Genomic DNA, 65,000 nt, shown 5'->3' on the forward strand with positions numbered 1-65,000 from the left:
CAAGAGAGGCTACGGTAAGCTGAACAAGCAGAGGATTGCCTTGACAGAACGCCATTGTTGAGGAGGTTCGTACCTCGCTGCTAATGTTGTATCTAATTGGTTTCATTAATTCTGCACAGAAGGAGAAAATTTTTATTGTGATGTGTTACATCACGTATTTTTATGTAAATGGTGGGAAATTTTATTTTGTTAGTTATTAACTTTTTAACACACATATTCCATCATTTGTATAATAACATGTGGTGTACCACCTCGTGTGCCGATCACACAGAAAAATCTTTTGCACGGAAGATCTTATTCACAAGATCTTGACAATTGGTCCTCATTTCAAGGAGGCCAGTAACTTTATGTGGCCATTCAAGCTTAAGGCACCGCTGTTCGGTCTTAAGAAGAAGAGGAACCACTACGTCGAAGGTGGAGATGCCGGAAACCGAGGGAACTACATCAACGAGTTTTTTCTGTCACTAGAGGGGATCTGATACTTGCTCCTCTGTTTAAGTTGAACACAGTTTTCGCTTTAAGGTTCATGACTTGTCTTGAAGACTTAAATGCTAGAAAGTTTTGTTACCTTATATAAATGTTTTGCATTCGATGCTGCTTGCTTGTTTACTTTTGCCAAGGTTCTAAATTTGGCTAGAGTATCATATGTTTTGTTGCCCTCCTTTTTCTTTTCCTTTCGTGAATAACCGTGGAGAGTTATCGTTGTGAATTTGATGAATGTAGTGTTTGTGAAGCATTTGCTCGTATATGTTCTATTCGTATACTGCTTAATTGGTTAGAAATTGGGAACAAATATTCTCCAAGGAAACGTTTGCCCTTTGGCTTTGAAGGAACTCTAAACTTGTGTGAAAGTTATAGCTGATGTTGAGGACATCATCTGCAAAAAAAAAAAAAAAAAACATGATGAATACGACCATGGCCCTCATTTAGTATAAAGGATTGAATTTGAATGGATAAGACCTAATTTTTAAGGTACGTGTAAAGAAGAAATAACAAAATTGCTACCAAATTGAAGATAGAAGATTTTTTTTCTTTTTTTTTTATTAAAAAAAATTATTATTAAAGAGAGGGGGAGAGTTCGAAACTATTACACTAATTTAAGGGATGGGGTTTCGAACATGATGGAAGCCCAACACCATATCCACTAGGATATTGGACTACATGCAACTTGGAGGTAGGAGATCGATGTTTCAAGAAAACTTATTCCAATTGTCCCTGTAGGGATTAGAACGGAGATTTTTCTTCATATACAATTTCCCTCAAATAAAAAACCATTCTCTTGTGCATTCAATTTAGAGAACTTTAACGAAAAACTCCCGGTACTATTCATTTTAACGAATAATCACATTGTTACACTAAAAGTTCAATCTTGGTATTATTCACTTTACCCTTTATTTTGTCCTTATCGTTAAAACTTAAAGTTTTCAAATCCCTTTCATTAGTTTTCCTTTCAATTTACAGTCAACTTTGAAAATCTTACGTTCTAATCCAATGGAAGCTCTGAGGTTTTAGGTCGGATGTGAGGAGGGTACGTATATGGGTTGAGAATATCGTTTCCTTGGAAGTCTAAGAGATTGACTTTGAGTTGGTGAATAGTCTTTGGAATTAGGCAAATCTTGTGGTCCTTTTTTAATTATAAATTGTGACTTGGAGGGAAGGTAGCAATATAGCATGCCCGTATTTATTCTCACACACCACCTAGTACCATCTATTTTTCTCTGTTCAGTTATACGGGATTTAGGAAGGAAATCGAACTCTTGACCTAAACTTCCTAACCCATTTTCCGCTGACTCTTGAACTAATCTCAAGTGCAGGTACCCAATCTCCTCCTCCATCAACGGCTTCGGCGTGGAGGAGGCTCCAATTAGGGTGACTATATTGGTCCGGTAGGGGCGTATATGACCAGGTGAATGTGACAAAATCAGCTTTGCCCACGATATTGACCTCTTATGCTACTTTTTTTTAGCACTTGAACTAAATTTATAATCTCGATTTGAAAGTTTAGTTGACCATCTCTAAGAATGAGGCTCTTTGTATTTTGTTCCCATCGGACGTAGTGTAAGAATTGTCATAATCAGACAACATTATACAATTTAGTGAGTTTCATGTTTTGTTCAAACTATAATGTAAAGTTAAAAACTAGTGATCGATATACCTTTGTAGTGATCCAATAAAGCATTATTTATCATGTATCAAGGCTAGAAGAATGCCCTCCTTCCACAGGATTGAGCCATATATCTAGTGTGTTTACATAATCAATATTGTTGATGCAAACTAATTAATTAAGGGGAAGCATGGGCACTTGTTGCGTGCTTCTCGTGATGAGAGTTCAACTCTCGTCTTTCTTCTTCTCCAAATCACAATAAAACAACAATCAAAATCCGCACACTTACACAATGACACACACACACACACACACACATATATATATATATATGTATGTATATCAGTCCCCTTCCGTTGTAGGGATCAAGAGACAGCAGGAAAAAGGCGACTGGAACAAATGATGCAGTAGAACTTCCTCTTGGTTTTGTGGGAAATGGGGATGAAACAAAAGAGCAAGTGAGCGTCGAAGTCCCATCCCATAACTGGCCCTCCGCAGTAGGGGCAAGCCGCTGCTGCTCCTTTCTTACCTACCACCTTTTCTCGCAGATCGAACACTGATAACACACTCATTCTCTAAATCTATACCAATCTCTCTGTCTGTCTTCCCTCTCTTTATATGCATTTGGTATATCTGTGCCAACGTTTGTGTTTTGCGAAGTCAACATTTTTCTGGGAAACTGCCGCTCGTATGCTACTTTTTGTTTGGTTGTTTGTGTTGCTGGGAACAGGTAATAGGGTAAGTAAATTAATGGGAAGTTTAACGAAAAGCACTCGGTACTGTTCATTTTAACAAAGAAACACATTTTTACACTAAAAAGTCAATCATGATACTATTCACTTTACCTTTTATTTTGTCTTTATCATTAAAACTCAAAGTTTTCAAGCTCTTTTCATTAATTTTTCTTAAATTAATACGTTATCTTCCTGGAAGGATGCAGAAAGTTCCACGAAGTGTGAAAGATTGACTCGGTCCAAAGCCACCAGACTTAGCCCGCGGTTCACGCGGTTCCCTTTTTCTTCGTCCAAATTTGAAACGTCAAGGAAAATGTCATCCACCCATAGTGTCACTACCAAATACCGACTAGTAATTAGTGGAAAGAAAATCAATGGTCATTATATAAAACATATGAACTGTCAGTGTCAATCAATGGGTTTGGAGTTCATTTGGGATTGCGTCTCTAGGAAGCACTTTTACTGGAGATTAAGGGCTTTTGAAAAAAGGAAAATGAAAGTGTTCATCAAGAAAACATTAAAAATTGATTTTAGACCATCTTCAAAAGAGATGTCAAATTTTAAATCTAAAATTTAAATTTGAAGGCTTACGTGGTACTTTGACATCTTTTAAAGTTTTGCTCTCCAACCGATATGCCAAATTTTAGACATGAAATAAAAATTCATATGTATTTTCTTTGCATTGGGAATGAAAAGAAACAAAAGAATAATGCTTTAAACCATTATAAATAAATAAAAAGTATTTAATAATTAATTAAAATTTTTGAAAGTGCTGTCAAATTTGGCGTAAGGGAACAGATATCATTCTATGTCATGCCACATCAAATTTGGCATCTCGGTTGGAAAACATTAATATTGTCTTTTATTACCGTTATTGCTAATTTAGACATTTTGACTTCTCCTTTAGAGATGCTCTTAGAATTCAAAATCATTATTACATATTTATGCTTAATATTGTCAAGAAACGCTTTATTTATTAGGGTATTGTTATCCACACACTTATTTTTAATTTTTGGCACAATTATTTTGATTTTGACTATCGGGATGAATGAATTGAAGAAAATTAGACTTCTGTTAAATTATCTGTCAATTTAATTGCTAAATGATGATGTGGTAGCACTTGGGCCCACTTCCATTTAAATAATAAAATAAAATCCAGAATTTTTTTTAAAAAAAATCAAAATTTGAAAGAATTAACTACAGTGGTGAAAGGCTTGGTATTAAAGCCTTGCTAGTTCAAACCAAGGTATAAAATATCAATGATATCGGAAATATCGATAGTCCAAAAAAACGGAAATTTCGATAGAAATATCGGGATATTATCGATATCGATAAAAATTGAATTAAAACCACGGAAATTGTAAGAAAAACTTGGAAATTTTTATTGAAACTTTGCAGGATGTTTATTTAGTCAATTATCTATTAGTTTATCACAAAAAATTGGAAGGAAATGCATTGCATGATAGATATAACTGATTTAAGTTGATTATATAACGAGCTGGCAAACATTGTGAGTGTAGAAAATATGTAGTAATTAATGAAACAATTTAAACACACCATAATCATTTATATATAATGAATTAGTACAATATTTTACACTTTATATATTGCATGGTAAGATACATGAGTGACTTAGTAAGGTCTAAAATATCGATAATATCGGAAATATCGGTAGTCCAAAAACACGGAAATTTCGATGGAAATATCGGGATATTATAGATATTTTAGAACAATTCAAACCACAAAAAAAATTAAAAAATAGAAAAAAAATTTGAAAGGATTTCTTTTTGGCCGCCGTCGTCCCCAATCATCCGCTCCCTCGTTTTCCCACCGCCAACCTCGCCAGCCCTTTCCCCACCGTCCTCTTCAGCTCCCTAACCTCACTCAACTTTTCTTCGAAAACTCCATCTTCCCTCATGAGTTTATTCAGTATAATGGATTTGTGAAATTGAATGCAAAAATAATCGGGAAAATTAGGTGACGGACGAGGGCTGAAGCTGAGGGTCTGTAGCTGCGTCGCGCTAGAGCCGTCTTCGCCGCCTGAATCGACTCGTTCTCAGAACCCGCATCGTTGCCACTAGGTTCGCCTGATCAGAACCGATGACCCGCTGCTTCTCAAGAACCGCTACCACCACTGTTTTGCACCCGAATCTGATCTGCACCGTTTACCTGACCTAACCACTGCTGCTTTATCCTGAATCGAGATCTCATGGTTTCGAACTGTTGCCGCCTTGACCACTGCACGAACCCAAAACCAGAAAGCACCAAATCCATTGACGTTGCCCCCACATCGTACCAGACCCGATTGCCTTGAACCCCTGTGGACGATTAGGGACGAAGGCTGCAAAAAAAAAAAAAATCCTTAATTTCTTCATTTTTTATTTTTAAAATTTCAATTTTGTTTTCATTTTTTCCAAATTCTATTTTATTATTTAAAAGTGAGTTGGCTCCACGCTGCCCCATCATCATTTAACAATTAAATTGATAGAAAAATTAACGGAAGTCTGACATTACAAGAAATTCATAAATTGATATATAACATTATAATGTTCAAAAGATGAGGTATGAAATTATTATGTGATCCAAAATTAAAGTGGTAAAATGTAATTTACCCTTTATTTTCTCATTTTGGTACAAGGATTTTGGGAAGAGGAATTTATGCTAAACCACACAATGGGCTATACATTAAATTTGTCATCAATCCATCCAAAAGAGTATGATGAGATTGAGAGTAAAGATGAATACCAGTAGTCTACAATGATATAGAAGTGGCAATTGCTAGCAACTTCTTTGGAAGAAGAATTCTAGGTATATGGGCGTAGACATTGAGGCCTAATTTTTCACATGTGAACCGCCAACAGGATACAAACTTATGTAGCCCTTGCGTAAATGCCTATGTGCTTCATCATTACATTAGAGCTGATTTGGTATTGCTATGCTTTGAAAAAAAACTGCTTCTGCAGTAATGTAAAAATAAGCTCATTTTTGCTGCTTCACGTTTTCAGTTTTTTTTCACCCAAAACTGTAAAAATAAGCTGTTTTTAAATGTTTACCATACATATTTTTGAGCTCATCTTTTTTCAATACCCACTTTTTATAAAAGCATCTCAATACCAAACCAGTAGTAAGTGCACCTTCACCTAACGACCACGCGAGAGCAGCCGTCCAGCCACCTCTCCAACCCGGCTCAAATCCCAGACCATACCCAACCCATGCCGCCACCCAAAGTGGCAAATCACGCCTCAAAGTCAACCCATACCGCTGTAATTCGAGCAGTTTTTCAGACACTAATCAATGAACTGTTGGTTCGAAGATCTGTACAATGTCCAGAATGAATTTAAAGAAGCTTGTGCTGGGGCTAAAGTTCCATGAAAATAGGCTTTGTGTGGATGTTTATACAATTTTGCATAACCATGGCTAAAGTTCAGCGAACTGCCAATCGCGCACAAGAAAATTTACGTGTGGTATCTCTAACATAAGTATTGGCAGTTCGTATACATGTTTCTACATCCTGCCTAAACGAAGCAAGAAGCCGTTCATGTCATAAAATGAATGGTAGCACAACAGATTTTCTGAAAAGAGTTGATAAAACGTTACCACAGAAATATAAACTTGTGAATCATGGGGATGGTTCTATTGGATTGTGTGCCTCGATATCAACATGCCGTATACCAGGAACAAGTGCTTGGATCTCCTTTTCCAATCTATCAACTTCACTTCCTAACGCTGTCACTACCTCTTCACCTGCAATGGGAGATGAAGTTCATAATGCATTGCACGTTGAACTCGGTCATCAAAATGATTTTAAAAAGTACATAAAAATATACGCTTAACACATACCATAGTTTGACATCATTTTAAGCAATGCACTATCATCCTTCTCCTTTGCAGCTTCATGAAACTGCATCGCATCCACAAAACACGCAGAAATCAGCTCATAAGCCAATAATATGAGTAAAACATTTAGAATGAAACTCCAGGTCAAAGAAAGTTTCAAAAAATATAGAAATGGTTAACCTGTCTTGCCCATTCTTCACGCCCAGTCCTAGAGAGATAATTTTGAACTACCACCACTCCATTGAAATCTGTACCATGCAGATAGCGACCATTATATCACACTGATATCCCAATAATGCCAACAACAACAACAACAACAACAAAGCCTTTTCCCACTAAGTGGGGTCGGCTATATGAATCCTAGAACGCCATTGCGCTCATTTGTGTCATGTCCTCCGTTAAATCCAAGTACTCAAATCTTTTCTTAGGGTCTCTTCCAAAGTTTTCCTAGGTCTTCCTCTACTCCTTCGGCCCCGAACCTTTGTCCCGTAGTCACATTTTCGAACCGGAGCGTCAGTAGGCCTTCTTTGCACATGTCCAAACCACCGGAACCGATTTTCTCTCATATTTCCTTCAATTTTGGCTACTCCTACTTTACCTCGGATATCCTAATTCCCAATCTTATCCTTTCTCGAGTGCCCATACATCCCACGAAGCATCCTCATCTCCGCTACACCCATTTTGTGTACGTTGATGCTTCACCGCCCAACATTCTGTGCCATACAACATCGCTGGCCTTATTGCCGTCCTATAAAATTTTCCCTTGAGCTTCAGTGGCCTACGACGGTCACACAACACGCCGGATGCACTCTTACACTTCATCCATCCAGCTTGTATTCTATGGTTGAGATCTCCATCTAATTCTCCGTTCTCTTGCAAGATAGATCCTAGGTAGCGAAAACGGTCACTTTTTGTGATCTTCGCTAGATTGCTCCGGTCATTAGTGTGGATAAGTACATAAATGGATAGAGATAGGAAAGCAAACACAAGATGTACGTGGTTCACCCAGATTGGCTACGTCCACGGAATAGAGGAGTTCTCATTAATTGTGAAGGGTTTACACAAATACATAGGTTCAAGCTCTCCTTTAGTGAGTACAAGTGAATGATTTAGTACAAATGACATTAGGAAATATTGTGGGAGAATGATCTCGTAGCCACGAAACTTCTAAGTACCGGAGTGTGGTATCGTCTTGACTTGCCTTATCTGTCTCATAGGTAGATGTGGCATCTTCTCTGGAAGTACTCTTCCTCCATCCAGGGGTGGTATCTGTAACTGGTGGAGATGCACAAGGTAATGTATCAATTTCACTTGAAGCTTACTTGTAGTTTCATGCTTGGTCAAGCGAGATACAAACCATGTAGTAGGAGTCCCCCAAATCGCCGAGCTGGGGGATCTGCTGAAAGAGGTGACAGACAAGGTAAGCAATCAGAGCTCCGGCTGATTGTTCACATTCTCCCTATCTTGCAGGCAGCATGAAGGATAAAGAGAAGAAAAATGAGGAGTGATGATATGGGATACTTTTACTTTTGAAGAAGTAACTTTCCACAGGCTTATTCTTGAACTGGGCTGGAGGGTTTTCTGGTTTCCTCCAAAGTATAAGGCCGACTGAAGAATTTGAGGGTCAAAACAAGTCCATCAAATCTAGAGTACGTTCGACCCTGCTGATATGGGATACTTTGCTTTTGATAGAGTAGTGGATGTATCGGCACGTGTGCTGTTACGCTTGTCTCCACATGCTTCCTTGTATCCTTCTCACTTGCCCTATCTGTTCCTCAGGCAGATGCGGTATCTTCCCTGGAAACATAAGATGTTGAAGATGAGTACTCGAGAGCAATGCCAGGTAAGTAATCAGGTAAGGGGTTCCAGGCAGTCAGTTCCTGGCTGGAAGCTTGATTCCAAGTGTTGACTGATTGCTCTCTTTCTCCTTGTCTTGCAGGTAAGAACAAGGCCAAAGGAAAAGACAGGGAAAAAGCATGATATGGGATACTCTTGCTTTTAACCCTGATGATATGAGATATTCTTGCTCTAGTATAGCTTGTTTACAGAGGTATTATCGGGGGGAAAGAAAGCTGAATATTTCGAAATGCTTTGTTGGGAGTGCCCTCTCAGATAAGAGAAAGGGTTGAGCATTTTTGTAGGTCTGCCTGTCCGTTAGGGATGGAAGTCGACATATATAGGAGTCTCCCTAACATCAAGTAATAATGTTATTCCTTTACCCTGCTTGGTTATAGCACGGTAGTGGGAGCTGCCAGCTTCACATGTTTTAATTCTGTCAGAGCACTTTGAAAAAGTGGTTTGTGGTATCTGGAAAGCTGATGTTGCGTGTGAAGATTACAGACCTGTCGGGGGTCTGGCTCTCGAGATTCGGAGAACGATGCCTCTTCGATTTTTGAGAAAGCAATCCTACTGGGGGTCTGGCTCTCGAGATTCGGAGAGCGGTGTCTCTTCGATTTTTGAGAAAGTAATCATGTTGGGAGTCTGGCTCTCGAGATTCGGAGGGCCGTGCCTCTTCGATTTTGGAGCAAGCAATCTTGTTGGGAGTGTTTTCTCGAATGTGAGTAAAGGTTGGGCATGTTTGCTAGTCTACCTTGCCACGAAGCACAGAGGTTGACACACAGGGACTTTCCAATTATCCAGCAGTGGTACTGTTCCTTTACCCTCTCTTCGATTTTGAGAAAGTAATCATGTTGGGAGTCTGGCTCTCGAGATTCGGAGGGCGGTGCCTCTTCGATTTTGGAGCAAGCAATCTTGTTGGGAGTGTTTTCTTGAATGTGAGTAAAGGTTGGGCATGTTTGCTAGTCTACCTTGCCACGAAGCACAAAGGTTGACACACAGGGACTTTCCAATTATCCAGCAGTGGTACTGTTCCTTTACCCTCTCTTCGATTTTTGAGAAAGTAATCATGTTGGGAGTCTGGCTCTTGAGATTCGGAGGGCGGTGCCTCTTCGATTTTGGAGCAAGCAATCTTGTTAGGAGTGTTTTCTCGAATGTGAGTAAAGGTTGGGCATGTTTGCTAGTCTACCTTGCCACGAAGCACAGAGGTTGACACACCGGGACTTTCCAATTATCCAGCAGTGGTACTGTTCCTTTACCCTTGTGGGTAATAATATGGTAGCTAGACCTTCAAAATTTATGTGTCTAAACTTTGTTAGTGTTGTTTCTTTGCAATTCTTTTACCCTTCTTGGTCAGAGCGATGTAGTGGGAGCTGCAAGCTTCACGTGTCTCAACTTTGTCAGAGAACTTTGGCAAAGTTATCTGTGGTACCCATGAGCTACTGTTGCGTGTGGGAAGTGGGTGATTGAACAGTACGATTCATGTGCTTTCTACTTCGCCAGAAATCTTCGACAGAATGCCCATAATTTCCGCAAAGCTGAGTGTGCGTGTGACAGGTGCTGACAAGGCTGGAAAAGTAGGTGCCTCTTCGATTTCTGAAATCGGCCCTCGTGGTCTCTGAGCAGCCCAGCTTTTGAGAAAGCAAGCCTCTTCGATTTATGAGATCGGCCTTTGTGGTCTTTGAGCAGCCCAGCTTTTGAGAAAGCAAACACCTCTTCGATTTCTGAGATCGACCCTCGTGGTCTCTGAGCAACCCAGCTTTTGAGAAAGCAAACGCCTCTTCGATTTCTGAGCAGGCGCCTCTTCGATTTCTGAAGCTTCGTCAAGTGCAGATTTTTATAGGGGCTGACATTAAGTTCCAAAGCACACTTGAATATCCACCAGTAGAAGCTCCATTCTTGCACTTCTAAGATCTTGATTTGTCCGACCTCTTCTCTCTTCAACACCTTTGAAAATGTCTGGCCCCTCCGACCGTCGTTTTGACTTGAACCTTGTTGAAGAGGCAGCCCCGCCTTCTCCAGACAACATATGGCGCCCATCCTTCGTCTCCCCTACTGGTCTTCTTACCGTTGGGGATTCCGTGATGAAGAATGATATGACCGCTGCGGTAGTGGCCAGGAACCTTCTTACTCCCAAAGATAACAGACTACTTTCCAAACGGTCTGATGAGTTGTCTGTTAAGGATTCTCTGGCTCTCAGTGTTCAGTGTGCAGGTTCTGTGTCTAATATGGCCCAACGCCTATTTGCTCGAACCCGCCAAGTTGAATCATTGGCGGCTGAAGTGATGAGTCTCAAACAGGAGATTAGAGGGCTCAAGCATGAGAATAAACAGTTGCACCGGCTCGCACATGACTATGCTACAAACATGAAGAGGAAGCTTGACCAGATGAAGGAATCTGATGGTCAGGTTTTACTTGATCATCAGAGATTTGTGGGTTTGTTCCAAAGGCATTTATTGCCTTCGTCTTCTGGGGCTGTACCGCGTAATGAAGTTCCAAATGATCAATCTCTGATGCCTCCTCCTTCTAGGGTTTTGTCCAGTACTGAGGCTCCGAATGATCCCCCTCCGGTGCCTTCTCTTTCTGGGGCTCTACCGACTGCTGAGACTTCTCCTAAGCAACCTTTGTGAAGGCTCCCTCTTGTTTGTTTATTTTGACTCAAGTATATGTACATATTTGTAACTTATCGGGGATATCAATAAATAAGCTTTCCTTCATTTCAACGTATTGTGTTAAATACACCAAAGCCTTCTTCGCTAAGTTCTTTGAATTTTCTTTTGTTGAAGCTTGTATGTTGAAGTTTTGTGAGTGGAGCATATAGGTTGAGGTAGTGTTCCCTTAATTTCCCGAGTGAGGAAAACTTCTCGGTTGGAGACTTGGAAAATCCAAGTCACTGAGTGGGATCGGCTATATGAATCTTAGAACGCCATTGTGTTCTGTCCTGTGTCATGTCCTCCGTTAGATCCAAGTACTCTAAGTCTTTTCTTAGGGTCTCTTCCAAAGTTTTCCTAGGTCTTCCTCTGCCCCTTCGGCCCTGAACCTCTGTCCCATAGTCGCATCTTCTAATCGGAGCGTCAGTAGGCCTTCTTTGCACATGTCCAAACCACCGTAACCGATTTTCTCTCATCTTTCCTTCAATTTCGGCTACTCCTACTTTACCCCGGATATCCTCATTCCTAATCTTATCCTTTCTCGTGTGCCCACACATCCAACGAAGCATCCTCATCTCCGCTACACCCATTTTGTGTACGTGTTGATGCTTCACCGCCCAACATTCTGTGCCATACAGCATCGCCGGCCTTATTGCCATCCTATAAAATTTTCCCTTGAGCTTCAGTGGCATACGGCGGTCACACAACACGCCGGATGCACTCTTCCACTTCATCCATCCAGCTTGTATTCTATGGTTGAGATCTCCATCTAATTCTCCGTTCTTTTGCAAGATAGATCCTAGGTAACGAAAACGGTCGCTCTTTGGTATTTCTTGATCTCCGATCCTCACCCCTAACTCGTTTTGGCCTCCATTTGCACTGAATTTGCACTCCATATATTCTGTCTTTGATCGGCTTAGGCGAAGACCTTTAGATTCCAACACTTCTCTCCAAAGGTTAAGCTTTGCATTTACCCCTTCCTGAGTTTCATCTATCAACACTATATCGTCTGCGAAAAGCATACACCAAGGAATATCACCTTGAATATGTCCTGTTAACTCATCCATTACCAACGCAAAAAGGTAAGGACTTAAGGATGAGCCTTGATGTAATCCTACAGTTATGGGAAAGCTTTCGGTTTGTCCTTCATGAGTTCTTACGGCAGTCTTTGCTCCTTCATACATATCCTGTATAGCTTGGATATATGCTACTCGTACTCCTTTCTTCTCTAAAATCCTCCAAAGAATGTCTCTTGGGACCCTATCATACGCTTTTTCCAAATCTATAAAGACCATGTGTAAATCCTTTTTCCCATCTCTATATCTTTCCATCAATCTTCGTAAGAGATAGATTGCCTCCATGGTTGAGCGCCCTGGCATGAACCCGAATTGGTTGTCCGAAACCCGTGTCTCTTGCCTCAATCTATGCTCAATGACTCTCTCCCAGAGCTTCATTGTATGACTCATTAGCTTAATTCCCCTATAGTTCATGCAATTTTGTACATCGCCCTTATTCTTGTAGATAGGCACCAAAGTGCTCATTCGCCACTCATTCGGCATCTTCTTCGTTTTCAAAATCCTATTGAAAAGGTCAGTGAGCCATGTTATACCTGTCTCTCCCAAAACTTTCCACACTTCGATTGGTATATCGTCTGGGCCTACTGCTTTTCTATGCTTCATCTTCTTCAAAGCTACACCCACTTCTTCCTTCCGGATTCTACGATAAAAAGAGTAGTTTCTACACTCTTCTGAGTTACTCAACTCCCCTAAAGAAGCACTCCTTTCATGTCCTTCATTGAAAAGATTATGAAAATAACCTTTCCATCTGTCTTTAACCGCGTTCTCTGTAGCAAGAACCTTTCCATCCTCATTCTTGATGCACCTCACTTGGTTTAGGTCCTTTGTCTTCTTTTCCCTTGCTCTAGCTAGTTTATAGATATCCAACTCTCCTTCTTTGGTATCTAGTCGCTTATACATATCGTCATAAGCCGCTAACTTAGCTTCTCTCACAGCTTTCTTCGCCTCTTGCTTCGCTTTTCTATACCTTTCACCATTTTCATCGGTCCTATCCTTGTATAAGGCTTTACAACATTCCTTCTTAGCCTTCACCTTTGCTTGTACCTCCTCATTCCACCACCAAGATTCCTTTTGGTGTGGGGCAAAGCCCTTGGACTCTCCTAATACCTCTTTTGCTACTTTTCGGATACAACTAGCCATGGAATCCCACATTTGGTTAGCTTCCCCCTCTCTATCCCACACACACTGGGTGATTACTTTCTCTTTGAAAATGGCTTGTTTTTCTTCTTTTAGATTCCACCATCTAGTCCTTGGGCACTTCCAAGTCTTGTTCTTTTTTCTCACTCTTTTGATATGTACATCCATCACCAACAAGCGATGTTGATTAGTCACGCTCTCTCCTGGTATAACTTTGCAATCCTTACAAGTTATACGATCCCCTTTCCTCATTAGAAGAAAATCTATTTGTGTTTTTGACGACCCACTCTTGTAGGTGATCACATGTTCTTCTCTCTTCTTAAAGAAGGTGTTGGCTAAGAAGAGATCATATGCCATTGCAAAATCCAAGATAGCTTCCCCATCCTCGTTTCTCTCCCCAAAACCATGGCCACCATGAAAACCTCCATAGTTGCCTGTCTCCCTGCCCACGTGTCCATTTAAATCTCCTCCTATAAATAACTTCTCCGTCTGAGCAATTCCTTGCACCAAGTCTCCAAGGTCTTCCCAAAATTTCTCCTTCGAACTCGTATCCAACCCTACTTGAGGTGCGTACGCACTAATCACATTGATAAGTTCTTGTCCTATTACAATCTTGATTGCCATGATTCTATCTCCTACCCTCTTGACATCTACAACATCTTGTGTCAAGGTCTTGTCCACGATGATGCCAACACCGTTTCTCGTTCTATTTGTGCCCGAATACCATAGTTTAAACCCTGAGTTTTCTAGATCCTTTGCCTTACGACCAACCCACTTAGTTTCTTGTAGGCACATAATATTTATCCTTCTCCTCACCATAACTTCTACTACTTCCATAGATTTTCCCGTCAAGGTTCCTATATTCCACGTTCCTAAACGCATTTTGCTCTCTTGAACTCTACCTTTCTGTCCTAGCTTCTTCACCCTTCCCCGTCTAATAGGATCAAAGTACTTCTTTTGTGTGTCCCGTGTAAAGTTGATAGGAGCATATGCTCCCAAACAACTTTGAGTGGAGTCGTTCGAAAAGAAGTTTCTATAGCCCCCTTGCTCATTTAACACTGTATCCGGGTGCCGATGGAGATACAGCGACCCTTGCTCACTTATCACTGTGCTCAGGCCACACAGCGCGCTACTTACGGGTGACGCCCTAGCTTTAGCGCGATTTCGTTCTGGATTCATTTTCATAAGGATTCGACGTGATCATGGAGTGCCGGCTGTCGACTACCTGACGCCCTCCCCCTCCTCCTTTATCCGGGCTTGGGACCGGCAATGTAAGATAAACTTACACGGCGGAGTTTGATATCCCAATAATGCCAAATGTAAAATAATGTGAAGTATGGAGGAAGAACATATAGTTGAAGTAATAAATTTCAGTTTTAGTGGTAATCAAATTGCAAATGAAATATGTCATCGTTAAGTTAAAACGCTGCAAACGTCTGCATGTTGATAGTTTCAATACGTTGCTAACAATAAAGATCATGATACACTTTATTTACAAATTCAGCCAAAACTATGAATACCAGAACAACAGTGGTTTGTTAGAAAACGTGTTAACCTAACCCAAAATGAATCAAACAAATAAAGAAGACAAGATGAAAGAAAGTCACCTATTTCAGCCTTAAATCTGAAGAATCCAGGACCAATCACCTCACTTTTGCAATCATATAGAGAATCCACAACCTATAACAAAATCAGTTATACTAAATAACCTTAAAAGCATGAAGGTATATCAATTACCAAAATCATTTAGCATAATTATACCGGGTCATTTTTCAAAAACTGGAGAACCTTCTCCATATCATGGTCGTCCATTGCCCTGCCAATCAAAGCATGTCGATTCCTTTGGATCAGAAAAATAGCCACCTGCATGGTAGATTCAACTCAGTTGTATAATCACAGTTTCACTGCGGGTCTGCGTCACAATGTGTTGTGTTACTTAGGTTTCTTTTTTTTTTCTTTTTTTCTTTCTGAATACCCAGCATTTGGTACTCAGACAACTTCAAAATCAGCATTGTATTGCAGATATTCACTTCATTTTTTAGACAGCAATGTGGTATTCTATTACAGTTTCTGCATAATTTTTTATGGAAAGAAGCATCACATACCATTCCAAGTAGGTTGCCAACTACAATCGATCCTATGGGGTCATAAATTGCATTTCCTGTTCTATTCACTGCAACCAGTGATGCCGCAGCAATAGCAAGACCAGTTACAGCTGCGCCATCCTGCATACATGAGATATTTTACAAAGGGATAATAGCTTGTTTCATACCAGCATAATTGTATTCAATCACCTACTGAAAAGTAACTTGACAACTGCTAACATGTAGAGAATGAAACTACGAAATATATGTGTGGCTTCATCATTTCTCAATCAAACTCTAGGCTTATGCTACGTTAATGAAGGGTTTCAACAACATTACACGTTGGGTTTGACTGCTTGAGATAGTTTCTTGCAATTAAGTAGACTCGAATATACTAATTGGTGTTACTGAAACTTTCATTCGTCCCCATTTCTATACCTAATCATTTCTTTCTTTGCAATAACAGAAACAAAAAATTTCCAACAACCAAATGAGAATAAAGAAACAATAACCCAGTGTATTACCTCTGTCATGACTGCAACAGATGTGGGATCGTGTCCGCGCCATATAAAGTCTCTCAATTTCATGCCCTCAGCAGCTGCACCTTTCTTGACAGCTTGTATGGCAACAAGAAGAGAAGCACCTAAGGAATGGATGCAAAGGTTAAAAGCGGGGGAACATGAAAAGGAAATAATATAATCATATGCATTGAGTTGTACCTTCAATAATAAATGAGCCACCAATCACAAGAGCTGCATACTGACCATTTGGAGGAGGCTGAGCAAACCGCAATAGAATTTACAAACACATCAGATAAGCTAAGAAATTAAACGTAAGACATTAGAAGAAAAAAAAGTACAAATAGGTTTCAGTAACAAAGTTTGCCAAGTAAAAACTCAATTAGTAATAACCTGTGAAGTCCACAAGTTTTGAACTCCATGAACGATAGTAGCACCCGAACCAAGACAAAAGATACCAACAGCAGATATCAAAGACCAGACAAATCTTTCCTTGGAGTATCCATAACTGCCAGAATCAAAGATATAGCATGACAATTAAAACTAATTTTTAGTGCGAGCAGAAAATAATATATAGGCATGTAGTTAATTTCTAATCACAGCTCTTGACCTCTATATTAACATCCAATTCCACTGGAGTGAGTATTCTAGATCATAAAAGTGCTTAAACCAGTCTAACTAATGGCTAAGTCTTATTCTAGGTAATAGATTTCTTCCTTCCGAAACCTTTCTTAAGACTGTTACATAATGCAAAATTTGTGTTGATAAAAAGACAAATGAAACAATGAAATCTAATGAAGATCGATGCGAAAAGTTGATCACGGTATAGAAAGACTCACGGGTGGAGAGCATCCGGTGCACGCCTTGAGCTACTCAAACCATAAGCAAGAAGCGCCTACAATGTCAACATGGATTAGTTTCTCTGCATCAATGAATCGATTCAATCGTGAAATGCAAAATCACAACAACATTGACTTAGAATACCTGATTTGCAAAATCCGCAACCGAGTGCACAACTTCAGCAAACATAACATGGCTAGAGGTAGATAACCAGACACCAAACTTGAGAGAAAATACAAGGAAGTTGCACCACAATGCAGTTGTGACTGCCCTTTGACTAGCATATAGATTTAATGGAAAACATAAGAGTTCAATACAATTCCAAGAAATTAAAGAAACAAACAATAAAAATTTACAAAATAAAAAAATTGCAGACATTTCCGGGCTCAGTACCTGTGCTGGTCATTGAATTCAATCTTCACCTGCTTAGCTCTAGTAAAGAAGCCTGAAAATCAAAACATACCCAATTACCCAAATGCACAAAATCTTCAGCTAAAATTGACAAATTCATCACTTTCCAAACAAAATTTCATGAACTCCAAAATCGAAAAAGGAACCTACTGCGATGGATCAAGTGCTGCTGCTGCTGTTGACCAAGAGCAACACTACCCGAAGAAACCAAGTCCGGCAAGACCACCCGTTTCGAGCAAGCAGCCGAAGAAACCAGGCCGCGCAGCAGAGTGTGAGCCGAGGAGCTAAACGGAGCGTTTTGGGGGACGCTGCGATCGTCGTCCTTGGGGTCTGAGTAGTGAAAGAGCAGAAATTGGGAGGAGCAGCGAGGACTAAAGCGGTGGGTGGGGCGAAGGCGGGAGACGAGAGTGTAGGAGGACGTTCTCATCTCATCTGCATGGAAATGTTCATGGATTCTCAGAAAGCTACTGCATTTCGATTGTTTTAGGGTTTTGAGGTTGGGAATGGTTTAGGGTTTTCTGGGTTTGGAGAAAATAGTGAAGAGACGCAGAGAGAGATTGAAGGTGGTGTGACAGTGAGCTAAAGAGATGCTTTTGCTCGTAGAGAAACGGTAACCAATTCCGCCCCAAAAAAAAAGGGGACATTTGTCGGTGGAACCGATATACCGATGATAAATTACGTGTTATTATATAAATAGTGTGGAATATATGTGTTAAAATGTTAATAACTTAAAAACTAAAATTTATCACCACTCCTATTAAAACACGTAGAGTATCATTTGTGTTTCCGTCATAACTAAAAATTTCTCCCAAAAAAGTTAAAAATTAAAAATTAAATCATAATTAAAATTTTCCGCAAGTTGTTCTTAACCATTGGGTGGAAAGGAGTTGTACTTTTGCATTCTAGTGTGGATTCGAACTTCGTCAACTTCTTAATCTAACATTTGACCAATAATGCTATCGTTTTATCATAAAAAAAAAATTAAAATTTTCCCATATGCAACAGCCAACCAGTCAAAATGGAGGAATAATGACGAAGATAGGTGTTGAATGGGTATATAACCTCCATCTAGAATTTTGACCATGCAAGAAATTATTTTTTAATAAATAATATGATGACACCTATTCATAATATGATGACCAATTCATATATCATCTTTTTAATAATTTATTCATTTCAATTTTATTTTTTAAATTTGTTAGTTAATATTTTGGTCTCAATTAGTTTACAAGATTGAATGCCGGTTCTTCTTCGAGAATTGAAGAGGAGAGAACGGGCAGACGTTGAACGATTAATTTCTATTTCTCGTTAAAGCCTTTAGTGTAATGAATCGCAAGCTTGCCATTAAGAAGGAAAGACATAATAAGGCTTGGGAACCGACGAGTGACGAAGGTTATCGAAAACTTTCAAGTGAAAGATCCTCACTCAAACTAAGTATAAAGCCAAGTGCGCATGGAAATAACGACTCTGCTATGAAAGAGTAGACAAACTACGCCCATTTCTTTATGAGTGGCTTAATCAAGTTACTACTTATACCATATTGAAATTAAGCGTGACCTTTCTCACAATTAGGTGTTGATCCTCCTCTTTTGTCCATGCCCCTTTGTTGGTGTGAGCGTTCTCAGAAAAATGTCACCCCCCCCCCCACACACCACCCCAATCTATTTATTATGAATGATATTATCTACACTAAAATGGTGGGAGAGTGGGTTAAATCTCACAATGTGCTAGCAATAATGTGGTTCAAATTTGCATTTGTTGAGAATCAATCATAAACCTCTCACTTACAAGTAAAAATGAATAATATCATACCGTAATATTGAGTGGCCAACAAAGAGAGAAGGATTTGACCAAGATGGTTTGATTAAAACGTCGTTGTTGGGCCCAGCAAATGGGCTGGCTATTAGGCCCAATTTGGCTAGCTTGACACTCTTTTGGCTATATTTTGAATTGGTGAGCCTCATTAATTTTTAGTCGGGTCTTTGGTTGGGGTTGAGTTTTGTTGAAATTAAGTCATTTTCTAGCTCTATGGCCCTTTAGCCCTTTTCATGGCTTAAGAGCATCTTTAGAGCAACTCCACCCATGGAGCCCTCCCCCCTGGCAATCCACTATTCAATCCACCCTATTGAACAGTAACTGCCTTAAATGAATAGTAATTACCATTAATGAACAGTAATTGACATTTACATCTCCACCCTTGGAACCCTCCCCCTGGCAATAAGCAATAAAAATAATAGTTTTTTATGTTTGTTTAAATAATAAAAAATTACAAAAGCTATCTCTCTCTCTCTCTCTGACACAAAAAAAATAAAAAATTACAAAACCCTCGGGCCACAGGCCCGTCGACTCCCCACCCCCCCTTCGCTCGACCTCCCACCCTCACTCGGGCCCTTCCCCGCTGGATTTGCTCCCACCGGCCCGAGGGCCCTTTCTCCTCGCCTGACGCCCGAGCAACCAGCAAGGCTGGAGTTGCTCTTAACAATCTATTTCTTTTAGGGGAGTGTAGTCAGATTATGATTTGATAGTATTTTAATAGACATTAAAATCAAAGTGTAGTCAATTAGGAGTTTGAATGTGGATTTTAAATGATTTTAAAATCATAGGGTAGTCAAATTAGGATTTTTGAGGATTTAAAGAATATATCCAAATTCATGGGTAGTCAATTAAAAGTTTAAAAAGTCCATACAAATCTAGGTGTAGTAGAAATGTCAAAGATTTGCTAGGATTTTTGTGAATGAAGGATTTTGATGGATTTGAGGGTGGGTGATATAAATACCAAATGCTATCAACAATCCAACCCTCCCCCCTCAGATTTCTTTTCACACCAAACCATGGAAGATGAACAGTCTTACCATGAGTTCAGAGCATTTCCCAGTAGACTCCCGCGTTTTGCATGTTTTTTGTATTTTTCTGAATTCATGCTCTTGGTTTGTTCATCTAGGAAGATGAGTAACAATCGGACCATAATTTGTTTGAATTGGGATTATAGTTGTTTGTTGTTTAGCTTTCGTGTTTTTTCTGAACTGGGATATTTTCATTTGCACTTGTGATTTTCTGAGTTGGGCATTTCCCATTTGCACTTTTCTTTTTCCACGAATAATTGGTGTCCATGTTTTTGAGTTCAAATGGATTTTTTTTTTTTTTTTTGGCCGTGGTTAAAATGTTTTTATTCCAGGATTTTGCTGCCCATATATGTTCCTATTCAATTTCGATTGCCATTTGGTACTCCTTCACATATATTATTATTCATGATTGGATATGTTGTTCTTGAACTTGAAATCATCATTCTTTATGGATATGATGTTCTGAAGCAGAAGCTATCCTTTACAATTATTCAAACTTTTGGATCAATATTCTCAATGACCCATTCTATTTACATATTTGATTGGTTTGTATTTCTATATCAATAGATATATGTTTATGTTCCTTTTCAGATTGTGAATTAGGAAAGAAATTTATTTTATGTTGTAGGAGTCAACTAAAATATTAAGAAATCCATGAAAGAAATCTATACAAATCCATAAAAATCTATAATAGAAATCCATATAAATCTGTCAAAAACCACATGGAATTGTGAATCTATTAAAATGACACACCCCGACTCGGAATGCCCACTTGGACTCCGAATCGAGCTGTGCTGATTGACACCTGGAATGTGACTAAGCCATATAGTGTAGTGTAGTGGAAAATGTGAATAAATTTAAACTTAAAAGTGCCTAAATATAAGAGTGCGTTGTGAGTGGGAATGAACTCATTTCATACGTGATGTCAAAGTATACGTAAAGTACAGTAGAGTGGATTGAGAATCATATCATCGAAGGTAATCTCCAATACCAAGATTTGCCACGAATCCTCATCAATAAGAAAGCTCAACTATTAAAACCTGGAGGGGCGAAAAACGAGGGTGAATGGGCCTGAAAATAAAGTTTTATAAAAAAACTTTTTGAAAACATTATAACCCCTCGTCGTAAAACAAGTATAGTTTACAAAATATACTTACTACATATAGTATAAAAATACTTATCGTAGCCTGTAAAATCTCAACAGTAATATAAGTAAAATCAGGTGTTCAATCAATCTATACTAGCACACAAGTCGGAGTCGTCTAATATGACATGCACGACTGAACTGATGCTCATCAATCTATGCTAGCACACGAGTCGGAGTCGCCTAATGTGACATATACGACAGGACTGCGTGTAATCATAATATACGCTCTAATGCTACAATCAAGTGAAGACTGGCATTATCCGCGGTCACCTACGAGTCGGAGTTGCCTAATGCAACCTGGCCTTGGCCTTGGGCGAGCACTAACACCTAGATGCAGCAATGATGAGCAGACTACATAAATGTAAGCATGCCATAACAATTCAATAATTCTAATCAACATAATAACCTTACCTGCGTATTCCGTAAGATTAGCATATTTCATAAATTTCGTCATTTCGCTAATTCTTATAAACTTTAGTTTAGTCCAAGCTTACGTAAGAAATTCTTTTTCAAATACATCATGGAAACTATCAATCATATACACACACACATTTCAAATACATCATGGAAACTATCAATCACACACACACTAAAAAAAGGAAAAGACACACTCACTTGAAGTCCGTGCTATAACTTCCTAGCATGAATATTGAGGCATCACAAACGATCGTCACCTTGAACAAATATCAAATCACATCTCAAAATTCTTATCGATAGAAAATGTAACTTACATAAAACACATCCCCAAGGACGTTTTAGAATGATTTGTAACTCATTAACCAAAAGCCAACCGTCGGTCAAAAGTCGACGGTAGGGTCTACAACCCTACGTAATTCGATCCGGAAGATCCGCACCTTGGATTTCCGATCTGTAACTTCTAAGATCCACATTATGCTTCTAAAACAACATACTAAAATCTTACCACAATCCGACGGTCGGATCTCCGCCAATCACAATTCAAGTGGCGGTCAACGTTTTATTTTACGAACTTACAAATCCAATTCGGGAAGATCTGTATGATGGATTCCCGATCCGTCAGTTCCTAATATTCACAAATAGTACGTATTATCACGTATTAAATTTTGGTACCGATCCAACGGTTGGATCGTCAATTACTATAATGTTCAAGTGGCGGACCGATCCATCAGTTCCTAATATTCACAAATATTACGTATTATCACATATTAAAGTTTGGTACCGATCCAACGGTTGGATCGTCGATTACTATAATTTTCAAGTGGCAGACTGATGCGGAAATTATCTTAACACATAAATTAAACCCTCTTGTTGTCAATTGTAGTAAATAATGTAAGTAGGGATCGTTCTAAGCCGGAGATTAGGAGGGATTGCTAAAACACTTGAAACTGACTTAAAAATGTAAAATTAAGTTTAAAACACCAAACTAGACTCAAAAGATACAATACAAATTAAAAAGACTCAAAACTAGTTTAAGAGACTCAAAACTGCTTAAAACAATGAATTAGACTCTAAACTGACTCTAGGGATGGTTTTGGACGAAATTAGGTTCTAACTTGACTCAAGACACTTAAAAACATAAATCAAAACAAATTTTGACTAATAAAACACTTTAAAGTAAAGGGGGATTTGATTTTGACGAATTTGAAAACAAAACAAATAGATTGTAAACTAAAACAGATTTTGGACGAATTTGGGTAAACTATGGATGATGGGCTAGCTAGAAGGTTCTTCTCCACACATGACATACTTGCACATAATCCAATTTTCAGTTGTCATTTCGATCAATCATGAAACTCAACACCTCAGGTTAATTAAGTCCGCTTAAATTAACCTTCAAGTTCTCCTTAAGTTATTGAATTGGATGGGAAAACGCATACAACAATTCAAGCATTCTTCAAAAGTTTTTTACGTGAATAGCACAATAAAGATACAATCAAATATCATTAAGCATTATGAAAACTATAAGTATTGACGAGGCATTCGTTACTATGATGAGCATGAAACTCCTGCCAAGAATTCATTTAACGCGATCGTTTATAAGCGACCTCCACTACTTGTGAATATAAGTTTGTAACTATTAGGTGAAACTCCCTTATACTCCAGCATCATATTCATGCATGCAAACTAAGTGTGCACTCTTGTTGGAAATGTGCCCTAAAACCAATCATATGATGATACTTTACGGACATTTCACATGTTAAACTAATCTAGTTTAATATCAAGGGCAAAGATTATTGTTTTAAGCCGTCTCATATAAATGTTATATGCTTAAACGATAAGTCCAAGGAATATGTAATTAGGAGAATGTAATTTAAACAAGTTAGATTAATGAGACCATTCTCTTTCGTATACATATCCTAAACATTCCTGATCATAGGATTGCCAATTGGGCATTGACAGTCCGTTAAGATCAGTACATGCTATGTCTTCTCTTAGGGAGAGTGACTAGTCTCGAGTCATTGGTGTGATTGACACCAAGACAAGCATGTAGGTGCTCAATAATGAATGAGTCCACTGAACACGATCAACGAAGAGTTCTCATACTCATGTCACATGAGAACTCATGGTTGGGATAATGCAAAGTAGTCATTTGACCTGAGGCATCATAGTTGTCTTGCGGTTAGGTCCTTGATCTTTGACTATGTCAAAGTCACCCCGTCCGAGGGTGTTCACGGCATAGTTGGGGTTAAGCCACTTAGCCATGGAGGCAAGTGAATGCACAATAAGGGATCTCTAACCTTCAAACCGTTTGAGGGAGAATACTCAATGATATGATTAAGGTAATCATATAAGTAAATGATTGAGGAAGTCGTTCCAAATCACATTCAAGGTAATCATATAAGTAAATGAATCACATTTGATAGTAGACATGAATAAACTATCAAACCAAACAATGTGGTCAAGAGTATTGTATTAGAGAAAGACCGTATTGCATTGTAATCCTAAACTGAATAGGTTCTCCACCTCTTCTGATTAGCTTGAGTAACCATGACATACTGCTAGGTGTCACTCATGATTTGTGGAAGCCCTAAACGTGTATAATCACTAAAGGGAGAATTGAAAGTAAGTTTCAATTCACAATCGATTTGAAAGAGTTCTAATCGCCCACTGCCTCGCTAAAAGGAACCTAATGGATCGTACACCGTGTAAGGTAGAGATTGAAGAAACAATGGAGATGAGTAAGGACAATTAAATGGTTTAATTATTTACGGCAAGAATTAATTAATATGTTAATTAATCAAACGAATAAAGTTCGTTAAAAGACCACGTGTTAGTTTTGGGCCTCAAGGCCCAATGGGCTTCGAACGTCAAGCCCATTGACTTAAGTTGTATGACAACTTAATGACAAATAATTCACAAAGGCCTAAAAAGCCCAATGAAACCCTATGGCCGGCCATATTGATAAAGGAGTGGGTTTTGGACTTAATTACAAGTTTGTCACTCCAATGAATGTAGGTATAAATATGACTTTATAGCCAAAATTCATTAAGGGTTTCTTTTGGAGAAAAGATGAGAACACAAGCTCTCTTTTCTCTCTAAGAGGCCGGCCACCCTAGAGGAATTTAGCTAGCAATCTCACTTCCTCTAGGTCACTCATTTCTTCATCAATCTTTCCTTGGTGTGGAGACTTAGAGGTTCTCAATTTTGAGAACTTGGAGAATCTTTTCTACCATCATCCTCCTAGAAATTGATGGATCTTAGAAGCAAGGAATGAAGGCCCTATCTCTTGGGTGATTATCCTTTACTTATGCAAAGAGGAATCAACAAAGGTATAAATTTCTCAACTCACTTTGTTTTGAGTTGTGTCTTGGTTCACCCATCTACTAGGCTTTGAATTTCATGGGTATTGTTTTGTTTTTGAGTGCATACAAGCATGATTCCGCCTTTAATTTTTTAATTGCATGTTATAGATATTGCTCAAATGAACATGTTTTTCACAAAATTTCCTTCAACTCTTAATAAACATACACGAATAAGTTATCAATCAAGCAGTTAAACAAATTGAAGTCACAACTTATGAAATCACAATTGAAGGTAATCAAATCATATTGCAAGCATGAACATGGTTTCGAATTCCCCCCTAGCTAAGGGGGGTTTAGCTCCTCATACTCACAAAGCAAAGATAAACAAATTTAGACATTGAAAACAAGAATGAAAACACCTAAAAACGCTCCAACAATCCAACTTGAATGACAAGCACGTCCAATAGTCCTCATTTTTCTCTTTGTTGCGGCACAAGGTGTGGTTTTATGGATGAGTGATAAATTATGGTGGTGGATGGATATAGGTGAGTTATGGTGAAGGGTGGATGGGTGGATTGTGTTCTCTCCCAAGGAATGAAAATGTAAGTGTATGGAGTTGTGAGATGTGAATGTAGTGTATTTGGATGGATTTTTTCCTCTTGTGAAGTGTGGATGTATTTATAGGCTAGGGAGAGGACCACCATCTAATTAAGGTGGTAGTGGTGTATGTTGTGGTAATGAGTGGATGTAATGGGTGTAGTGGGTGAGTGTTTGGTAATGAGTGGATGTAATGGGTGTAGTGGATGGATGTTTGGTAATGAGTGGATGTAATGGGTGTAATGGGTGAGTGTTTGGAGTTGTAGGTTAACACACTTGCACACACACATGCTGATTTCTAGCCTTCAAATCTTAAAAAACGTCCATCCTCATGTCTCCATGCTTCCACTATCCAATCTTGGCTAAAAAATGCTCTAAAATGCTCCAAAATGCACTTTCTTGCCAACTTTGTTATTATGACCAACAAACACACGAAAATAGCTTAAAATACATAATTAACTAAGAAATAACAACACAAATGCACAAGAACAAGCTAATTAAGTCGCATAAATATGCTCCTATCACGGACCTTAGCGAAATTATACCAAAACAATGGAATTTCGTTAATTGGATGTCAAATATGGAATTGGGGCATCCAAATTAGACTACAAAGGTCAGGTGGGGTCTCAGCCCACGCTTCGTCTTCCAAACTCGCCAGAAAAATAAACTATTTCCAAAAATTACCAAATTTCACAAAAATGAAGATCTCATTGAGTAGAGCAAGTTTTATACATGTGGCCAAGTCCAATTTGGCCGGGAAAAGCTCCAATTTCACTTAAACCCGTCGGAAACCCTGTAATGGGTGAGCTTCGATTCTCTTTCCTCGGTGTTTCGACACCCCTACAACTGGTTGGGTCTTGTTCCTGGGTACAAGGGGAGTTGATTAAGGGTGGTGGTGGTTGGTGAAACTTGCCGGAACGGTGGAATCGCCGTCGAGCACCTCCGGGTTCTCAGGTGAAGTTCTTCGCGATTTTGGACCTAAAACCCTTCAATCTTGGGCGGAAAAGGTAGAGGGGAGGTTGTGGAGGAGATTGCAGGTGTTGGATGGTGGTGGTTCGAAGAAAAAAATGGTGGAAATCGCCGGAATTAGAATCGGGTCAAAACTGGTTGGGTACGTGGATGGGACGACAGGAAAATGGGGGGTCATTTCTCCTGATTGGTTGTCTCTCCCAATTTTTGATTGGTCACTTCTCCTTTATCTGATTGGCTTCTTTCCCACAAGGTGGGAGTTTAATTAATTTCTAATCTAAAATTTAATAAGACGACTTTAAATGTCTGTAACTATATTGTTAAAACCTAGATTCGCAAACAACTTTCGCTTATGCGCTTGTAGTGATGAGTACTACGAGGATACGCTAGAAGAATAAGTCCTACGTCTCTCTAACCGATGGTCAATGAAAGTCAAAATCTTTACCTCTAGGAGCATTTTTGTAAAATCACTATTTGGAGGGGTTGTCACATAAAATCCTTTCAAATCTCTCACATAAAATCCCGTGAAATCCAAACTGACTACACCCCCCTTACTTTATCGAAAAATGTATATATATAAGTTTATGATTGCTAGTTAAATGACTATCTTAAACTTGTGGAAAAAAAAAATAACTAGCTAAATTGAGTAAGGAGAAGAAAGAGACAGTTAAATTATTGCAAAACATTAAAACTATAAAATTGCATTGTTTGTGGGCTGAGTTTAAATTTTGAGATTTGTTTAGTGAATAGATACAAATCTCAAAACTTAAACTCATGTAATGATATTAAGTAGAGTGGTGAACACTACCACCACTTGAGGACGATGAGCAAAAATACACTTGCTTCAGGAGAAGAAAAAAAAATTGGGTTATTAAGTTTACGAAAACGTAATATTGAAACATGCTAGTATTGTTAGACTAGCCAAATTAACATTTGGGTCATTTGGCTAGCTTCAATAACAAAAATTTAGTTAGTATTACTAGAGATGCTCTAAACCTGTTTGAAAAGTGCTTTTTTTATAGCACTAAAAGCGTTTTTTAATATGTTTGGCTGAGAAAGTTGGCAGTGATTCTTTGCTCAAAAAACATTTAAGTGTTTTCTAAACAAAGCACCTATGTGCTTGTATCATGAAACACTTCAAGTACCTTTTTCAAGAAGTTCTTTCACCTTTATAAAATAGTTAATGTGCTTTTAATAGAAGTGTTGATGCTGAAAATGCTTTTGAAGCATAATTTTTGTTTTTTTAAAGTATTTTCAAATGAGTACGGCAAAATTTTCATTAAAAATTTAAGTGGCTCGTGGAATAAACTCACATTGTGCAATACTTGGTATACATGTTGAAACATAAATCACCTAATTGAAACACAAATCACCTAATTAAGCGTTCAAATTTGTAGTCTAACAAGTTACTCAGGACTACGGTCTGGTGATATTTCTTTTCACTTGGAAGTGAGAGGTCTTAGGTTCGAATCTCATGGATGATGAATTCGATACCAAATTAGACCACATATTGTGTGGTTTAGCCAAACTCCCCCTCCTCTTAGTGTCGAGGGAGAACACTGGAATATTTGGCAGGGATTCATCTCGATTCCGATCTCGACTTAAAACTCCATTAAAAATGGTAATTTAAGCACAAAAATGATGCTAAAATGAAAAGGAACAAGATTCTACCACTGTGAGTAACAATCGTGGTCGGGATTGGCCGGGATTGGCCACGGAGCTCGCAAGATTCTGGAAAAATGAAACAGAAAGCATGCACAGCAAAAAGAACAAAATTTAACCATTAAGGGCACGTTTGTTTGGCTTCTTTAAATCTCACTGGAATGAACTGCCTTAGATAGGAGTCCCAGTCACCAAATCTTGCCTTCTCCTTCGTACATGAGCTGCAACCCCTTCTCCAGTCATCAAATTAGAAACAGCTCTCGCCGATCTTCGTCCCGCAAACCCAACCCCCACTTTGCTTCAACGATGAACTTGTCCAGTTAAGCTTCCAATAAGCTTAATCCACCATGAACAACACTTCAATTCAAAGATTAAAGCTTATAAATCCGAATTACACAAAATATCAAAATCTGCGGTAAAACCAGAAGTCAATTACCTTGCAGTGCTCTTGTCCAGAAATTTGTAGGAAAAAACGAAATCAAATTTGGAGTTGTAAAACATAAATTATAGTACAAATTTGATTTGTGATTTCGAATTTGCAGTGCTCTCTCTGCTTTGAGGAACAAGAAGAAAGACCTGCTGGTGTTTCGATCCAAATTAGGTGCAAAATCCGTAACTTCCTCCTTTGAGGAAGAAAACAGGGAGAAATGGGGGAGAAAAAGAGAGCGGGGAGGGAGACGGTCGGTCGGAGAAAAAAAGGAAGACAATGAGGGAGAGGGGACTGAGAGAGTGGGAAGGAAGAAAAAAAAAATAGTAGAAGTTTCGAGAGATAGGAAGAGATTTCCAAAAGGAAAGGATAAATTAATAATATACTATTAATTTATACAAAGTAAATAATATGATAGTAATTATAAATTTAAAAAATACTAATATTTTATTACCTATTGCAATGGCTATTCGGTGTAGGGGTGAAAATGCAAAATGCAGTTACTGTTCATTAAAGACAGTTACTGTTCACTAGGTGAATTAAATAGTGAATAGTCCTACGGGGCCTTTGCAACAGTAGAGTTGCTCTTAAGTGATTCTTGAAAGAAACACCTATTATTTCTTTCTTGTATGAAGCACGTTAAGTGTTTTTCTAGATTTAACTTATATTATTACTAAGGATTTGTTTGATAAATTTTTTTATTTTTATAAAAACTCTTTCAATTATTTAAAAGCACTTCTTAAACGAGCTTTAAAACTCATAACGTGTATGCCAATTGACATTCAATATCGATAAATCGCATCATATTCATCAATTCATATAATAATAATTTTATCAATCAATCAAACTCTAATAAAAACTTTTTTGTGTATGTAAATGTTGGTTTTGTCAATATTTTTCTATATAAACTACAATATACTTTAATTAATAAAAAAAATTTAATCAAAGACTTGAATCAATTGTGTTGACCAAGACATACCTACAAAATTCTTTGCCCTTTTTACGGACAAACCATTCATTTTTAATTTTCTTAAAAACCGACAACAAAGTTCTTTTCTTCGTCTTTCAGTCTCCACCTTCCCACAATATTATCTTTCTCTCTCTGAAATTTCAAAGTCCTCGCCCGTTTCTTCGCCGGTACCGAAACGCGCATCCCATTTGACGGGAGATCGCATCGCAGCTCGAAACGTCTGTAATTGCACTCACTCCCGTTTTCATTTCCGGCGTTTCGATCCTGCAAAACAATTTGAACGCCGTTTCGTTGGTTCCAGATCGAAGAAAGACGTTTTCTTTGTCTCGCTGCGACCTCCATGCTGTGTCTCTGAATCGGAGGGTCAGTGTTTGTTTGCTGCCATGGCCAGGGTCAGATCTTCGTCGTCGAGCAGATTGAGGTACTGCAACCCGGCGTATTATTTGAAGCGGCCGCAACGCCTGGCTTTGCTCTTGATAGCATTCGTTTGCGTCACTCTGGTTGTCTGGGACCGCCAGACTCTCCTCAAAGAGCACGAGGTTCGTCTCCCTCTCGGTTATTTTACTTTCTTTGATTTGGGTTTTTGAGTGTTGTATGCTCTGTTTGGTTGCTGAGAAAGTCTGGGAGAATGGGGGTGTAAATTTGAAGTATGGATTAGCGGTTTCCATTTAGGGTCCTTACATGTGGCTGAAAAAAAGGTTTGATCGCGTTAGAGGGGAATTTGAAGTTCAGTAACTGCTATTGACAAAATGTTTAATGTGTTTGTTTGCCTTCAATGTCCTGTTTGTTTCGAAAGGATTTTGAATTTCGGACGAAGTGTTAAATTCTATGAAAAAATGTTTAATGTGTTTGTTTACCTTCAATGTCCTGTTTGTTTCGAAAAGATTTTGAATTTCGGACAAAGTGTTAAATTATGCATGTGGAAAACGTTGGTTTGATTGTTATGAGAGGAGGAGCATCTGGTCTAATGGAATATATCATAAAATGTTATGGATGGCAGAAGCCTTTTATATTTAAAGGACAATCCCGGCCCGGGTTATACGGAAGTGGAAAAGTGATGTATAAATTATGTTACGTTCAGGAGTAACTAGGTTCCCCAGATGCAAGAGTTTCACTTCTTGCATTAGAAATTGAACCAAGTTTCACTTTTTATTTTTTTTATTTTCCGCATCTAATGATGTTATGTATGAATTGCAGGAAGAAGTGGCCAAGTTAAATGAACAACTGAACCATTTGAAAAGTTTGGTAAGCGTCTTATGCCTTGGTTTGTGTTCAATCTTGAGTTTCTTAATTGGCCTTCAGTCACTATCTTTTCATTCATTTATTTGGGGTGGGGCGGTACTGTTGCTGCCATAGCTATCAATCCCAAAAGTTTTCAATTATAACACTTTGATTAATAGAGCTTTAAGCTCTTCTTATTCCGCCTCAACTGTTCTTTGAAATTGTACAAGTTATGTTCTCTATGGTTGTTTGCAATCTGATTTGATTTATATTTGCTCCTGGTTATTAACACTTGTGTCTCAGAATACCCTAAAGCAATATTTTAATCCATTTTAAAAGGTAGATATGTGTCATGTGTCATTGTATATTGTACACTCAGGTTGAAGACTCACAAAATGTGCAAGGTGATGCCGCTAAAAAGAATACGTTGAAGGACAGGGATGGTGAGAAAGAGGTTGGCCTGGACCCAATTGACATTCAAAGAAGAGAAAAAGTCAAAGAAGCTATGATTCACGCGTGGAGTTCATATGAGAAGTATGCATGGGGCCAAGATGAACTTCAGGTATAACGATCCCTTCTGTTTACCATTATCTATTTCATTTTTAATGTTATATCTACACTGTTTAAGTTTTACTTTAAAGACGTAGCAGTTCACACTGTATTATGGCCTTTTTCTACCCACGTGTTCCTTTTGTGCTTTGTGATGAATTCAATTTACAAGGTTTTAGTATTCTTTTGGTGTATCTTTCGTTGATCATTGGTATAGCTTGCTGAAGTTGTGACTTTGTCAAGGTTTTCAAGCTTTTGTCTAACTTTGAGATCTCCATCTGACATTTTGCTCAATAAAATTAGTGTAGGTGTTCATGTCTCTATTCTGATAAACTACATTTCTGTGTCTGTGCTCACTAAAGAATCTAGGAGCATTAAAGTTGTCTGGGTTCAGTGACAGTTCTATTTGTAACAACCACAAATTTGATAGTATGGTTTGAGTTTCCTTGTTATTGGTGATGTTATTATTTTTGTACAAATTTCTAACACCAAAGCTGTTTTGCATGTACCAGCCACAATCAAAGAATGGTGTCAATAGCTTTGGTGGTCTTGGAGCAACACTAGTAGACTCTCTTGATACGTTGTATATAATGGGGCTTCATGAGCAGTTCCAAAAAGCTAGAGAGTGAGTTGAAGTTTCGATTTTCATATTCTTTGGTAGCATACTCAGTGGACCAAATTAATCTTTGGCTACTTGGCCCTATGTAGGAGCATATATATGTTAACTATCAAGTCCTATGTAGGGCCTTTGTTCTATGTATGTCATTTTAGCTTCTTGTCCTTTTGCTCCTTCAACGTGAACCAATTAATCTTTGCAACAGTGCTTTGACAGATTTTCATTGCACTGTGTAAACTATCTTAGATGACCTTTTCTTTTGTTTATGCTTGCTTGTATATTGCAAAAGAAAAGGGAAAATATTCCTCATTTCGTACGATCCCTCATATTTACTTATCTCTATTATTTGTTATTCTCCTCCTCTTTTACTCTGTTGTATTCTTGTATCTTGATGTCCTCAACCCTAGAGCGCACTAAAGTATTGTGTATTCTTGTTTATCCCTCTTACTATGACTTTCATTATTCATTTATTTTCCCATTTTCTTGCCTTGACATCTTTGTTTTTTCTTTTTGCCCAAACCTCATTCTACAACGTTACCTGTTACATCTTGGTAATAAATGTTTATAATTTATATGTTATTCTTGGCAGGTGGGTTGCAACCTCATTGGATTTTGACAAGGATTATGAGGCTAGTGTTTTTGAGACAACCATAAGGTTGCATTATAAGGTTTAATATATGGTTGATTTTAATTATTTTCCCCACCTGGGCTTGCACTTTATTTTCCTCCTCTGACAGCAGATTTTCTGATGTATCGTGTCTATTGTTTTTCTGAAATTACCAGAGTTGTAGGTGGACTTCTCAGTGCATATGATCTCTCAGAAGATAAACTTTTCCTTGATAAGGCTAGAGAGATTGCAGACAGATTGCTGCCTGCATGGGATACACCTAGTGGGATCCCTTACAACATTATCAACTTGGCACATGGAAAGCCGCACAATCCTTCATGGACCGGAGTAAGTGGTGAAAAAGAGCTACCATTTTCAGATGGTCTTTTGTTATGATATAACATTAACCTAAGTTGAGTTTATTCACTAATAGTGTTGCATGCATAGATCCCTTTCATGATTTATCTGAAACATTTGAATATTTACAAGTAGTGTTTTAAAATTTCATTTGATAAATTTTTGATATTTTAGTTCATCATGTCTTTAGGGTGAAAGTATCTTGGCAGATTCTGGCACAGAGCAGGTGGAGTTTATTGCTCTTTCTCAGAGGACAGGAGATCCAAAGTACCAGCAGAAGGTATATATACTATCTTATTTACTAGGTTTTTTTTTTCTTTCCTTGGTCAAATAGCACATTGCAGCACATTAACGCAGCCCATGAAGTTAGCCATAGGATGAATTGTTGCGCATATTAACATGTATACAAGAGATAGATCAGTGACTGTCATTTCATTGGTGTGAAAAACTAATTGCTTGTGATTCCTAGGCTGAGAATGTTATAGTGGCGCTTAACAAAACTTTCCCTGATGATGGGTTGCTTCCTATTTATATTGATCCCGAAAGAGGAAGATCAGGATATTCCACTATAACCTTCGGTGCAATGGGTGACAGGTAAGCATTAATTTTTAGTATGAATTATGTAATTTTCAAGATTCAGGTTTCATTAGGTAAACTTGTTGTGAGTGGCTTAAAACAATGTTGGGATTAACTTTAGGCAATTGTTTGCAGCTTCTATGAATATTTACTCAAAGTCTGGATACTGGGGAACAAAACTTCAGCTGTAAAGCCTTATAGGTAAGAAGTTTGTCTTTGTCTTTTGATGATTATAACCACTTTTCCACAAAATGTTCCGTTTGGTTTCAAAAGCTATGGGAAGCATATCTACTTGAAAGACCCAATTTGCCATAGAGCTTAACAATAGAAATACCAAAAAGGCATCACGCGGCTTTGGCACTGGTACTATGACCTATATTCTTTAAGGGCAAAAAGTCCTGTACGGGGCTCAAAAAGTCTTGTGGTTCTTCAATTTTAATTTATATTTAAACCTTTTCTTTTCTAAAAATCTTGTTTTTGAAGTGGATATGTGGTCATGGTCTTTAAGTTTGTCTTGATGTCAAAATTCTTGTGGAATGTTGGAAGCAGAGATATGTGGGAGAAATCAATGAAAGGTCTGTTGAGCTTGATCCGGAGAACAACACCATCCTCTTTTGCATATTTATGTGAGAAGAATGGAAACACTATGACAAACAAGGTAAATTATTGATTGCAGTTGCAGTATCATTAAATGCCATGGCGATAATTACTTTGTTAAATTTTAAGTAGCATTTCCTTTGCATATACAAATGCAGATGGACGAACTAGCATGCTTTGCTCCAGGAATGCTGGCTTTAGGGTCATCTGGTTATGGTCCTGATGAATCTAAGCAATTCTTATCACTTGCAGAAGAGGTATTACTTCCGTGAAAGATTTGAGTCTCACCTTTGGAATTTTAAGGCCTATTTTGAACGCATATTCCATGTCAGTTGGACAAGCTCTATTGAGTGAGATAGTATGTGTGTGTTATTCTGCACAAAACTTTTTTCTTATTAGCAAAAAGTTACAAATAAAGCTTGTAAAATTATTTTACCCTTTGAACCTTTGACTGATTCTGCAAGCCTATTTTCAGCTTGCTTGGACATGCTATAACTTCTACCAGTCAACACCAACAAAGTTAGCTGGAGAGAATTATTTCTTTCATGATGGGCAGGTTAGTTATCCTGAGTTTCGTTTAGACTGCGAAATATAGTTAATATTTGCTCAGAGGTTGGTCTATGTTTGAAATTTCCAGGACTTGAGCGTGGGTACGTCATGGAATATATTGAGACCAGAGACAGTTGAATCACTTTTTTACCTCTGGCGTTTGACTGGCAACAAGACATACCAAGAGTGGGGCTGGAATATATTTCAGGCATTTGAAAAGAACTCCCGCATAGAGTCAGGATATGTTGGACTAAAAGACGTATGCACTTCTTAAACCCATAACTAACACTGCATCTGCATTCGAGTTCCTTCTACGTACCTTTTATTCATGGTCTCTTGGAGTGCAACTTTTTCTATTGTATTTCATTCCTTGAATCTCATGAATATGTGAACTAATCAAAGCTAATTGCTCTTCAGTATACTGAAGTTTGGAGCAGGTGAAATAAATGATGTCTTTTACTGATTTTGCGGCTTTTCATTTATGCCGGTTGTTGGTTGTTTCAGGTTAACACTGGTGACAAAGACAACATGATGCAAAGCTTCTTTCTTGCGGAGACACTCAAATATCTCTATCTTCTATTTTCGCCCTCCTCTGTCATCTCCCTAGACGAATGGGTTTTCAACACGGAAGCTCACCCAATAAAAATTATGGCCAGGCATGATGCAGACACATCTGATAAAGCAAATGGGAAGGATAGACCAAAGATTAGATTGCGCGGGAGGAAGGAAGGTCGATCACGAGATTAATAGGTTTTCTATAATCCTAGTGTAATTCTAGGGTCCAAGTAGATGAAGGGTGGATAGTAAAATACATTAGTCTGTTGAGATTCGATGTCCGCTTTTGTACAAGGAGGAAATGATTCGGCTCTACAAATTTGGCCTGGTGGTGGAAGTTGTATTCTATGGTAACATACGTATGCTCTTATGTCAGTGGTTACCTCACAGGAAAAAATGGATATTCGTAGCTCTTATTACCCATTTGGGAATATGGATCAACATTTGTAATTTGATGGAGGAATGTTTTGGTTTGAATTCCCCCCTCCATTTGATTTTTGACATTTCAATGGCACTTATTTGATTATTTCCGGATCATCTCTCACTCTCTCTCTCCCCCTCTCTCACATGGGGGCATTGGGCTTTACTTGGAAATGTGGTGGTATGTTTATAGTCTGAATATGTTTGTAATCTTAGACTTTTTGTTTTTGACAAACGATAAATAATCTTACATTAAAATCTAATAAAAATAATTATTATTATTACGGAATACCTCATTCCAGTTCAATGTGCATGCAAGGCTGCATGCAAGGCCATGAAGCTTAAAAGACCTCTTCTACATTCGTAGCCCACACGTCCTGCATATTCTCATCGTCTGCAGAAAGGATGGAAAGCAAATTGTTTTTCTATCTTTCACTCGTGCATTTATATAAATGAAGACATCCTCTTTGTATAAACACATCAGATGCGCCGCTTCAGAGATTGAAGAACGTACCCCAGAGAGCTTCTTTATGGAAACAGATAGTGGAACTTGTCATCGTATAGGTCCACTGCAGTTTCTTCGTTACCTGCTGCTGCTCATGGTCTCCCTGCTAAACCCTAATTAAATGGGGGGCACTCAGACGATCGAGTAATTTTACACCCACAAGCAGATGCCGAAGCAGGGGGGAGGCGGGCCGGCCCACGAACGATGACAATCCAGTCCATTTGCAATTTCCAAGGTATTCCTTTCTTCCTTTCAGAACCTTCTTTCTTTCCCCTTTTCTGTAAAATACTTTGCTTGTATCGTTTGGTTATTGGGTGGTTGGTAAGATGGAAACTCGAAGTGAGACTCAAAGGTAAATGGGTAAAAAATGGTAAATGAGTTAAAAACGGATAAATGGATATGTGGTTATGGTTAAATGAGTACGGTTAACCGTTTATAAACGATTATGAGTATGGGTATAACATTTTATATAATTATTTAATCGGTAAACGATTATACAAGTAAAAACTTAAACGGTTATGAGTAAATAACCATGTTTACTCATCTACTATAACTGTTTGCCCATCTCTACGTATCAGTTGATAAAAAAACTACCAAAATACAGGTGACACTAGAACTTGCACAAGCCTTTCTCATTGTTTCTGAATTTAATACAATCAAAATGAGATAAGGATTTCAAGTTTTGATCCGAAATTATGAATTATGCATTCTATTTTTTAGTCTTAGATGTATTTATAAATTAAAAAACTTATAAAATATATGAACTTATGAATTATGTTCTGAATTTTCGAGATAACTTGAATTCCAAAAATTTTGAGTATCAGGTTTGATTCTAAAATTTTGAAATCAAAATTTTAAAAACTTTTCCTTTCAAAAATCACCCATAATTTTAAATATGTTAGGTTTTAATATATATATGTGTGTGTGTGTGTATATATATATATATATATATTTTTTTTTTTAACTAACGATATTATTTATACTAATGAGGAGGGAAATGTGTAACCAATGAGCTATCAATAATGTGGTTTAAATTCGACTTTGACGAGAATTGAACCTAACCTTACACCTACAAGTAGAGAAAAATATCACTAGACCGTAATATTAAGTGACGGTTTTAATATATTTATAGGTCAAGTAATTTAATTTGAAATAGGTTAATTTCATTTCCTTTATTTGGGAAATAGGTTAATTTCATTTCCTTAATTTGAAACAGGTTGTTTTCGAAAAAAAAAACAAAAAAAACAAAAAAAAAAACCCTAAATCCTATGGATTTGAGGGCCAAACTTCAAATCTCCCAAACAACTTCAATCAGAACAGTCCCCTCCGAGCATGGCCATCTCACCGTTGATCACAAAAAGGCTATCCCAGAAATCCAACGGCCACGCATCTTCGTCCTTCATCATCTTCACCCAAATTTCAAGTTTCCCCTCTGTTCTTTCTACTGTACATCGTTCCCAATCAGCAACAGGTAACCAGAATTAGATGTTCCTGTCTCGGATTCCGCTATTCCGGTCCTGAATTATCTTCCCCTCGAATGGTAATTTCAACGATCCAAAATTCTCAGTATTTTATTCCATTTTTGGTTGAAATTTGAGTAAAAATTATGGAAAACGAGCTCAATTACTTACTTCAGCTAAGAAAATCACGCGCACACACACATGCAAGTATATTAGCACAATTCTGTGAAGATTTCTGATATTTTTCTTAAATTTTCCTGCATTTTCTAGGCAATTAAACACATGAATGCTACCATCAGCTAACTACACCAACGTTAAGGTGATTTTCCTGCATTTTATGATGCGTAGATAGTATAGAGGTGCAAGTACGTAGTCGAATTCCATAGGGACGGTGATTTAAGTCGAAAACTAACCACTTAACCAACGAGTGAAATTGAAAATATTACCAGACAAGAAAGTTAAGGGAAAATTTGGTTGTGAAAAGTAACACTCAAAAATGTAGTTACTGGAAATTAAAGAAAATAATTAGACAAGTAATAATAAAATTTAAAGAACAAACAATGACGTTAAAGGCTAAGGCATACATTTTCACCGATAACAATCCTATTATGATTCTTAGCCTTCAAGTTTCCATTTAACAATTCCTATGATGATGGTTAAGTTTCTCAACTCTATAATCTAAACATGGTGTATGCGTCAAATTATATACTTCTAATAAGCAACCGAGCATGGTGTATGCCTAGATTAAACAACTTGAAACTCCTTAAGTACGATGGAAACTTTTAGACAACCACACAAAACCCGGAACATGGTGCATGTTTCTAGTAAGTTGTAATCTCAATTTCATAATCATGACAAGAATATAACACGGGTATATGGTTCTAGCAGTCATTAAAACGATCTTAATTCATCGTAGGGATATCAGATTGACAGAATTCCAGCGCAATTGAAAAGAAGACTTACTTAGCTTTCCGGCTATATGTGGTATGCAATCTGGTTCCTTTGGATGAATAAATGGCATCCCACTGAAGTCGCTGGACAGAAACTCCCACATTCCTGATTTTCCAAATTTTGTTTCACCTCCGGGTTTTAGGCCTCACTTTGATATCTCGGGATCTTCCTTTGAATGTTCACGGACTGTCTTTAATCTCTCAAAACTCCACTTGGCTCGAAATTCTTTTCTTTGCATTTAGTCCCACAAAATAAGAAAACCACAAATAAACTCCTACTAAAGGATGAAACTATAGATAATCCAAGTGATAAGGTGATAAAAACATGTATAAATATGAGCCTATCAGGACACTAATTAATTTGATTTTTGAATTGATAGACTTTCCGGCATTTTTCGCGACGTGAAGGCGAAAAACAGTAAATTTAGACAAGCTTGTAGAAACAAGTGGTGGTGGTAATTTAGGAGTGAAGAATGGATGACATCAGTGGCAGCAATGCGTCGATGCATATGAGCGATGAAGTGCATTTGCAATACATGCAAGAACATGAGCATCCTCAGGGGCTGCATCAGATGAGCAATGGGAATGGGGTGGCTGATGATCATGATGATGGAAGTGGTGCTGGTACTGGTGGTGCTGAGCTTTCTGAAGTTAATGTACAGTCTGAACCTGTGAATCTCTCTGATACGAATAGTGGGATGGTGGACCATAGCGGCAATAATGGAGACCAGCTCACATTGTCATTTCAGGGTCAGGTTTTTGTGTTCGACTCTGTGTCACCCGAGAAGGTGATTTGATTGATTCTCTCGAAGTTTTATGCTCAATTTGTTATTGTTTTCTCTACATTATAGTGTGTGTTTGAAGCATTGATTAGTAACGGTTATGCATAAATGAATAAGTTCAAGTTATTTGGTTTGATGCACATTTCTGATCTCTTTTGATTGTATAATAGTGTGCGCACATGAATACGAGGTATTAAATGACTTGCTGAAATATTTGATTTAGCATGGGTGCACAGATCGTAAGATGGGAGCCTGTTGGCGGACATGGCCATACATAATAAATAAAGTCTTACTAGTTCTCTATGTAAAACCAGATTGTTCACTGAATGGACACTTATGAAGTATGGTTTCATAAACTTAAATGGACTTATGTTGATACACAAGTTCAGCCAGCTATCTACTTTTAGGAGTGCCATGTTTTTAACTTTCTGGTACATGTTTCAGGATTTTGCATATGGGAATCTGCAATCTTTTGAATATTCCTTTGGTAACTTGAAATATATTATTTGTTTCGTTGCGGCTAAGAAAAAGCGTTTGAGTTGTTTTGAGCTACCTTCCTCAGGTTCAAGCTGTGTTGCTGCTATTGGGGGGCCGTGAAGTACCTCCGGGCATGGCTGCCGTTCCACTAACCACCCAGCATGATAATAGGGTATTTGTACTTATGTAAAGTGGTTTCTTGAAAGCCGTTTGTTCTTGAAAGCCATTTGTGTTTTAGTATCTTGCTAATAACAAATTCAACCAGGCCCTTACTAGTATTCCACAACGGTTGAGTGTCCCTCAAAGACTGGCTTCACTTATTAGATTTCGTGAAAAAAGAAAAGAAAGAAATTTCGACAAGAAGATTCGTTATACTGTTCGCAAAGAGGTAGCACTTAGGTAGGGCATTTGTGTTTTAATATTCATTGAATTATGCAGAAAACTATCTCAAATTTTGCAGAATTCTTGTTCTTTGCTGTACTTTATGGCTTCAATCTAATATCATTGGTGGAAAACTGTTAAATGGTTCCAATTATGTATAGATTCAAATGGTTAAGCGGTTTGCAAACCAATAGCTATTGCATACTAAATGGCCTAAATACTACTAGAGATGCTAGGGTGTTGATTATGAACAGCAATTCCACGGACTTAATGTAACTTAAATTTAGGCAACAATATGTAACAACTAATAAGGCAGTTCCTCAATGTTAGTTTGTAAATTTGTGAATTTAAGCAGTACATGTGGCATCTAATGATGTATATTACATGTGTAAAATGAAAGTGTTAAAGTTAAGTAGTTTCTTTATTGTACTTTTTCCCTTCTTTTGTTGCCATGTTTTCACTCTGTTTGTTGTTTACTCATTTCTGAATAGTTGTCATTAATGAATGAATTATGATGCTACGAAAAATTTTGGTGCTCTTAATGATTACTATTGTTATGACTGTTGTAGGATGCAACGAAAGAAAGGTCAATTTACATCTTCTAAGCCCAACAGTGATGATTCTGCATCAGCTATCACAAGTTGGGGCTCAAACGAGAACTGGGGTCAGGATGGTAATGGATCCATTCCCCAAGAGGCTGTGTAAGGCAACATGTTTTACTCTAATTTCTAACGTCTGCAATGTTAGATTTAAACTGGGAAAGGATATAGATGTAACATATTGAGCTCGCGGAAACCTGCTGAAGTGCACTTATTATGATATGCTAGCAGGCCCAAATAGTCTTGAAGAGCTCTTAGGTGCATATGCATAACCAGTGAGCATGCAGTGAAAAATACATACTGTTGTTGTTTTCATTGTTATAAGCTCTACTGGCTAAAGAGCATTTACGCCACCATCTGAGGCCCCGAGTTTGAATTTCCCCTCCCCAAATAATGTTTCATGAAAAACTATATAGCAATTGGATCGTTGTTGTTAAAAAACACATTAAAAACTATTTGAACTCATTTTTTGTACCGCGGATTTATTGCCAGCTGTCGACACTGTGGCACCAATGAGAAGTGTACACCAATGATGCGACGTGGACCCGATGGACCAAGAACCCTTTGCAATGCATGTGGACTAATGTGGGCAAACAAGGTAACTACCAGTGACTTGTTTATTCGCCATATGTTGATGTTGGTTTATGCATTTATTTAATAATGGTGCTTGGTAGCATATTGCATATTATACAGTCCTCATGGTAATTGAGAAGATACTAAGATTCAGTTCCATACGCCCAATATGCAATTGCATTTACGGACAACACACAGTTTTCGTTTGTATTACTTTCTTAGTGGGAGGGGAGGGAGGTTTTTTGGGGTGTATAGGCTCATGATGGGGATGATTTCTGGAATGGATAAGCTGGGTTTCTTTGGATTATATACTCCTGGGTGGTGTGTGCTTTATTTTTAACAAGTTGAGTTTTGGTTTTGAACAATTGAATGAGTAGAATGAATGACTAGGAGTATGAAGGATTTTGATAGGTTTAGGGAAACAAAAGCTAAGAAACTGCAAACTGCTCAGTTAACTTGATCTAATTTAGGGATAGATTGATGTGTGCTCTAAAATGGATAGATTTCATTTCTCACCAAATTGGGGAGGAGGAAACTAGAATGTTAGAGATTTAGAGAAGAAGCCAGTTTACAGTTTTGTCAAACCGCTGTTCTATTATGTGGTTGGTAATCATTTTAGGTGTAGTCTCTACCCTTTACAATTTAGAATACGTGGTCTCATCATTTAGGTCCTTAAACAATAATTTTAAAGCAGGAGTGGAAGGGGTAAACAAGAAGTTAAAACTGTGGAACATAGAAATTTTGGGTGATGTCAATATGGAATCGTATTGAGGAAGGAAAGAAATGAGTTATGAAATTGTTTCAAGGAGGTGGTTTTGAAGGAAGAAATTTATTTGGGGGTTTAATGTTTAGTTAGTCCTTCCGGTGTGTCCGGATGTATTTTGTTATGAAAAATGTAATGTATCTAGGGACGTTAACTATTCTGTCAACATTTATACGGAGGCCTTTGTTACGTTTAGCATTTTTTAACATTTACAAGGAAATATTATCTATTAATTGCACTTAAACTTCTACTGCTGTATTTAATTGTTCTCGTCGTTGCCTCTATGAACTATAGGGAACTCTAAGGGACCTCTCCAAGGCAGCACCCCAAGCAGTACAAAACCCTTCCACGAGCAGGAATGAAGACGCCAAACCTGATTTATAAAACGTATGCTTTGTTCCTATGAAGATTTTGAGACGTACATAATGGTATTCGATTCCACCATTCTTGACTTTTTTTTTTTTTCCTTCTCTTATGCTTTTGCTTGTTTTACAGAATTGAAATTTGGAGGCCAACGGGGTCCTTAGAATCCCGGGAAGGTAAACGGCCGTGAGAGTCCATAAAAAAGCGGAGCCTTGCGTTCGAAGTAAGTATGGAAGTTCTCATTTAATCTTCCTTTAGATGTGTTGAGTCTGTCTCGCGGCACTGCACGATGTGCCCATAGGATTTTCCTGAACCTAAATTAAACTTATACGTTTTGACATCGGTTTCGATCTTCTTGCCCTTGATGACATTGCTTGAACGAAGTAATTGTCTGTAAAACTGAACTTTGAACTTTTTATCTGATGATCAAACAGCTGTTTTAGTTAAATAAATTGATTTCTTGACAACACACACAGACACACCCACGAGCTTATAGTTACTTCATATATTTATCATTCCTTGGAGAATTATTGTAGTACGGTCACGTGGTATTATCAATCAACTCATGTTTATGACACGTGAATTTATCGATACAAGGCTTTAGGTCCATGAGTTCGTGGCATTTCAATTTTGTCGTTCATTCATATCATAATATGTAAATTAATTAGTAACACTGCCTGGTAGTAGATTAGTAACACCCTTTTGAGAATAATTGCACCTTGGATTGCCGTATACTTACATTCTTTGTAATTTTGAATATTTTGGAAATTCCTTTACTTAGAGAAATTTATTCAAACACTCAGAACACATTACTTCATGTGTAATAATATATATTATCTTCACTTATATTATGACACATAGTATATTTACTCAATGTTCTGAATACTTATAAAAATCTCTCATTTACTTGGTGTGTTAGTTGTCACACTTGTTAGACCATCTTCAACTTTTGGATTAAAACCTAAAATTTTTAACTAAGAAAATTTAGGTTTTAACTCAAATAGTTTTTCTCCTCCAATTCTTATGCGTTAGATTTTTAACCCAAAATTATTAAAGAATGATTTTAGAATATTTTTTTATAAGTAATTTTAAAAAAAAAAATTATGTAGACTATCCAAATTTAATTCTATGAACATTTTAACCTAAAAATATTTAGATTTCGGTAATTATTGAAAAATTATTAAACCGATCTTATGAAATTCATGGAATATTATGAAAGAATATGAACACATGAAAGAATTTTTTTTTTTTTTATAATTATTTTAGCCGTTGTTAAATTTGAACTTAGGGTTAGCGCAAGTTAGGGTAGGTATAGAACTTAAAATCTAAGTTTTACTTTAAAGGTTGGAGTAGGTGTAAGGTAAAAGTTTTAAAAAGGACTATTTGGACAAATGGGTCAGAAAAGGTTTTCAGTTCTAGGTCCCTTATTTGCAGGGATTTTCCTTGCCAACACGTTCCTCTCCGATCCTCACCAAGAGAATCATGGGGATCCATAAATCGTGTCCGTTCATCATATATTGTGCAATTAGTTTTTGTCAGGTACTGTTTGTATTTAATTTTAAATGAAAATATTGAAAATGATTTTTACTGCACGATGTAGGATGAACGATATGATTCACAGATCCTTGAAATCCTCACAGCAAGGATCCGGATTCTTTTCCTTGTACTCAAATTCTCGTCGTATTGGTTATGTGTCTCATTCTCATTGGTGGGGAACTATTTAGCCAAAGATTGACAATAATTTTTGTTAAAAAAATTGTACTACTGTTTCTTTAATAAAGATGAAACTAACATGTATTTGTCGGTCCACCTCTATTAAAGAAATAATAAAAATAATGATACAAATAGAGAATAAGTATAACTGTGGTTTGTTTGAGATATACTTTCTACTCCATAAAATTATCGAGGAATTCTTGCACAACAAAATAGTTTGTCACCGATTGCTGAATCTTCGTGTTTATGTTGATACACTAATTTGATGATGTCGCATTGTCTCACTTTGTCCGTTTACATTTGCATTAAAGATAATCTATTAGTTTAACATTGCGGCACATAGTTTATTAATTTATATTAAATCTGTCAAGAGAGCCCGTTTAATTTGCTTACATGGCATGTGCTTTATTCATTTATTTTTTCATCTACATAAAGAAATTAACGATCACTTCCTCAAATCATAAATACTTTAATTTTGTTGATGTGAGAAAAGCATTCACCCTTCCATTCGTCGTGAATTTATGTATCATAAATAAATAAAACTTCCGTTACGTTTGCTTATATGGTGGTGTTATCTTTTTGCCTGCATGTCAGCCACGTCAGTTCCACCTGGAAACAAAATAAGAAAAATCCACGTCATTTCCCTCCGGTTTCTAATTAAACAGGGAATATCCATGTCAGATTCTAATTCCCCCTCACCCGCTTGTCTTTTGCTTTTTTACTATTTGAGCTTTTTCCCCCCTTCGATGAGTCATCTCTCTCACCACCAAATCCCTAATTCAATTCCGCCGCCATCAAATTCCATGTCGACCGTCCAAATCAACCGCTCCGCCGCCAATTCCGATGTCCGATTTTCGAAGCAAACAACCGCCCTAGCCAAACCCGTGATCCGAGAAACCCCAAACCCACCCCGAAACCCGAGAATCCAACCAAAGCTTGTGCGGATCATACACGCCGACGCCGACGCAACCGACTCCTCCAGCGACGACAACGAGGACAGCGTCGTGCCGACGGTGAAGCGTCGCGTCAGAGAGATCAACCTCGAGGTCTCTTCGCCTTCCTCTGCTTCGTCTTCTCCGCCTTGCTCCGGTCGTCCTAAGCTGTCCAAACGAGCCAAGCTGCAACCGAAATCGGGCCCGGAACGCCGGAAGGGGTTCGTCGGCATCCGGCAGAGACCATGGGGCAAGTGGGCTGCGGAGATTCGAGACCCGAATCAGGGAAAACGGCTTTGGCTCGGAACCTTCGACACGGCGGAGGAAGCTGCGGCGGCGTACGACAGAGCTTCGCTGATGCTCAGGGGCCCTCGTGCAGTCACTAACTTTCCTGGAGCTGGGGAGACGGTGGTCGCTGATGAGGTGGTCGCCGCTGCGGAAGTGGGCCATGGGGAAGGAGGAGGAGCAGTCGCCGCCGTGGGTGGAGGAGAGGGGGCCGCAGATTGTCTTTAATCTTATTCCCTCCTTTTTAAAATTAGAATAATTATTAAAAATATAATTCGAATTTTGTATTACATTGTGCTTCGTACGGCGCCAAACTAATTTAATCATCATCTTATCCGAAAATTAAAAATTAACATATCGTTGACGGAATGACTAAACCAACAAGCGACCGAGGGCTTTGACCAAATAAAGAAAACAACCGACTCAAGCGAGACAAAGCGAATTTGCCCAAAAAACGAAACAAAGTGAGACAAAGCTAGTTTCAGAAATAATGTAATTAAGGAAAATCATTTACTGAAACGAAGCAAGTTTATGTGATATTTAAATTATAATTTCAACTTTGAAGAGCGATATATGATTAATTCTTAAACTAACTAATTACATGACAAATATTTCGTGCATTAAACCTTGAGCATGAGAATTCAAACTCGGACATTTTTTTGGATATTGGAATGAGAAGTAGTGGAAGCCCGTGATGAGCCTCCATTTCGCTTGTAATTGAAGAAGGAGAAACTTAATTTCACCGATGGAAAACTGAAGCAAATTACAATACGCTTTTTAGTGAAGAATTCATCTAAACGTTTAGACAGATTGTCAAAGTTGTGTCTGGCCACAAAGGATGAAACCATGAATAAGGGTCTGAGCAGCACGCGTTTTATCTGGAGGTCCGGACACGACAACCAGGGTTTCCAACGATCCAGGTTTTGAATCGTGAACAATCACATGTGCGCCTGAGATCTGGAATGAATTGTGCCCATGAAAACGGACGCGTTACAACACAGTTCAGCACTTCATTACCAATCTTGAGCGCAATGATATCAAACTACAAAGAGGGAATATAACCAACCTGCCGGATCTGGCTCAGATTACCGTTGTTCTCTCCATGAACGTGAGTTATCAACGTCTGAGGAATCGTGATCTCAACTGTTGTGCTGGTTAAGTAAGGTTGTTGACTTCCACTGCTTAAATAAAATTTGCAGAAAAAGTTAGAATGCACGGTAGTAGCAGTATCACATGCTTTTATCTTCTTGTTAGCATGGATAAAATTGCAGAGAAATACAACTATTTATTTTCAGGACAAATTCAAATCAGATTTACGTGTCCAGTCAATTTTACCCAAATATTATTACTAACAGGGGGTTGATAATGTCGCAAACGTACGATAACTGAATTCCCTGAGGTAAAATAACATGGCGAGTATTGACAGCATGTAGTGCGCTTTAGTAATAAACTTTACCCCATCTAATCACAAAACACTTGGACTTCAATAGCAGACAACAAATGTTTCCAGGGGATAAGAAATATTACCTTCGTCGAGACCCATTTCTTGAAGCCAAGCCTGAACCAACATCAGCAGCTCCTCTAGGGGTCCCACAGCTTACTCCCTAGAAGTATCGACTCAATTTGGTTTAACAAAAATATTAAAGATCACTGGTGATAGATTGAAACCCCCTCCATTATTGACCAAAAAAAATAAAAAATATATAACTATTAGGTTGTTCAAAGTGTAAGACACCCACCTGGGGAGTCCAAGCCCTTGGAGAAGGACTCTCAAATGTTGGACCATGTCCTGGTCGCTCATTACCAAAAGAATAGGGAACTCGGTCCATGTGAGCTGGACCGTTGTGATCCATACCATGAGAAAATGAAGGCTGATGATCAGGAGTTTGTGATGGAAAAGCAGAATGATCAATTCCATGATGGAATCCAGGTGAAGGATAGGGACCAGGGGAGGCTGGGTTATGCCTCGGTCTAAAGGAGGGGGGAGGCATCTCGGGAAATGGAGACATATAGGGCGGGCCACTGAAATTAGCATAAGGGGGTCTCATAGGGAAAATTGTTTCCCGAATCCTACTTGTTATATGAAAGAGTGCATCCTGTACAGAAGGCAAGCTTCCAATAACCTGCCATAAAGCACCAAGAGGTTATTCTTACTGTATTTAGCAAGAATAGGATTCATAAATGAAAACCTGTGGACCAAAAACAATTGACAGAGAGAAGAAGATGGATATTTATGCAATTAGATCAAAACACATAAACTATGTTACTAGTACACTTCTGAACCAAACGAGCGTTTCAAATCCAGTAAATCAATCGACTGTTAACATAAGTCTAACAGCCAATCACTTTATCCGGCACAGAGACATCATAATGGACTCTGACAAAATTCAATCCAAAAATTAAGGTAGTTTTTATCGTTTAATATTGTCTGCCTATCTTCCTGCAGAAACACACAACATCATTACTTAACTAATCTGATTATAATTAAACATCATATTTCTAATCATGTGGTCGGCCAGTCTACACAAAGGATGGCAGACCAGAAATCTAAACAGACATTGACCTGGGCAGATTTAACCTCCTACCAGGTCTGATCTTCAACTTCTCCAAAGCTCTTTTAATAACAAATTAAACTTTCGTATTGCATGATACGTTTTCTCTACTACGTCAACAGCCCACGAGCTTTTTTTAGTAAATGCAAAAAAGTTTACCTTCTTAGTTGTTTGCAGATAAAGCAGAAAAGTTAATTCCAATTATACTCTTAACAAAATATCAATGAGTATCAAGCACCACTTGGATTAGTTTACGACTTCCAATCTCCCAACACTTTCATAAAAATTTCACCAAAACCAGATATATCTGGTATAAATTTTCAGAGCGAAACAAATTGAAAATTAAACACCGCGAAAAACGGAGGGAATGTGGGTTATAATAATGTCTGCGGCCAATATAAGCTTAATATACCTGTACAACTTCATCATTTTGGTAGCTACCCTTCTGGACTTGTTCCTTTGGAAAAATTCGTATACTAGCACCAGTAGCTCTTCTCATTTCTGTAATAATGAAACCTCCTTTACCCAATAAACAACCTATCTGCTGTGGATGTACAAGAAGCCTAGCAACCACTGCAGCACCAGGTTCAAACCCAATCTCTGCAATTCGATGATGTGCACGAATAACAGCTTCCTGTGCCGGGGAATATTTTTGCTCTGGATTCTGCAATGAACTTCCAACATTAAATTTGAAATCCTTTCGTTTTGTTTTATTTTAATTTTATGGTATCAGGAACCAAACATAAAATGTACAAAATGTTTCTGTAAGTAATGATAAAATGGCAAGGCAAATACAGTTGGCCTCTAGTACCTCTTGTGCAGATATGATAACAACCCGCTCATCTGAATCAGGTGCACAATCAGCAATCTTAATTGATGCACCAGTTTCACTTTGCATAGTCCGAACAATGGAGCCACCCTTCCCTATCAGACTGCCAACCTTATCAACATGACATAGCAACTTGAATACCACCTCTTCTTCCATAGCCATCCTGTGACCACGTCCAATATTTTCAGTCCCGGGATTAGAAGAATAATTCCTTGAGTGATAATCTGACGCATTAAAGCCAGGCCCAAAGCCCCGATGAGCAATAGGGTCAACTTGTGCAGGCATACCAGTTCCGTGAATCGATCCCCCTGAAATTTTGGTAGCACCAGAGTTAGCTACATCTTCCTTAGGGTTATCCTGAAGACAACCTGAAACAGACAGAAGTGCTTTCTTCACTGCTGAAAAGTCTCCTGTTATCTGCGTATCAAACCAACATGAATAAAGCCCTAAGTAATACATTAGCACAACAAAAACCTAACATGTTATTTGCACCCCTGCAGTAGGTGAAGCATGCTTCCCTCGTAGTGTTAGCAATCATTGTCCTGTTTGTCTTTATTCACCCTTTTCTGCCCTTGGGCAGGTTTTGAGTTAAAGTCCTACCATCTTTGCCTGGATGAAACATCCTAGTAATGTAGTTTTACCGAATATTCATAATGTGGTCTTCCTCATTGATGCAAATGTTTAATAAGATATGAAGAGCACTCACTCACATTTATGAAACATATACTTAGCAAAAGAAAGAAAATAAATCAATCACATTTTAGAAATTTAGCATATAAATCATGAAATACAGAACTTCTTGCACTTGCTTCTCACACCAACACATAATATGCATGGACATGTGGTTTAAGTCTAAGCGCAAATATCTAGTACATCAATGTGCTGAGAAAAACTTCGGTGGGACTATCTAGTACATCAAATTATGCATTGAAATTCGAACTGAGAAACTTCTTCTCCGTCTCAACACACAATGATGCTTAGTGGTTAGTCATACCATATTAGCCATGATGACGGGGTATGAGCGCCAGTTCTACATAAGTTCTGGCGTTAATGTAGTTCCTCAAAACTGTTATATACCATTTTAAGAAACCACACAATATTACTACTTGCATCATTAAAAAAAAACTCATAGTAATTGCAACGAGTAACAACTACAAGAATCTCAAAGATTGTGCATTGATCGCCAAAACAAAACAGACAGAGCACATAAAAAAGGGAATAAGCTACCTAAAGAGCACAACAATTACAAAGTACCAACATTTCTATCATGTCCAATGCAAGTAAATGAAAGCAATCGAAACCCAAAAAAAAGAAGCATTCTTTACCTGAATCAACTCATCTGCAGGGGATGCACACGGCGGAATCTGGTCTCTGGGCAAAACCCTAACGTGGGCTCCACTCTCCTGCCTAATCTTCTCCACAATCTTGCCCCCTCTCCCAAGCACACACCCAACCTGGCTGCTTGCCACCAGCAACCTACAACACACCAAGCCGCCGCAGCCGCCGCTATTACCCTTTTCTGCTTCACCGGCGTCGTCAACCGTTACCTTCCCGAACACCCTAACCAGGGCTTGCTGGGCAGGCGACCTTTCTGCCTTGTCTAGGGTTTGGGCGGCGTTATTGGGCGATTGGGCATTTGGTTCGGCGAAGATGAGGACGACGCACTCGTCGCCGCCATGGGTTGGGTGTTCGATCCGGACCTTGGCGCCGGGGGTGGAGCCCAGTTTGGGGATGAGGGCGGCGGTTTTGGAGGATGGGCAGAGCAGGCGGAAGAGGGCGGCGGCTTCCATCGATGATCGAGGTGGTCGCTAAGTCTGTTAGTCAGCAAGCTGCGGCAGCCAGCATCACACTCTCTCACTACATTAACTGGGATTAGTCCAAAACGAACGAGAAAGGACAATTAAAGCTTATATATTTTAACCCAGAAATTTAGTGGAAATTTAATTATTTAATTTGTTGTTTTTTTTTTTTTTTGAGTAAACATTTGTTGTTAAGAAAATACAAACTTTATGGCATTAGCGCTAGGCCTGGCATTTTCAACCCGACCTGTTAATTTTATTTGATCCGATCTGATTCGTTAAAATTAATATTCAGATGAGTGCTAAACTGTTCAGGTGGTTAACGTGTCAACCCATTAATCACACGTTAAATAACAGGTCATTTGGGTGAACCTGCAAAAAAGTATCGATATGCTTGTTGATATTGAATGGTTGGAACTTATATGTACATGTAGGGGTGGGTTCGGTACGGTTACCGTACCAAAATCCTTGTACCAATTACCGTACCAAACTTTCGGTTTGGTAAAATCTATTACCATTACCGTACCAAACTTTCGGTATACCGAAGTTCGGTATTGCCAAAAGTTTGGTTGGCATGGTATGGCAATGGTAATTGCCATTTTGTTTTGGGACAAAATATGTTTTTGTTTTTTTAACCCAATTCAAGGGCAAAACTTTTTTTTTTGTACCTTTATCTCATACATTATAGATTAAATTCATCTATTATTCATCATCCACAATTCACACACATAATAATTCAAATGAAGCATCAAAATTCATCATGAAAATTAAGCTTACAATCCAAATAAAAGTTACGAACCAAAACAAATAGAAGTTAACAATCCAAATAGAAATTAAAGTTTCAAACCAAATGAAAATTGGAAGTAAACTTCAAAAAGGAGAATTCATTGATCAGTTATTCAAGCTTGAGATGTCCAAGCTTTTGGAGGAGGCATTGAACTTGTAGAAGATTGAGTTTGTGTCAAGCTTACATTACAAACAAAGAAAACATATTAATTAGTAGCAAGAAGAATTAAAGTTGAAAACCATTTAATAACAAATTTACTAAAAAAATTAAAGCATATCTTTCTTGTTTTCTCTTCTTCTATTTCCTTGTAAAATTGAAGCATATCTTCCGTTGGTCCTTGTAGAAGTTTACTTCACCTGCCCTAAGCCAACCACTAGTACACACTAGTGTCTCAATTATTTTAGGAGTCAAGGATACCCTAAAAGGGTTCACAACCCTCCTCCCTAGACTAAATGCATTTTCACAAGCAACAGTAGAAGTGGGGGTTACAAAGATATTTTGGCTATTTGTGAAAGAATTAGGAACTCTTTTGTGTTTGATTTCCACAATTTTAAAAGATCAAAGTCACCAACAACAATGCTAATATAAGTAGGGTTTTATTTTCAAATTATTGGAATATTATAAATATGTGTTATATAATTATGTATTATATAAATTATAAATTATATTGTATTTTCGGTATGGTACGGTAATACCATGGTAATGGTATCCATTACCAATACCGTACCATGAAATTTCGGTACGGTACAATACCGTACCATTACCGATTGGTAAAAAAAATTTGGCACAAAATCGGTATAGCACGATTGGCAATTCGGTTGGCACGACAATTTGGCAAAAAAATCCACCCCTATGTACATGTATCTTATCTAAGAATAACAGTTAACTTAATAATCATACTTAATAATCATGTCAAAGTAATAGACGTAAAAACTTTCACTCTTATACCATCTCCAACTGTTGGGCTAAAACCAAATTTTTTAGCCTGAACAATTTAGCTTTTAGCCCAAAAATAGCTTTTATGCTCCAACTTTTCTGGCCTAAAATTTTAGACCAGGATTATTAAAGAATGAACTTAGGCTTATTTTTTTCTTAAATTTATTTATTTATTTATTAAAATATGTAGACTATCGTAAATTAATTCTATAAACATTTTAACTAAAAATATTTAAATTCCAATAAATATTGAAAAATCACTAAATCTATATATGAAACTCATGAAACACTATAGAAGAATATGAAAATCATGATAGAGATGTATAAACACAAAATTTGGAAATGGTAGAAAGAAAAATTGGAATAATTGTAGGAGAAAAGTGAGTTTTGTGTGGATGTTTGAACAAATACATAGGTATTTATAGAGTTTTTTGGTAAATTTTGAGTTAAATAAAATTTTTAATTATTTTAGTCGTTGGATTTAAATTTGGGCCGTTAGATCTTTTTTTTTACTATTAGATTTGATTATATTCGATCTCAGCCGTTGAATTCAATAAATATATAAATATAAAAACAAAAAATATAAATTTGAATCTAGGCCGTTGGATCAACCAATGGCCTGTTGATCGCGATCGTCAGATCAAAGTAGCCGTTGGGATGCCTAGGAAAGGTGGCCGACAGGCCCATGTGGGTGGGGCCTTGTCTGTCTGAGGGTCACGCATCAAGCGAGTGGGTGGGGGGGGGGATTGGCGCACAGACGCCGGGTTTCACTCATTTCGGTGAGGCCCACACCGAATCCTAAGCTAAATTTTGGGGGAAATTTGGCTTGGGTTTGGCTTTTAGCTTTTAGCCCAAAGATTTGCCTTGGGTTGGGTTTTGGGGGGGGGGGGGAATAGGGGGAAAATTTGACATTTAGCTTATGGTTGGAGATGGTTTTAGGGTACTCATCCATATTGAGGTTCCGAGTTTAGTTTTTTCCTCATCTTTTATATCCCAAAATGAAAAGCACGTACTCGTTTCCCAAGCTTAGATCGGGATGGTTTCAATTTTTACCGGTCTCTATTTTTTATTTTTTATTTTTTTTATTTGTCGAATGGTCTCTATTTTTTATTATGTTTACAAATATGGAAATAAGAATAATTGGAAACCTTCTGATACATTTTTTTCCCAGAAAATCTTCAAACACATTTGAAATTTGTTTCCTTTTCTTCCAGATCCCAATTTTTCTTTGTACATTGTCATTTCAAATACACTAAATGGTCATCAAATACATTGTCCTGGTCCACAAATTAGCAAGATTAACATTTTTAAAAAGAAAAAAAAATTCTCACCCAGAAAAAAGAAAACGAAAGGAAAGGAAAAAAGGGGCCAAATTTTGCATGGTTGAGAATTCCAAAACCTAAACCTAACCCTAATCCTATACCCCTACCCTCACCAGCCCACCACCCTCCCTATAAATTGGCCCAATTACTGAGTGTTTTTGCACCAACAAAAAGTAGCCTTCTCGCGTGTAATCGGAGTCAATTTATACACGGTTAGAATGTGGATGATGTTGGAAGTTTTGAGACTTTTGTCCCACATTGGGAAAAACAAGATTCCTAGGGACCTTTATATAGATTTAATGTTTTAGTATAGTAATTACAATAAGAGCCATTTGGAAATGGATTGAAGGCTTGGGGCCTACCGTTTGGTACATGGGACGGGACGGGACGGAACCGTCCCACGTTTGGTGCGCCTAAAAACTGTGGAACGGGTTGTCCCATGGGATGAAATTTGGTTGATTTTTCGTTCCACCTCTTCCCCCTGGAACGACCCGTTCCACATCTGTGGAACACAAATTTATAACATTTTATAACAAAATTTCTCCTTATCTTTTTCAATATTTGCATTATCTGTTCCGTCCTATTCCGTTCCGTCCCGTCTGCGTACCAAACGGTACCTTATGGTTGTGTGGATTAGGCTTGTATAATATAGCCTAAATACAATTAATATTAATTAATCAAGACAAGGGCCTTGGGCCTTGAAATTTAAAATTAATCTTATTCATTAATTTTAATTTTTGGATTAAGTTTTTAATTAATTTATTAATTAAAAACATTTTGATTAAAAGACACAGCTCTTTGAAAGAGTTGTGTACCTTCAAATACACTGAACAGGTATTTGAAAGGGTGTGAAACAGCCTATATATCTGCAATCACAGTTTCCAAATGAATGATCTTTTCTTGCTCTTTCCTTATGTATGAATTTTCTAAAGAGTAAACACACAAAAAGCAAATTCGCTAGAGTTCTAGAATTCTGTGCGGATTGTAGAATTAGGTAGTTGAATCCTAATCGAGCAGATGTTATAGAACCACAAGCACATGAGTGGGGCGAAAATACTGTTTGAAGGACATAGCTTTTACGCTAGCCTCTACCTTCTGTAATCAAGTTAGTAATATTAATTTCTGTATTTATTGTGTAATTTTCGTTTTGTATAGCAAGTATATTTTGGTTAATAAAATATTAGAATTTATGTTATTTTTGTTTATTTCTGAATTGTTCTCCAACTGATGCTAGCTTCAGAAACTCTAGATGACAGTGAAGACGAAGCTGATGAAGAATACCTTACGGTTCTCAACTCAACCATCGAATCGCTGATTTACCAGAGAGGTATTATACAAGACTTTTTAGCACATGGTTTTCAAAATTTCAGATTCATTTTTCAACTTCTAATATGTTCTTGGTGTCTTTTATTTTTCGATAATTATAATCCAAGATCACAAATTAAATATAACATGGAAATATATATACATGTATTATTTATTTACGATGCTGTCTTGAATATACATTCATCTGTATGACAGAAACAACTCTTCTGATGCAGATGAGGAAGCCACTAGGGAAAGCTGTAGGGTTTGTCCTCGAGCTTCAACATGCAGAGTTGCACTTCTTGTGTGGCTCGGCTTAGTTGGGTTTCTCAACAGACGCTACAGGGACTGCAACTGCCGCACGTGTGTCTTCCTGATGCTGAACCAAAACGTTAAGCCCTATAAGCCTCCAACCCAGAAGCATCCTTGTTTTGGCATAGCTTCATAAAATTAATAATTGAAGATTTAGGGCTCGTTTGGTGGACTGGATGAGCGTAATCTAAAACTGGACACGGGAGGCGCATGCAGTACTTGTAAAGATAGGAGAAATACAATGGCCTCCAACTATCGTTATTTAAGTGCTTCGATTCAAATGAATTTTCTTTCAAAATACCAACTGAGATGTGTAAATTCAAGTAGAGGTTGTTGTTAGTCCGTAAATATCTGTAAATTTGTATTCTACTGTATTATGTCTTATTTGAAAATGAACAGTGAATTCTATAAGTCTTGATTAATATCGAGTTCATATCCTAAATTTTTAGGAATACTAAAATGTTTTGATATTATGCCAAGTAGTTGTATACCCCAAGGAATAATTGATCAACCTAAAATATCGAGCTTTCGGATTAGGACTGATAAAAAAAATGAAAACTTTGGTACAGGACGAAACGGAGAGGGAGCAAAGATGCCCTCGGATGAAAACAAGGAGGAAGAAGAAAGAGACGGAGAAGTTATAATTTTGTATTCCACGGATGTGGAACGAGTCATTCCAGAGGGGTGAGGCGGAACGAAAATTCACCCAAAATTTGTCCCGTGGAACATCTCGTTCCACTTGTTTTAGGCACACCAAACGTGGGACGGAACGTCTCGTCCCACTCCGTTTCGTCCCGTCCCACGTACCAAACGGTACCTAATTGACCAAAATCTTAGACCAAAACTTTATTAATTTGAATACTTTGAAAGACAAAATGCTAAATTACAAATTAATTAAGAAATTAATAACAAAAAATAATAATTCCTCGCTGTAATCATGCAAAGTTATACCATATGAGGATTTTGAATTATTTCCTCAAATTTAAAATGTGCAATTAGATTTTATTTTTTTGAGTTACAAAAAGTGGAAAACTTAACATTAAAAGCAACGGGTACATTTTACATAAAAAAATTCGGTACATTTAGATGACAAAGTGGTACATTTTTAATGAAAAATAGGTACATTATAAATAAGAGGTGTGCTATCCACACACCCTATTTTACTTTTTACACACCCCATTTTACTTCTTACACACCCCTTGTTAATTTCTATCCGTTGATTTTCTTCAATTTATCTGATCCGAAAGCTGAAAATTAGAAGGGTATGTAAAAAGTAAAATGGGGTGTGTGAATATCACACCCCTATAAATAAACTATGGGTACTGTCACACCCCAACCGGAATCAAGGCGTGATGGCTGTCACATGAAGGTGACGTAACCAAAAGTGCAAGTGATGAAAGAAAATTGTGAATAAATTAATACCGAAACTATAACTTATTTAAACTAATAAAGTGAGTGTGCAGTAGTGGTTACAACTCATAACTACAAATATTCAGAGCATAGATAACATAAGGGTAAAGCAGTCGAACAAGAAAAGTACTTATTACATAACTAGAGATAAGTTCCTACGTTAAGATGGAGATATGTCAGAATCGTAGGGTAATCCTCGAGTGCCACATAGTAAGTTAGCTATCTAGGACCTGGAGGAGCGAAAAACAGAAGGGTGAGTGGGCACAAAAATCAAGATTTATAAAATCCATTTATTTTCTTAACATACTAACCCCTCGCTGTAAAACAAGTATAGTTTTCCGAAAATCATACTACGTATAAGTATGAAATCAGATGCATGCCAACATTAAATTCAGGAATGTGCCACAGCAGAATATCTCAACGGTAATATGAATATAATCATGTGCTCAATAATCTATACTAGCACGCAAGTCAGAGTCACTTAATGTGACCTATACAACTGCACCTATTGCTCATCCATCTATGCTAACACACGAGTCGGAGTCACCTAGTGTGATAAATACGACAGGACTAGGTGTGATAATATACGCTCTAGTGCTATGATCACTTGAAGACTAGCACTATGCGTGTCACCTACAAGTCGGAGTCGCTTAATGTGACTTGTACGACATGACTAGCACCTACTTGGATCGAAGGCGAGCATGAGGTGCGAGGTGAACATCACGTGAAGGACTGGCCCTGGCCCAAGGTGAGTACTAACACCGATGCAGCAATGATGAGCGAACTATATGAAAATATGCATGTCATAACTCAAACATTCCAAACAACGTAAGAAACTCACACGTACTTACTTGCGCATCCCGTAGAATTACTTAGCATTGCACAATAGCATAATATTTACAAGCAGGTAAAATGCATATGAATATGCCATGATCAAATATATAAATCTCAACCACATAACAACATTTTTTAAATTATATAACTCATAGCATAATATGCATAAAACAGTTTAAAAACATTTGTGGAAACTATTAAGTTTGTATATATATAAACAAAATGCCCACTCACTGGTATGTCATAGGATCGTAGCCCCCTAGTCTCGCTTGCCCACGTACGTCCTTAGGGTATGTCTCCCTTATATGCAAAACAACTACTTATAATTAATTAATAGGACATATACGGAAAAACTAGTAAAAACTTCCCATAATTTGCTCAAACGGAAGGTTTGAATATACGACAATGTTCTACTTGAAGTCACATACCTACACGTAAAAACCACTCGCCGACCGGAGGCCGAACGCGCCCTCACGCACCGTCCAACCCACGTCCACGCGCAAGCACAATGACTGACGAAACATAGGAATATTCCGTCAGATTTGACGAAATATTTCGTTAAATAGTAAAGGACATTAATGGCGTTACCTAACGCCGTTAGAATATTTTGTCAACTTTGATGGAATATTCCTTGTCTTCTCCGGTGAGATTGTCACCCGCCGCCGTCTGGTTTTGTAGGAAACTGGAAAAACTCGCAAGTTTTTGGAAAATTTTCAAACCTTTATATCTTGGTCATTTCTTAACCATTTTTAGCAAACTTTACATGGAAATGAAGCTCGTGGCGAGGAGAACAAATCTATACCTTTTGAAAGTAAAAAAATGGACAGGAAGTGGCCTGAAAATGGCTCGATAGGTTCGACCAAAACTTTGCTCCTCGAACCCGTGTGCTTTCGAGGTTGTTTTTTCTTCAAACTTGTCCTAGGAGTCTCAGGAATTGTAAGGAAGCTTCCCCACGTCCTAAAATCTCTTAACTCGATCGGGCTCACAACGATACCAACTGGACTAAGTCGGAGCTTCCGAGTTACTCTGCGTTGACCACCCAAAACTCAACCAACGCATGATCTGAGGGTACGGTTGAGTTCGTGGTGACGAGAGGAGTGTGATGGTGTGGTTCTTGAGCTCAATCTGCAAGGTTTTGACGTTGGTCTTCCTTGTCGCAGAGAAAGGGAGCTTCGGTGAAGGAAGAGAAGAGAGAGAAAGTGTGACTTTTCTGATTGGGCAGAGAGAGAGAGTGAGAAAGAAAATGATTAGGTGAAAGGTGTGAGGGACATATTTGATTGGTGGTAAGGTGTAAGGCACATGTCCGGTTTTTAAGAAAAGAAAGGATATGATTTGTATAGAGAAATCAAACGCAATCTATCCAAAACAGTGTTTCAAACACTGGTAAATTACACACGCTCGTGTACAATTTTACCCGTCAATTACTTACTTTAACGTAACGTAACTTTTTCGTTACGAGTCCAATTCGGGTCTAACTCGTGCTCGCGTGATCGTAACAATTAGTTCTATTTAATTACGATAGCAAGAAAAATAATTTCAGAACAAATAAACACGTCCATGTCACTTGCCAACAAGGGCAAAAATGTCAATTCACATACTCGGAGAGAAATTTCATAGAAAATTAGGGACGGGTCGTCACATGTACAAACAAAAGATCAAAAAAATTATGAATACAAATTAAATTTTAAAAAATATGGCACAAAAATAACTAAATTCTATGGATACAAATTAAAATTAGAAAGGAAATTGGTACCAAAAAAATAATGGTTGGAAATTGAAAGTAGTTACAAATTAAAAACAAAAATATATGATACACATTTTTGCCGTAAACTTAAGTATACTAAATGTAATGTTTTTTAACAGTAAATTGATATATTTGAAAATAAAATTTAAGATGCTAACATGTAAATAATGACATGGATAAAAATCAAAAGACCTTGATAAATAAAATTAAAAAAAAAAGATTCAATCAATGAAATAAAAAAAGGAAATTTTAACGAAACACTCATGATATTGTTCACTTTTAACGCAAAACCACATTTTTACCTTTTCTTAGTACTATTCACTACACATTTATTTGTCATTTTTCATTAAAACTAATTTTTTTAAAACTTTTTGTTGGTTTTCCTATAAATAAAATGATGAATGATAACCTAATTGTTCCTAAAATAAATCAAGTTTGGAAAGTTTTTTAACATTGGTAAATGGGTTTCTGATGAGGGAATATTTAGTTTGGGTGGAATCATCCCATAAAGTAAATATCAAATGTGGGCTTCTTTAAGCCCAATTTCTGAAAGTCCCTTCCCAAAAATGTCATCTCCAAGTCCACCACATACATGTCATTTCTATATTGATATCATAATTTTTAATTTTTTTAACAGCTTGAGATCAGGCTGTGGAAAGTAGGGGTGGCCATTTAAAACCGAAAATTGAAACTGAAACACAAACCAAATCAAACCACACCGAATGGTTTGATTTTGCAGTTTTGAAACGGTTTCGGTTTTGAAACCAAACAGCAAAGTAGGAAATGGTTTGGTTTCGATTTTAGCTTTTGAAAATCGCACCGAAACCGAACCGCACTATAAATATTAATAAGCATTTAATTAAATGTATATATTAGATGTCATGTTTTAATAGATTGTTTGTTAGAGTTCATACATTTAGTTTGAATCCAACCACACTAGAATATCATTAGTCATCACTTTCTTTCACTTCGACATAATATCACCATTCATGAGTAGGGGTGGGCACTTGAATGCATTGTCCTACACTGGTTACGTGATCAACAGGTAAATGTTCGACACAAAGGACGTTGAGAAATCGAAATTGCAAGGGAAATAATGCATAGCTTCCTCATAGATTTGAGGGTGCAACCATGCAAGTATGTTTGTTGGCCAATTAGACTATCTCCAAATGAGATGTCAAATATGCCAAATAAGATTAAAAGACATTTAGGTGTTCTCCAATGGATATGTCATATATGATGTGGCATGTGAGTCATTTGACTCCTTACTTTCTAGCTGTTTTTTTTTTATAGCAACCAAAGAAGATGTCAAATATATTTAATTGAATGTTTTAATACATGGGTCCCATTAACAACCAATAGAATAAAAACTACAACTAATTTTGATTAATTTTTTATAGTTAATGTAACTCTAGGCCCAATAAAATAATAAAATAAATATTTGACACATCCATTGGAAATGAAGAGAATTTAGCACTTGTATTCAATTTGCCACATCAGCCATCAAATAAAATTTTGACATATTATATTTGGCATCTCCTTTGGAGATGCTCTTATAATATACATCTGCCATGAGTCCATAACATTGGATCATTGATACATGTTATCTACTGCATAGAATATGCATGTAAAGTTGCAAACTGTTCATGCATTTCTTCTTCCCAAGCCTTAAAATTTTTGCGTGGCAATTGGTACCTAGCTAGCTTATAAGGTTGCTCTGTGAGGACTTTTTACTGGTTTTTAATGAGGAATTAGTTTCATTTTATATACTGATTATGACATTTTGTAGCGGTTCGATTAGCTACTGCTTATGTTTAATTTGTACCCTTTAGGAGCACTCTCTATGATGTCTAGGTTGGGAAATGCATAATAATATGTTCTAATGTATGATGTCTTTCATTTCAAGTTCTGATTGATGATCTTACTAGAAACTACTTTTCTTCTAGATAAGTGTTTTTTTTAATTATTTTTTTAAGTTCTTTGTTGATTGCATTCATGTAAAGCTTGAGGTAACGAGCGTTTAGTAATTTAAATTGCATAGTTTTTCTTAAAAATAGAACCAAATGGTTTGGTTTCATTTCGGTTTTGGCTTCAAACTGCATCGAATCGAACCGCAAAAAGTTTCAGTTTCGGTTTCAGTTTTACTCAAAACCGTACTGAATCGAACCGTGCCCACCCCTAGTGGAGAGCAACTTACATAAGATGGATTCACCATCAGGTAGCGTTTTGATTCAATAATACCATGTCATGTGTTGAAAACACATTGATTTATTGGAATTGGAAACCACACTAGCAATAAACCCATTCCCTCAGTCCTTCTTTGTGTTGTGAGATTTTTTCTTCTTGTCTGGGAAATATATGCATATTAGAACAAGTTTGATGGGTAAATCTGATACAAAAAAATAAAAATAAAGAAAGAAAAAAACACAACTAAAAAGTTAATTTAAGGGTTTGTGACACATCCCAACCCGGATTGTCCATTAGAACTCCGAATCAAGTTGTGATGGCCGACATCTGTAAGGTGACGAAGCCATAAAATGTGGTGATGTGGAATATGTGAATAAATTTAAACCTAAAAGTGCCTAAACAAGAGAGTGCGCTGTGAGCGGGGATGAACCCATTTCACACGTGACATCAAAGCATAAGTACAGTACAGTAGAGTGGATTGAAAATCATACCGTCGAAGGTAATCTCCAATACCAAGACTTGCCACGAATCCTCGTCGATACGAAAACTCTGCTACTAGAACCTGGAGAGATAAAAAAAAAACAAGAGTGAGTGGGCCTGAATATAAAGATTTTGTTGATGTACAAAATCAGCGAGGACTTTGGTACAACAGAAAGTGTTAAGTTTGTGACCTTCGCTAGATTGCTCCGATCACTAGTGTGTATAAGTAAGTAAATGGATAGGGACAGGGAAGCAAACACAAGATGTACGTGGTTCACCCAGATTGGCTACGTCCACGGAGTAGAGGAGTTCTCATTAATTGTGAAAGGTTTACACAAGTACATAGGTTCAAACTCTCCTTTAGTGAGTACTAGTGAATGATTTAGTACAAATGACATTCGGAAATATTGTGAGAGAATGATCTCTATTTATAGAAGAGAGTTTCTAGTTTCATTCTGACATTGACATGTGTCGTGTTGTGATTGGCTTTTGATGTTAACATGTGTCGCGCTGTGATTAGCCTCCTGGTTGGAGAGAAACTCTTCTGGGTCCTTGACGGTATAACGTTGACCGGTGCTCAGTAGTTTCGGGATTTGTCAAGTATGATACAAACAGTGCTCCCCTAAGTTCCCGAGTGAGGGAAGCCCCTCGATTAGGGACTTGCAAGATCCAAGCTAGAAGCCCCTCGATTATGGACTTGCAAGATCCAAGCTATTGACTAATCACGAAACTTCTAAGTACCGAAGTGTGGTATTATTATCACTTGCCTTATCTGTCTCATATGTAGATGTGGCATCTTCTCTGGAAGTACTTTTCCTCCATCCAGAGGTGGTATCTTTAACCGATGAAGATGCATAAGGTAATGTATCAATTTCATTTGAAGTTTACTTGTAGTTTCGGGCTTGGTCAAGTGCGATACAAAACCCTATAGTAGGAGTCCCCCAAGTCGCCGAGCTAGGAGATTTGTCGAAAGAGGTAACAGACAAGGTAAGCAATCAGACTTCCAAGCAAGCAACCTAGATCGGAGGTTCGACTTCGACTTCCGGTTGATTGTTCTCCTTCTCCTTATGTTGTAAACAGCAACAAGGATAAGGAGAAGCAAATGGAGAAGAGATGATATGAGATACTTTTTCTTTTGAAGAAGTAACTTTCCACAAGCTTATTCTTGAACTGGGCTGGAGGGTTTTCTGGTTTCCTCTAGAGTATAAGGCCGACTCAAGAATTTAAGGGTCAAAACAAGTTCATCAAATCAAGAGTGCGTTCGACCTTAATGATATGGGATACTTTTGCTGTTGACGAAGTAATACATGAATCGGCACGTGTTCTGTTGCGCTTGTCTCCACATGCTTCCTTGTATCCTTCTCACTTGCCCTATATGTTCCTCAAGCAGATGTGGTATCTTTTCTGGAAGCATAAGATGTTGAAGATGAGTACTCGAGAGCAATGTCAGGTAAGTAATCAGGCAAGGGGTTTCAGGCAGTTAGTTTCTGACTGGAAGCTTGATTCCAAGTACTGACTGATTACTCTCTTTCTCCTTGTCTTGCAGGTAAGAACAAGGGCAAAGGAAAAGACAGGGAAAAAGCATGATATGGGATACTCTTGCTTTTGACCCTGATGATATGAGATACTCTTGCTCTGGTGTGGCTGGTTTGCATAGGTATTATTGGGGGGGGGGAAGCTGAGTATTTCGAGAGGCTTCGTTGGGAGTGCCCTCTTAGATGTGAGGAAGGGTTGAGCATTTTTGCAGGTTTGCCTGTCCGTGGAGGATAGAGGTCACCATATATAGGAGTCTCCATAACAACAAGTAGTAATGCTATTCCTTTACCTTTCTTGGTCGTAGCAATGTAGTGGGACTGCAAACTTTACATGTTTTAACTTTGTCAGAGCACTTTGAAAAAGTGGTCTGTGGTATCTGGAAAGCTGATGTTGCGTGTGAAGATTGCAGACAAGCTTTATCTAAGGAAATCTGGCTCTTGAAGTTCGGAGAGCGGTGCCTCTTCGGTTTTCGAACAAGCAATCCTGTCGGGGATCTGGCTCTCGAGATTCAGAGAATGGTGCCTCTTCGATTTTTAAAAAAGCAATCGTATTTGGAGTCTGACTCTTGAGATCCGGAGAGCAGTGTCTTTTCGATTTTTGAGAAAATAATCCTGTTGGGAGTCTGGCTCTCGAGATTCGGAGGACAGTGCCTCTTCGATTTTTGAGCACGTAATCCTGTTGGGAGTCTGGCTCTCGAGATTCAGAGAGCGGTGCCTCTTCGATTTTTGAGAAATCAATCTTGTTGGAAGTTTGACTCTTGAGATTCGGAGAGCAGTGTCTCTTCGATTTTTTAAAAAGTAATCCTGTTAAGAGTTTGGCTCTCGAGATTCGGAGGGCGGTACCTCTTCGATTTTTTAGCAAGCAATCTTGTTGGGAGTGTTTTCTCGAATGTGAGTAAAGGTTGGGCATTTTTGCCAGTTTACCTTGCCACAAAGCACGGAGGTTGACACACATTTGGACTTTCTAGTTATCAAGCAGTGGTGCTGTTCCTTTACCCATGTGGGTAATAGTAGGGTAGCTGGACCTTCAAAATTTATGTGTCTAACCTTTGTCAGAGATCTTTGGCAAAGTTATATGTGGTACCCGAGGAGCCGATGTTGCCTGTGGAAAGTGGTGCCTCTTCGAAATCCGAAGAGTGATGCCTTTTCGATTTTTGAACCAACGGCCCTGTTGCCCTTTCTTTTATAAAGGCACCAATTGTGTGCAAGAAGTACATTAAGAGAGCTATTACTTGTAGGAATTTTCCCCTTACTTCAGAGATTTATTACACCTCAATTCTCCTTCATCATTTCTGAGAATGTCTGTCTCATCCGACCGTCGTTTTGACTTGAACTTTGGTGAAGAGGCATCCATGCCTTCTCAAGACAACATATGGCACCCATCCTTCTTATCCCCTATTGGTCATTTTACCGTTGGGGACTCTGTAATGAAGAATGATATGACCGTTGCGGTAGTGGCCATGAACCTTTTCACTCCCAAAGATAACAGACTACTTTCCAAACGATTTGATGAGTTGGCTGTTAAGGATTCTCTGGCTCTCAGTGTTCAGTGTGCAGGTTCTGTGTCTAATAT

The 65,000-nt window shown here is 37.9% G+C and overlaps 5 protein-coding genes and 3 long non-coding RNA genes across 14 annotated transcripts; 3 read left to right on the forward strand and 5 right to left on the reverse strand.

Annotated features, from left to right (window-relative positions):
- Positions 1–4,384: 4,384 nt before the first annotated feature.
- Positions 4,385–5,575, reverse strand: LOC126582810 (uncharacterized). Its single transcript, XR_007609598.1, has 2 exons — positions 5,451–5,575; positions 4,385–5,179 (listed from the first exon to the last, which is right to left on the reverse strand). It is a non-coding gene; the product is annotated as an uncharacterized LOC126582810 (long non-coding RNA).
- A 717-nt stretch (positions 5,576–6,292) lies between these two features.
- On the reverse strand, positions 6,293–17,854 carry LOC126582809 (metal tolerance protein C4-like). The gene is made up of 13 exons (XM_050247016.1): positions 17,379–17,854; positions 17,211–17,262; positions 16,962–17,094; positions 16,817–16,872; positions 16,371–16,485; positions 16,179–16,236; positions 15,984–16,102; positions 15,481–15,600; positions 15,137–15,238; positions 14,983–15,055; positions 6,856–6,923; positions 6,679–6,739; positions 6,293–6,582 (listed from the first exon to the last, which is right to left on the reverse strand). The coding sequence occupies exons 1-13, from the start codon at positions 17,653–17,655 to the stop codon at positions 6,458–6,460; spliced, it is 1,359 nt and encodes a 452-aa protein (XP_050102973.1). The 5' UTR covers positions 17,656–17,854; the 3' UTR covers positions 6,293–6,457.
- An 11,777-nt stretch (positions 17,855–29,631) lies between these two features.
- LOC126583982 (mannosyl-oligosaccharide 1,2-alpha-mannosidase MNS1-like) lies at positions 29,632–35,718 on the forward strand. Its single transcript, XM_050248545.1, has 14 exons — positions 29,632–30,104; positions 30,763–30,810; positions 31,166–31,348; positions 31,848–31,960; positions 32,541–32,606; positions 32,735–32,906; positions 33,106–33,195; positions 33,385–33,509; positions 33,627–33,692; positions 34,041–34,149; positions 34,247–34,345; positions 34,564–34,644; positions 34,726–34,896; positions 35,142–35,718. Exons 1-14 carry the CDS (start codon positions 29,949–29,951, stop codon positions 35,382–35,384), a joined length of 1,722 nt encoding a protein of 573 aa, XP_050104502.1. The 5' UTR covers positions 29,632–29,948; the 3' UTR covers positions 35,385–35,718.
- Positions 35,719–35,774: 56 nt separating this feature from the next.
- On the reverse strand, positions 35,775–36,221 carry LOC126583990 (uncharacterized). Its single transcript, XR_007609913.1, has 2 exons — positions 36,127–36,221; positions 35,775–36,006 (listed from the first exon to the last, which is right to left on the reverse strand). It is a non-coding gene; the product is annotated as an uncharacterized LOC126583990 (long non-coding RNA).
- Positions 36,222–36,231: 10 nt separating this feature from the next.
- On the forward strand, positions 36,232–42,917 carry LOC126583986 (GATA transcription factor 28-like). Of its 5 annotated transcripts, XM_050248552.1 has the most exons (11): positions 36,241–36,352; positions 37,334–37,657; positions 37,848–37,896; positions 38,494–38,561; positions 38,908–39,315; positions 39,872–39,958; positions 40,052–40,185; positions 40,737–40,868; positions 41,259–41,364; positions 42,397–42,489; positions 42,598–42,917. In XM_050248552.1, the coding sequence occupies exons 5-10, from the start codon at positions 39,001–39,003 to the stop codon at positions 42,484–42,486; spliced, it is 864 nt and encodes a 287-aa protein (XP_050104509.1). In that variant the 5' UTR covers positions 36,241–36,352; positions 37,334–37,657; positions 37,848–37,896; positions 38,494–38,561; positions 38,908–39,000; the 3' UTR covers positions 42,487–42,489; positions 42,598–42,917. The 5 variants fall into 5 exon arrangements, with proteins under 5 accessions (XP_050104511.1, XP_050104509.1, XP_050104508.1 ...); XM_050248551.1 differs by lacking the exon at positions 38,494–38,561; XM_050248553.1 differs by lacking the exon at positions 37,848–37,896.
- Positions 42,918–44,730: 1,813 nt separating this feature from the next.
- Positions 44,731–45,685, forward strand: LOC126583987 (pathogenesis-related genes transcriptional activator PTI6-like). Its single transcript, XM_050248555.1, has one exon. The coding sequence runs from the start codon at positions 44,766–44,768 to the stop codon at positions 45,621–45,623; it is 858 nt and encodes a 285-aa protein (XP_050104512.1). The 5' UTR covers positions 44,731–44,765; the 3' UTR covers positions 45,624–45,685.
- A 427-nt stretch (positions 45,686–46,112) lies between these two features.
- On the reverse strand, positions 46,113–50,668 carry LOC126583981 (KH domain-containing protein HEN4-like). Of its 2 annotated transcripts, none has more exons than XM_050248544.1 (7): positions 50,102–50,668; positions 48,759–49,193; positions 48,360–48,611; positions 47,135–47,518; positions 46,923–46,999; positions 46,462–46,573; positions 46,113–46,352 (listed from the first exon to the last, which is right to left on the reverse strand). In XM_050248544.1, the coding sequence occupies exons 1-7, from the start codon at positions 50,564–50,566 to the stop codon at positions 46,209–46,211; spliced, it is 1,869 nt and encodes a 622-aa protein (XP_050104501.1). In that variant the 5' UTR covers positions 50,567–50,668; the 3' UTR covers positions 46,113–46,208. The 2 variants fall into 2 exon arrangements, with proteins under 2 accessions (XP_050104501.1, XP_050104500.1); XM_050248543.1 differs by having other exon boundaries at positions 46,462–46,576.
- A 5,984-nt stretch (positions 50,669–56,652) lies between these two features.
- LOC126583989 (uncharacterized) lies at positions 56,653–58,751 on the reverse strand. Of its 2 annotated transcripts, XR_007609912.1 has the most exons (3): positions 58,070–58,751; positions 57,716–57,993; positions 56,653–56,877 (listed from the first exon to the last, which is right to left on the reverse strand). It is a non-coding gene; the product is annotated as an uncharacterized LOC126583989 (long non-coding RNA). The 2 variants fall into 2 exon arrangements; XR_007609910.1 differs by having other exon boundaries at positions 57,716–58,751.
- Positions 58,752–65,000: the final 6,249 nt, after the last annotated feature.

This window comes from Malus sylvestris, chromosome 9, assembly GCF_916048215.2.
Source record: "Malus sylvestris chromosome 9, drMalSylv7.2, whole genome shotgun sequence".
NCBI lineage: Eukaryota > Viridiplantae > Streptophyta > Magnoliopsida > Rosales > Rosaceae > Malus > Malus sylvestris.

What these genes read in the sequence shown, in the direction of transcription:
- LOC126582809 (XM_050247016.1), bottom strand. Translation starts at nt 17,655, where the DNA reads ATGAGAACGTCCTCCTACACTCTCGTCTCCCGCCTTCGCCCCACCCAC. An exon ending in GAATTCAATGACCAGCACAG is followed by an intron (nt 17,095 to 17,210) that starts GTACTGAGCCCG and finishes TCTATATGCTAG; the next exon opens with TCAAAGGGCAGTCACAACTG. An exon ending in GTGAAGAATGGGCAAGACAG is followed by an intron (nt 6,740 to 6,855) that starts GTTAACCATTTC and finishes GATGCGATGCAG; the next exon opens with TTTCATGAAGCTGCAAAGGA.
- LOC126583982 (XM_050248545.1), top strand. Translation starts at nt 29,949, where the DNA reads ATGGCCAGGGTCAGATCTTCGTCGTCGAGCAGATTGAGGTACTGCAAC. An exon ending in CTCTCCTCAAAGAGCACGAG is followed by an intron (nt 30,105 to 30,762) that starts GTTCGTCTCCCT and finishes TATGAATTGCAG; the next exon opens with GAAGAAGTGGCCAAGTTAAA. An exon ending in GTTTTTGAGACAACCATAAG is followed by an intron (nt 32,607 to 32,734) that starts GTTGCATTATAA and finishes TGAAATTACCAG; the next exon opens with AGTTGTAGGTGGACTTCTCA.
- LOC126583986 (XM_050248554.1), top strand. Translation starts at nt 39,001, where the DNA reads ATGGATGACATCAGTGGCAGCAATGCGTCGATGCATATGAGCGATGAA. An exon ending in ACTCTGTGTCACCCGAGAAG is followed by an intron (nt 39,316 to 39,871) that starts GTGATTTGATTG and finishes TACCTTCCTCAG; the next exon opens with GTTCAAGCTGTGTTGCTGCT. An exon ending in CCACCCAGCATGATAATAGG is followed by an intron (nt 39,959 to 40,051) that starts GTATTTGTACTT and finishes AAATTCAACCAG; the next exon opens with GCCCTTACTAGTATTCCACA.
- LOC126583987 (XM_050248555.1), top strand. Translation starts at nt 44,766, where the DNA reads ATGTCAGCCACGTCAGTTCCACCTGGAAACAAAATAAGAAAAATCCAC.
- LOC126583981 (XM_050248543.1), bottom strand. Translation starts at nt 50,566, where the DNA reads ATGGAAGCCGCCGCCCTCTTCCGCCTGCTCTGCCCATCCTCCAAAACC. An exon ending in CTGCAGATGAGTTGATTCAG is followed by an intron (nt 49,194 to 50,101) that starts GTAAAGAATGCT and finishes TTTGATACGCAG; the next exon opens with ATAACAGGAGACTTTTCAGC. An exon ending in TTATCATATCTGCACAAGAG is followed by an intron (nt 48,612 to 48,758) that starts GTACTAGAGGCC and finishes AGTTCATTGCAG; the next exon opens with AATCCAGAGCAAAAATATTC.